Source organism: Phoenix dactylifera, unplaced genomic scaffold (genome assembly GCF_009389715.1).
Source record: "Phoenix dactylifera cultivar Barhee BC4 unplaced genomic scaffold, palm_55x_up_171113_PBpolish2nd_filt_p 001036F, whole genome shotgun sequence".
NCBI lineage: Eukaryota > Viridiplantae > Streptophyta > Magnoliopsida > Arecales > Arecaceae > Phoenix > Phoenix dactylifera.
The window spans coordinates 70,372-142,460 of NW_024068389.1; the positions used below are offsets into that span (position 1 = coordinate 70,372).

The following is a 72,089-nucleotide window of genomic DNA, read 5'->3' on the forward strand; positions in this document are numbered from 1 at the left end:
GTCATGTTCTTAGCTCATAAAGATGAAGCATTTCAGTATTTAAGAAATTTCATAAGAAGTTACTAATTCAAGAATATGCTTCAGTTATAGCTATTAGGAGTGATCATGGAACGGAATTGAAAATCATCTATTTGACAAATTTTGTAGTAAAAAGGGGATAACTCATAATTTCTCTGCACCTAGGACACCACAACAAAATGGAGTTGTAGAAAGAAAGAATAGAACTTCTAGAGAAAATGGCTAGAACCATGTTGTGTGAAAGTAACCTCCCTAAGTACTTTTGGGGAGAAGCCATTAATACATCTTGTCATATTATTAAATAGAGTTTTATTGAGACCCATTATAAAGAAAACACCTTATGAACTTTGGAGAAATAGAAAGCCTAAAGTAACTATTTTCATGTTTTTGGATGTAGGTGTTTCATTCATAATAATGGCAAAGATAACTTAGATAAATTTGATTCTAAATTGATGAAGGTATCTTTTTGGAATATTCTACATCAAGTAAAGCTTATAGAGTCTTTAACAAAAGAACCTTGTTATTGAAAAGTCTATTACATGTTGTTTTTGATGAACTAATGATATCTCTTCTAGCAAGAAAGTAGCTTTTGATGATGATGCAGAAATTCTTGAAGAAAAAATTGATGAGATGACATTACAAGAAGATGAACCAAAGCAAATTGGAGAAGCATCAACAAGCCAAGAGGTATTGTTGATCATGGGCTGACTAAGGCTTGGAGGTATACTCATGGTCATCCTAAGGAATTAATTTTAGATGATCCCTCTCAACCTGTTAGAACTAGAGCATCTCTTAGGAACTTAAATAATTATCTAGCATTTGTCTCACACTTTGAACCTAAAAACATAGAAGAAGCTGAAATGATGTAATTGGATAAATGCAATGCAAGAAGAGCTAAACCAATTTACTAGAAACAAGGTATGGAAACCTAGTTGAACGACCACTGAATACTCAATAATAGGAAACTAAATGGATATATAAAATAAACTTGATGAAAATGGAATCGTGATTAGGAACAAGGCTAGACTAGTAGCAAAGGGCAATAATCAAGAAGAAGGTATAGACTTTGATGAAACTTTTGCTCCTGTAGCTAGACTTGAAGCAATTAGATTGTTACTAGCATTTTGCATGCTCTAAAGATTTCAAATTATTTCAAATGGATGTAAAGAGTGCCTTTTTGAATGGGTATATTAATGAGGAGGTGTATGTAGAATAACCTCCTGGTTTTGAAAATCATCAATACCCCAATCATGTTTATAAACTAAACAAAGCACTTTATGGTTTGAAACAAGCTCCTAGAGCATGGTATGAAAGACTTAGCAAATTTCTATTAGACCCATGAATTCTCTAGAGGAAATGTTGATACAACACTGTTTTTAAAGAAGAAAAATAAAAGAATGTTAGTAGTGCAAATTTATGTACATGATATTATTTTCGGTGCTACTAACAATCATCTCTGCGAAGAATTTGCTGACTTAATGCAGAGTGAATTTGAAATGAGCATGATAGGAGAGCTGAACTATTTTCTCGGGCTCCAAATCAAATAATCTAAAGAGGGGATCTTCATCAATCAAGCTAAATACATCAAGGAGATGCTTAAGAAGTTTGATATGGAAGGAAACAAGTCAATCAGCACACCCATGAGTTCATCATGCAAACTGGACAAAGATGAATCAGGTAATCAGTAGATCAAAAGATATATAGAGGTATGATAGGATCTTATTATATCTTACTGCAAGTAGACCTGATATCATATTTAGTGTATGCATGTGTGCTAGATATCAAATCTAATCCTAAGGAATCACACTTAATTGCTGTTAAGAGAATCTTTAAATACCTATAGGAACAAAAACCATAGGTTTATGGTACTCTAAAGATTCAAGCATAAACTTAATAGGGTACACAGATTCAGACTTTGCTGGTTGTAAACTTGATAGAAAAAAGCATCAGCTGGTCATGTCAATTCTTAGGAAAAAATTTAATCTCTTGGTTTAGCAAGAAACAAAACTCGGTTGCACTATCTACGGCGGAAGCCCGAATATGTTGCTGCCGGAAGTTTGTTGTGCTCAAATTCTGTGGATTAAACAACAACTTGAAGATTATGGCATTAAACAAGATAAAATTTTCATTAACTGTGATAATACAAGTGCCATTAATCTAACTAAAAATCCAATTCAGCATTCAGGAACTAAACACATTGAGATAAGACATCACTTCATAAGAGATCATGTACTGAATGGTGATGTGACACTTCAATTTGTTTGCACTAATGATCAACTTGCTGATATCTTCACAAAATCTTTTGAGTGAAGATCGATTTTGCATACTTAGAAGAGGGTTAGGAGTGATTGATCCATTCTAGTGATACTCTCCTCTAGTTCATTGATGTTAAGGACTAGTTCATGTTGGACATAGGATTTCTTGTCTATGATCATCAAATCAGTTCTTAAATTCCAGATAAGTCTATAACTCTCTCTTTTGGCACGAAAATAACAAGATTTTTGGTTGTGTGCTAGAGTTCGAGTCGACTCGCGCATATTTTGGTGTCGACTCGCGACTTACCGGAGTCGACTCGAGGTCGGAAATCTGATTTTTAACCCTAATCGAAACGTTTATTCCTCACTTCTATTCACAGCCGACACTGTTCCAAAATCCTAGAGCCGTCTCCGAACTCGTCTCCGACCCATTCTAGATCTTCTCTGTCGAGTTTTCCTCCTATTTTCCGTGTCCTTCCCGTTGTTAGGTCAAAAAAATGCCTTGAAAGGTATTGTCCCGAGCCGAAGAGACCCTCCTCCGCGAGTGGGGCCGAGCGACGGTCCAAGGCTCGGAACGAACTGGCGAGGCCGCCACCTCCGGTTCCTTCCCCGCCTAGGCCGGTTCACTCGCGCTCATTGCACGGGCAAGGGTGTCTCTACCGGGAGGCAAGTCAACTTTGACTTCCTCTCCCGGGAAGGGTTCAACCTAGGGCATCACCTTAGGGCCCAGGGTTTAGAGTTTTTCTGCACACTTGACCTCCCTACCTATCCAGGGTTAGTAAGGAAATTCTATGGTATGTAGCACGGGTGAGCAGGGGTATCCAGAGAACTGTTATGGGTGTCCATATTTTCATCCTGGAGGACTTCATTGCTCGAGTCCTCCATCTCTCGAGTGAGGAGATGTTCCCACACACCCCTCCGATAGGACAGAGGCCCTTACGGCCATCTTAGGGAGTCCACCCTTGTCCCCCATAGAGGAGGGTGTTCGCAAATCAGCTTTCGGCTGAAATGCGGCTTCTCCTAAGTGTCATCTCTAGGACTCTCTTCCCCAAAATGGGTAGGTTCGATTTTATTTCAGAGAGAGACCTAGCACTGATGTACCATCTCCTCCAAGACACTCCCATCAACTTCCCCCAAACTCATCTACAAGTACATGTGTGAACCCCTAGATAAACCTAGGCTCAGCCTTCCCTTATGGCATGCTATTCACCCGTATATTTAGGAAGTTAGAGGTCCCTATTCCTGAGGGGGAACCCTCTCGCTCACTGCGCTTTACAGATCGCATGGATGAGGGGACCTTCCATCGAATGGGTTTCCATAAAGTTGGAGGAGTCTGGGTACGGAAACCATCCACATCTACATCCACACCTTTTGACCCTACCACTCATCACTCACCTAGTCCCGATCATGATCAGGACCATGACATAGCTCCTCCCACCTTTTCTTCCACCTCAGCTCCTACCTATACTGAGCCCTCCACCTCCACTGCCCCACCTACTCAGCAGCAGCCACTGGAGGTTAGGATATCTTCTGAGCAGCTCCGAGAGTTGCGGCAGGAGATAGTGAGGGAACTGAGAGATGATCTACTGAGGAAGCTCTGAGGTCCCTCAGAGTGCTCCCTCCACCGAGCTAGTTCCCTCCCTGGCAGCCGTAGCTGAGATGATTGCCGCACCTGAGGGAGGAGATATCCAATGTGCGCAGCCTGGTCCAAGCTCAATACTGGAACATGAGTGACGTCAAGGACGATACGAAGAAGATGCGAGACGGCATCCGACAGGAGCTAGGCAGCCAGAGCTAGGGGCGCAGAGAGATTAGCCCATGCTTTGATCTCCCAGGTTGGACACACTTCAGGAGAGGGTGAACAACATTTCCTCGACTCAGTCTAGAACCACCTCGGAGATTCTCGAACAACTAGGGAACATCAATGAGGGGTTAAGCATGGTCATCAAACACACTAGACTAAGCAAGGGAGCCACATCCTCCACTATAAAGAAGAATTAGTGTATTTTTTTTCTGTTTTTGTGATGTACAGTCCTCTGAGGACTTCTGTTGAAATGTGATCACACTTGTACTCAAATTTGAATTTAATACAATGAGTAGAAATTTTCTTTCAAAAATTGTGTATTCTTGAGTGCGTGTACTTTTCTGTGCCTCCTGCCTTTTTGCTATGATGACAAAAAGGGAAAAAAAATATATTGAATTGAAATGTAAAGGAAATCACTAAAAAGAAAATTCTGAAAGCAAAAAGTAATTTGTTCTAAGTGGATTCGATACTCGAGGCTCATTATCTCTCTGTTGGGGCTCCTAAAGGAGTAATCTCCAGAATCTATTCAAGGAATATTCGGAGATTAGTTGAATCATACTCAAGAACAAATTGTCAGATTTTTTCTCTAAAACCAAAATTTAAACTCAAAAGCTTCAAGACATTAAAAGAAAATTCAGAGAATCTAAATAAAATTGAATGCATATGTTGAGGGGGAGAATCTGAAATCTTAAGAAAGCAAATTCATTAAACACATATAAGCCAAACAATTGATTGCATGACATGAAGGCTTATATAATTCCAAATGAAAGGGGGAGCTTTAACTTCAGGATTTATTGTTTCACATCTTTTAATTTTGCATCTTTTAATTTTGGATAAATTAAATGACTAGACACTTGAATTCATTTCAAAACTTTCTTATAAATCTCCTTTTGGTTGAGCAATTCACTTTACAAATACTTAATGTTTTGTCATCATCAAAAAGGGGGAGATTGTGGAGTGATTGATTATAACCCTATTTGATTTTGATGAGCTCAAAGCATTTGAGTATATCTTATTTTCAGACCCTGTCAGCGAGTCGACTCCAGAAGGGTTCGAGTCAACTCCGATGCATATGTTGAGGGGGAGAATCTGAAATCTTAAGAAAGCAAATTCATTAAACACATATAAGCCAAACAATTGATTGCATGACATGAAGGCTTATATAATTCCAAATGAAAGCGGGGAGCTTTAACTTCAGGATTTATTGTTTCACATCTTTTAATTTTGGATAAATTAAATGACTAGACACTTGAATTCATTTCAAAACTTTCTTATAAATCTCCTTTTGGTTGAGCAATTCACTTTACAAATACTTAATGTTTTGTCATCATCAAAAAGGGGGAGATTGTGGAGTGATTGATTATAACCCTATTTGATTTTGATGAGCTCAAAGCATTTGAGTATATCTTATTTTCAGACCCTGTCAGCGAGTCGACTCCAGAAGGGTTCGAGTCAACTCGATGCTTGCCGAGTCGACTCCGACGTTTCCGAGTCGACTCCAAAGGGTAACAGAAGAAAGACAGAACAATGTATTTCAGACTCTGCAGCCGAGTCGACTCTAGAAGGTTATGAGTCGAGTCCGAAGTTTGGCGAGTCGACTCCTAGTTAAGTACGAGTCGACTCTCAGAGGAAAGCAAGACTACGAGGCAGTTCAACTCAAAACACAGAGAAACAGTTTTTGGATTCTGAGAGCCGAGTCGACTCCAACAAAGTGCGAGTCGACTTCGAGGCAATTCAACTCTAAACACAGAGGATCAGTTTTTGGGCTCTGAGAGCCGAGTCGACTCCAAGATGATCCGAGTCGACTCGAGAAAAAAATACAGAAAAACAGATCTCTGGAACCCTGAGAACGAGTCGTCTCCGGAGGGCCGAGTCATCTCCGGACATTGGCGAGTCGACTCCAAGTTTGGCCGAGTCAACTCCAGAACGGGACAGGACTTTATTTCAAATTTTGAACAGTGGGCGAGTCGTCTCCCGTAAAGTATGAGTCGACTCCAGCAACAGCTGAGTCGACTCCAGATCGAGCGAGTCGACTCCGATCCCAACGGACCACTATGTCAGGAGTTGCAGACTGTATAGAACGGCTCTAAAAGTGAGTCTAATGGCTAGTTTTCGATGGGGATTGCTTAAATAGCCAGAGTAAACAGTAATAGATATCAAGTGAGAGACTGCATTCAAAGCAAAAGGAATTTCCACCAACCAAAGTCTCTAAAGAGTAAATATAGAGAAAGAAGGAAGAAGTGCATTGAAGTCCATCCTCCAAACGTCTTCCTCGCATTCAAGGCTCTCCTCTGACATCAGATCATCAGTGCATTCAAAGAGGAGACTCAGAGTTTGAGAAGCCCCTTCTTCCTCTTCCAAAATCTGTTTGAGGGCTTCTAACTCTACATTATTTATATTGTTCATATTTGCTTTTGAAGAAGCTTTTTCTGTACTCTTTACAAACTGTTTTCTTGTTACTTGATTCAATCAGGGGATTGAATCAAGGGTGTTGAGGTTGGTTGGTGAGCTGAGAGTAAAACCAACGTGTAAGGGTTCGATTGTGATCCCGGAAAAAACAATCGCGGTGGTTCTAGTCGGTGAGCCTGTGAAAACCGACCGAAGTTCGTTGTGATCTCGTAAAACAACAAGTTGGGTTGTGAACTTGTTAAACAACCGGCTGTAATCCGAGGGATTATAGTGAACTCTCAAGTGAAGCTTGGGAGTGGACGTAGGAGCAAGGGTTAGCTCCGAACCACTATAAAATTTCTTGTGTTTGTGATTGTTTCATTGTCTCTTCCATTCCCTTCATTCACTGCATATAGTAAACTAATTAATCCACTTGCAATAAGGGTTTAATTAGTTACTCACTAAGTTTTTTAATTGCAATAATTACTTAAAACCCAATTCACCCCCCCTCTTGGGTTGTCTTTTTGGGCAACATGCCATATGGCTAATGACGATGAGATAGATTCTGAACTTGAATGTGATTTTACTGTTGATGAATTACATGATGCATTTTTAGAACTCATGGAAGAACACAAAAAAACTAATCAACAAAAATAAAGTTCTAAAAGATGAAAATCAATCTCTTATCAAAGATAAACTGAAACTATCTAATAACTATGAAACATTAAGTAGGAGATTCTCAAATGAAACCAAGAATCTAATTGCTGAAAATGTCAAGTTAAAAGAAGACGCTGAAAAATACAAATTCTTAGTAGACAAGTTTACACTTAGCTCAACCAAAATTAAATATGATTCTTGATAGTCAAAAAGCTGTATATGATAAAGCTGGATTAGGATATAAAATAAATAGGAAACAAAAATACTTAAAGAATATATTTGTGAAAGCCAAAAAATGAAAATACAACTTGTTATTGCTGCAATAAATTAGGACATAAAGTATATGAATGTAACTATAAAGTATCTAGATAGCGGCTGTTCAAGACACATGATAGGTGACGTAGAACAATTTGTCACCTTGGAATCTAAAAAGAGTGGAGTAGTAACCTATGGAGACAATGGAAAAGGATATATCATTGGAAAGGGTAAAATCTTCATTACTCCATCTATCTTTATAGAAATGTCTTATTAGTTAATGGTTTGAAACATAACTTACTTAGCATAAGTCAATTTTGTGATAAAGGGTTTAAAGTCACATTTGAAGCCTCAGTATGCATAATCACAAATCCTAAAGATAATAGCATTGTACTTATAGGTCAAAGGCAAAGAAATATTTACTTGGTAGACCTTCATGAATTAGGCAAGAAAAATGGATTATGTTTAATTACGAATGAAGAAAAAAAAAATGAAACAAGTTGGCTTTGGCATCGTAGAACTAGGACATGCGAGTATGGACTTAATATCAAAACTAGTCAAGAAAGGAATTAATAAAAGATGTGCCAAAATTGAGTTTTGAAAAGGACAAAATCTGTGGACCATGTTCATTAGGAAAGCAAACAAAATCATCCTTCAAATCAAAGAATATAGTATCGACCACTAGGCCTTTTGAACTCATACATATGGATTTATTTGGACCTACTAGAACCGCGAGTCTAGGAGGAAAGAAGTATGGACTAGTTATAGTAGATGATTTTTCAAGGTATACATGGGTTTCATTTCTTGCACATAAGAATGAAGCATTTTCAGCATTCTTAAATATTATAAAAATATCATAAATGAAAAGAAGCTCACCTTAATAGCAATTCGAAGTGATCATGGAACTGAATTTGAAAATCAACACTTTGAAGAATTTTGTAATGAAAATGGTATCTCACATCAATTTTCAGCACCTAGAACGCCCTCAACAAAATGGGGATTGTTGAAAGGAAAAATAGGACCTTGGTAGAAATGGCACGCACAATGTTGTGCGAGTCGAATCTTCCAAAATACTTTTGGGCTGAAACTATAAGTACCGCTTGCCATATTTTAAATCGGGTTTTAATACGACCAATAACCAAGAAAACTCCTTATGAACTTTGGAAGAATAAGAAACCAACTGCTAAGTATCTTAGAGTATTTGGATGTAGATGTTTCATTTTAAATAATGGCAAGGAGGATCTAAGTAAATTTGATGCCAAGTCAGATGAAGGTATCTTCTTAGGATACTCTACATCTAGCAGGGCATACAGAGTATTCAATAAAAGAACTCTTGTAGTTGAAGAGTCAGTTAATATCATTTTTGATGAGTCTGATAGTGAGTCTCCTAGGAGAGAAAGTATTCTTGATGATGATGCCAGGAATTATTGACTTTGAAAAATTGAATCTTAATGACGTGCCAAATCAAGAGATGGAAAGTGATTGCGTGCCACCACAATCTCAAGACTTAGCAAAGGAATGGAGGTATGCATATGGACACCCTAAAGACTTAATCATTGGTGATCCATCTAAAGGGGTAAGAACTCGATCCTCTCTTAAAAATTTAAATGATTATCTTGCTTTTGTTTCACAGTTAGAACCTAAGACTTATGAAGAAGCTGAAAAAGACACCAATTGGATAAATGCTATGCAAGAAGAATTAAATCAATTCAAAAGAAGTAATGTATGGACATTAACTGAGAGACCAAAGCATAACTCTGTAATTGGAACAAAATGGGTCTTTAGAAATAAATTAGATAAAAATGGAATAGTTATAAGAAATAAAGCTAGACTTGTAGCTAAGGGATACAATCAAGAAGAAGGGATATAGAGGAAGAAGTATATGTAGAGCAACCTCCTGGTTTTGAAAATCATGAATTGCCAAATTATGTGTTTAGACTACATAAGGCATTATATGGATTAAAACAAGCACCTAGGGCTTGGTATGATCGACTAAGCAAATTTCTACTGAATAATGATTTCAGTAGAGGAAATGTAGATAAAACACTTTTTCTTAAAAGAAAAGACAAAAATCTGCTAGTGGTACAAATATATGTAGATGACATAATTTTTGGTGCCACAGATGATAATCTTTGCAAAGAGTTTGCTAATTTAATGCAAGGAGAATTCGAGATGAGTTTGATGGAAGAACTAAATTTCTTTCTTGGATTACAAATCAAACAAACTAAAGAAGGTATCTTCATTCATCAAACTAAGTATACAAAGGAAATATTAAAGAAGTTTGGGAATGAAAATCACAAGGGAGTAGGCACCCCAATGAATCCCACTAGTAAGCTAGACAAAGATGAGAAAGAAAAAAGTATAGATATGAAGCTTTATAGAGGATTAATTGGATCCTTGCTCTATCTTACTGCTAGTAGACCAGACATAGTGTTCAGTGTGGGAATATGTGCTAGATACCAATCAGATCCTAAGAAGTCACATTTAAGTGCTGTTAAAAGAATTTTTAGATATTTGAGAGGAACTACAAACATAGGATTATGGTACTCAAGAGACTCCTGTCTAGATTTGCTTGCCTACTCTGATGCAAATTTTGCTGGATGCAAATTAGATAGGAAGAGCACTAGTGGAACATGTCATTTTTTAAGAAATAATTTAGTATCATGGTTTAGCAAAAAGCAGAATTCAGTAGCACTGTCAACGGCTGAAGCCGAATATATAGCCGCCGGCAGTTGCTGTGCTCAAGTATTATGGCTTAAGCAATAACTTGAGGACTATGGAATTAAACTAGATAACATTTCTATAAAGTGTGATAATACTAGTGCCATCAACCTTACTAAAAATTTGGTTCAACACTCTAAAGCCAAACACATTGAAATAAGATATCATTTTATTATAGATCATGTGCAAAATGGGAACATATGTATTGAGCATGTATGTACTGACAAACAATTAACTGACATATTCACAAAACTTTTGAGTGAAGATAGATTTTGCATGCTTAGGAGGGAATTAGGCATATGTGATCCTTTTTGATTAAGGAGATATACAAAAGAGCAAGCTGTCTCATGATACTCTCCTCCCATTTCTAAAAACCTATGAAACATTAGTCAAATTAGTCGTCTATAGATTCCTTACTAATGTATCATTGTCCCAGTAAGAATTTGTAAGGATTGGAAGAAAGAAGGATTTTTTTTTGGGAAAAGGAAGACAAGGAAAAATTTCTGAACTTGGGTCGACCCAACCCAGAATGGGGTCGACCCAACATTGAGTCGACCCAAGAAAAATCGAGGGTCGACCCAACGACGGGACCCCACTGTTAAAAGGGGAACCCGTGAACAATCTAGGGCACTGTTTTCACTTTGTCCTCTTCCAAAAACCCTATTCCCCACTCTCAAATCTCCTCCAATCATCTCCAAATAGTAGAAGGAAGCTTCCCAAAGCCGTTAGATCAAAATCTTGAAGTAATGGGACCCAAGAGAGCCGTAGCCAAGCGATCCGGGAGGGTTTCACGGACCACTCATGTTGATAGAAATGCTACAGAGCCTTCTACAGTGCCTCTACAAGGTGAGACACGTGTAGAGCCTCCTCCTCGTCCTCCCTCTCCTTCAGTCCAACTTGCAAAATTTGCGGGGAGACCGGTTACCACGGAAAGAAGGATCCACTCCGAGTTTTTGGATCAAGAAGGGTTCCGGTTGGGTGATTGGATCCGAAAGCAAGGATGGGAGTATCTTTGCTCCCTAGATGTGGTGATCTACCCAGGGTTGGTTCGTGAGTTCTATGCCTTTCTGAAAACTGAAATGGGAGGGCTCATATCTGAAGTCCGAGGAGTAAGGGTTAGGGTTTCCGAAAGAAGTTTGAGTGAGTTGCTTCATCTCCCCTGCGAAGGAGCAACTCCAGAAAAGCCTGAAAATAAGTTGAGAGCTCTGCAGTTGATTCTTGAGAATGATGATTTCGACTACTCCGAGAATGTAATAGCAAGCTCTCTTTCAGCTGAGATGAGGTTGTTGCACAACTTCATAGATCGGATTTTGTTTTCGAAAAGTGGAAGATTTGATCTCATTTCTGAGCGAGACCTGGTAGTCATGGAGTACATTATTCAAGGCATTCTCCTGAACCTCCCAGCTATGATACTTAGGCAGATGAGAAAGGTCATATGCAATTCGAGAGTCTCCCTGCCTTATGGTATGATACTCACCTTGATATTCCGACAGCATGATATATCAGTAGAGGGAGAGATCTCCAGGCATCTACTATTTACTGACACATACACTGCACGATCCCTTATTCGCATGGGGTATGAGAAGGTGAACGGGCAGTGGGTGCGTGCAGGAGCTGGGATTCATGCTGTATCAGAGGGTGATGCACCTGAGGGTGATGCACCAGAGATTGGAGATCCCATCCCTGAGGATGAGGAGCCTGAGGATCATCCTACAGCACCTTCAGAGGCTGGACCTTCGTCATCTGTTCCCGCGGGATACACAGATGAGTTTTGAAGTAGGATGACTGAGCTTATGTCAGCTCAGGCGAGGACTATCACTGATGGATTGACGAGCAGATTGGATATTATGACTGCTGAGATTAGCGATCTGAGAGAGCAGGTAGGAGCTCTACGAAGAGAGAGAGAGGTTCATGGACCATCTGTGCCCTAGGCAGCTGAGTCAGAGATTTCGGCACAGAGTCGTCCAGCTCACCGAGCTCCACGCCAGACTCAGTCCTATCAGGCCCGACCTCCCCTCGCCACATATGCTCGGAGGATGAGGAGTAGATCACAGCCATTAGATACCCCCTAGGCTGATATTAGCACTTTTGGTATTAGTGCTTAGGATTTATCTAGTTCTCATATATATTTTGTGTTTGATCATGTACTTTGTACTTTGATTGAGGAACATCGTATTTGTTTTATTTTGGCATTAATATACTACAATGTTCCATTTTGATCAATGAAACTGAACTGTTTATTAATTATTGTGTCTATTCATCTATTACCATGCACCTATTTGATGATAACAAAAAGGGGGAGAAGCAAGGAAAGAGAAATAAGTTGACAAACAAGGTTGAAAATTATAATAGGAAAGACTATACATTTAAGGGGGAGCAATTTGTACAATGAAAATGTTAAATCGTATTTCAGATTTTGGCACATACCTTTTATACCTCGATACATAATCTGAAACTCTTTCATTATCTCAAATTCTTGAAGTGTCATCATTAACCAAGTATAAAAGAAAGGGGGAGAAGATCAAAAAGTTCAAATTGGCAATATTTGGATGAAATAGGGGGAGACTTCACTCTCATATTTGAAAAGCTGAAATTCAGCAACTTGAGCCCTTCTAAAATTAATCTTAAGATAAGAATCAATTTGATCATACTCAATATTTTGTAATCATCAAAAAGGAAAAGATTGAGGATGATAGTGGTATTTTGATGATTAATACAATGATCAATAATGAGATAAAATTTGCGATAGGAAAGGGATAGTGAATTCTAAATTCCAATTCGGCAAAGTTTCAAGTGAAACGTACTCTTAAGTGGACAATAGTAATTTTCATTGTTTAGAGTATGTAGCACCACCATGACATATATTCAAAATTGTTTAAAGTTTATTTCATTGATTATATGGATAAATCTAACCTTAAGTTGCAGCAAAGTATGGATTGAGTCGACCCCGGCACATCAAGAAAACATCTGGCACACTTCTGCAAAAATGGCACGGATGAACAGTACATGGGTCGACCCAAGTGTAAGTTGAGTCGACCCCATCTTCAAGCTTCAAGAAAACAAGTCTCTAGAATCCCTGAGAGGGTCGACCCAAATGGAGCTTGAGTCGACCCAACTTTGAGTCGACCCCAACAGGACATGAGTCGACCCAAAGGTTTTCTCACTCACAAATCAGTTCTCTGGAATCTCTGAGAGGGTCGACCCAAGTAAAGTTTGAGTCGACCCAACCCAACTTTGAGTCGACCCCAACAGAACATGAGTCGACCCAAAGGTTTTATCATTCACAAATCAGTTCTCTGGAATCTCTGAGAGGGTCGACCCAAGTGAAATTTGAGTCGACCCAACCCAACCTTGAGTCGACCCAAAAAGTGTTGAGTCGACCCAAGTGAAGGAAGGCTGAAACACAAGGTTCTGTGGTTCCTGAGAGGGTCGACCCTAATATTACATGAGTCGACCCAAGTGAAAGTTTGGTCAACCTCAGTAAAAGTTGAGTCGACCCAAGCACGGGCAGAAGCATAACGGCTAGTTCTGCAGAAGTACTTTTTGACCTCCAAACAGTAAGTAACGGCTAGTTTTTGAAATCTGACCAATGAGGGATGTCCAATGGGTGAGGAAAACTATTTAAAGGGATACTATTCATTAGAGAAAATCATCCTTTTGCAAAAAGATCAAAGCTTACACAAGAAAGACAAGTGCCCTAATCTTCTTCATCCAAGTGCTTCATTCAAGAGTTGAAAGGAAGTGGTTGAGCAGATTCCAAGAGACATCAAGAGCTCCATCCACCCTTGAAGAGTGAAGCATTCTTAACAAAGAAGAGAGAAGTCTCATCAAGCGATAACTATTCTCTAAACTCTTCTTTGTAGCTTATAATTGTTATATTTGCTCATCTAGGAGCTTCAACTTTCTTCTTTCTTTTGTTAATCACCTTGTAAAGGTTTGTTAGTGAGCCCGCAAAACCAACGGTGTAGGTTTATTGGTGAACCCGTAAAACCAATTGTTAAGGTTCGTTGGTGAGCCCGTAAAACCAATTGTTAAGGTTCGTTGGTGATCCCGAAAAACCAAAGTGTAAAGGTTTTTGGATTGTGAGCCCGGAAAACAATCCAACTGTAATCCGAGGGATTATAGTGAATTCCCAAGGGGTCGCTTGGAGAGTGGACGTAGGTGCTTAGGAGAGCACCGAACCACTATACTTCTTGTGTGTTTGTATTGTGCATTATTCTAATTTCACTCACTCATCAATTGACTAAAGTAAGATAGCAAAAATTTAGAAAAACCAATTCACCTCCCCCCCCCTCTTGGCTTGTCACCTTGGGCAACAAATATGGATACATAAACACATAAGAACGAAACAACATTTCTATATCGCTCCCGGGGGGGAGGTTTCCTTCCTTGTTGGAGCTGATTTTTGGAGCTCTATTAATGCAGTAGTCGGTGGGTCGAATATATTGGTTGACCGAGTGGGCGAATCCTCGATTTGAATAGTAATTCCCGTATTAACCTCACCTATTTGGGCAACTTTCATTTTTTTTACCCCTTTTATAAGTCTTTGGAAGCTGTGATATGGCCTTCACTTTTTTCGATGGCTTCCACTCGCGTGCTCCCAGCTTCACACGCTTGCATAAGGAGGAAACATATTTGCTCGGAGCTCCAGCTTTCTTCTTAGCTTCAGCATCGGTGGACCAAATAACCTGATAGGAAAATGCATTTGAAGACGATTTATACTACCATTCTAAAAGCATATACACTACGAACCAAATAATTACATACCTCCACCGAATCAGCACTATGATGCATATGATCTTTCTGAAGAGCAGCGTCGTGAATAGGTTCAACAGCTGCAGTATGCTCCTTCACGTAACCAATGAACATCATATTTAATTCATACATCGATTCATACTTGAACTGATAGTTCATTTAAAAATTTGTAGGAAATTGCTTACCTCAGCGGAAACTGTAGCATGCTCCCCAGGTTTGTCATCCACCAGAATGCCCTTATCTCGTAGGACCTTCTCTATTCTCAACACCCTCTTATCGATCAGTTCTATGCGGGTAGCATCCTCCCCTTCGACATCCCCAATAGGATGAGGCTCTGGTAAACTAAAGCCATGTTGTAGCAAACACGTCTCAAGCACTGTGATACATGTCTGAATGCCCCGCAGTGGATATCGATCACTATGACTGGATAACGGAACCTAAAACAACACAATAATAAATGTGGTGTATGCATTTAACTAACTGTAGGCATACTTAACTGTGTGTAGACTTGAACTAAATGTGAGTTACTAGCAAGAATTCCATTAATGCGGATACATGATATGTGTGTGCCAAGTGGATGTGCCATATGGAGTTAACTATGTGCTGGCAAGTGAAAAGTGCGTGCCAAATCAAAAGTGCTTGTAAGTTTCGGAAATGCTATGTTACAGTAAGCTGATAATACCTGAGTTCTGACATGCACAGATTGTTGCAGTTCTTCATCCGTTCGCATCTCTATCAGCCAAACTAATTGTGGCCCTCCTTGCGAGAGAAGATGCAACTCCTCCTCTCTAGGTTGTAGCTTCTCAATAACCTAAAGCGAGCGAACACTTAATTTTAGGAACAAGTTAAAATATTTGCAATGTAAGAAATCAACATTCAAACCTCAAATCGTTTTAAATTCTTTATAACATCGGCAATCATGTCCACCCTGCGAGGGAATGGGGTGTTGTTCCAGCGTACGAGACGTGGATACATGAACGGTGGCCAGTGGCTTCCAACAATGCTGTTCGTATGCTCAGTAGCCCATACCTGGCAAAAACCATTGTAAACATCAAATTACAAGTAAATATATATATCGTAACAATGAAATTTAAAAAAAACATCTTTTGATGCTCACAACTAGAGCGACCATGCAGCCGTCCATGTATCTAGCAGATCTTTCGCCTGTGATATTTCTAATCTTCACACTATCGGCTAGACTAGGTATCTGCTGCCGAAGAAAAGAGAAAACGGCAAGACCCCAACACTATGAACCTAAGCAGTCTAAATCATCATCATATGAACATAATATCTTAGGAACATAGTAGTGTACGGTTGGGAAGAGGATAGTCCCAAAGAGATATAGAACCCATAATTTTGTAGAATCCTCCACATCTTGTCGCCTGCTCTTATCGACAAGGTATTGTAATCTATTTTTAATTGCATTTCTATTGGCTTTTTGGTGGTCACCCTCAAAAAATCGGATGTTGAGGTCAGACATAACCCTCCCCTTTCTATGCAGTTCCACCTCATTACCCGTGGCACTCAAACCAAAGATTAGTGCCAAATCAATCCCTACAAAAGGCGCTAGAATCCTACCAAACTAAAAACTTTCCTCAACATTATCCCAAAAGGAGAGCAATGTATCCAACACAGGCCTACTCTATTTTATATATGGTAGACCTAGCATGTACCCAAAAGGAGTGCCACTCACCCTATCCTTCTGTTCACAAGACATACACGGGATTAGGGTGACCATAAAACTTACAAAGTGGGCGAAGTAACACCTACAATTCACCATATTATTCGGGCCAACGAAGGATTTTTTGCCTGTACTCTGCTTTGGGGCCATCTAAGATATCTGCATCACAAATATAGTTAAAAATTATATTTTGAATAATATCAACTCAAAATAAATCTTCCTAAAAACTATAACAAAAAACACAATTAGCACAGAATAGACATATTTTTCCATAACAAATATCTCAAATGTGCTACCACAACCTCTCTGTCCATTAATTCGGCAAATCCTAACTATTCCCACAAATATCTCAAATGCCCTACAATACCGCATATCATGTTCGTGTTCAAAAAAATTATTGGAAAAAGTATGCAGTGACAAACCTGTTAAAGGAATGCAGAGATGCTTTAGGAAAGGTTGGAGAGACCAATGTCCACCTAAGCTTCCGCTACAAACGAACAGGGCGGAGTCGGTTCGAAGGTCGACTCCGAGGCTGGACGGAAAATATCTCCTTGCTCCTCAAAATCGGGTCGGAAGGGTTCTCCTTTTCGAAAAGGCACACGGCTTAACAGGAAAAAAGAGGAAGATCGAATACCGTTGGGTAGTGGTTTGCAGTTCTAGGGTTTGAAACCAGGGCGTAAAAATCAAGCGGAATCGGACGAGATTTTTATGAATTTTTTTCCGTTCGAAGAGAGGATTAGGATACGAACTTTGGGGACGAAATGAGGGCTGGAATCGGTAAAGTTTGAATACGGCTCGTTCAAATGAACAGAGAGCATACGAGGAACGACGGAAGAGGATAAGGGTCAGGGGTATTTTGGTCTCCTTATGGCATTTCAAATGTCAATGAACCGCTTATTAAAAACACAGTCAATAGGGACTATTCGTTATAGGCGGGTATAACTTTAGACCGCTAAGCAACTTTTCCTAAAATTTATCTCCATCTCAGCCTGTGGATGGGAAAAATAAGATGCAACAAATCATAATCGGACGATACTCTAGCAAGGCTTGTGACCTTGTCCAGACGTAAGTCCTCTGGATGCGATTATCCAAGAAAACCTTGCACTGCATGAGCGCTCTCCCGGCCCGTGCGGAAATGCCGTACAGCGCCCGTCAGACACAATATGTGGGTTCCGGCTGACGTAGCACACGGCCGCGGCGTGGGGACTGAGTCCTGGCACATGGGCTGACTCCCGGCACGTATCGACAATGGAAAGACCCCGCCGGCCGTCACGGAGAATCCACGCTCTACCCACCCCTGACGCGGTAAGTTGTTCATTTAATTGCTGGCACTGTGGTTGTCTCGGCTCTGCTGGTCCCCGGAGCAATGGGGCCTTTCCTCCTCGTTCTCTTCGCTGTAACCACCAGCTAATTTCCCCTTCTTTGTGATTCTATCTATATCTTTGTCACTTTATTTTTAGATCTCTAACCCAGATGAGGATTTGTTTCAGCATGCAATTGGAGTAAGCCATGCCCATGCTGCTTCACCTGCGGAGGTCTACTGGCACGCAGTCCTGCCAAAAACACCCATGCCCGGTGCTATCCGTGGTCTCTCTCTCTCTCTCTCTTTCGCTCTCTCTCTCACACACACACATACTTCTAGCAGTAGTGTTGTCAATAGAGTAAACCATCTGTCACTGCTTTTGCATGGTTCAGATAAGTGAAGGTTAAGCCTCGAATCTGATCTCAACATAGTTACAAGATGTGCCGAGATATGGATCGGCCGGTTGACTTACATCCTGCTTTAATTTATAGAGCTTACATAATCGATTAATAAATCAATACAAATACTATTTCGAGTTATTTGTTTATTATGTATAACGATGTTATCATTATATGGTTAGAAACCTGTAATTCTATCTATCAATTTGATGCTAGTGTAACAATTATTCAATATTAATTGAAACTACTGCCTACTGGCATGTAAGATTGTTAGGGGCCTCATGCTCTCAGCAATTCCTCCAACGAGCCATTTCATAAGCAGCTTGAGCTCATCTTAAAATCGACAAGCAGAGCTCAACCTTGCTTGAAAAGTAATTTGCCAAGGTAGAGCATGATTACATGCCTTATCAATAGCTTGTACTAACTGCGCGCAGATTTATTGGCTGATAAGGAGGCACGCACAGCCGTGAATGTTAGCGAGGGAGGGCTCAGCTTTAATATCAGCAAGGGCAAGAACTTCGCGAGACTTGGTAATTCCTACATCTACAACTACAGGTCCCGAGCAACCAAAATAGAAGATCGCTTTGCAACTATCTTCTTCTTACAGAAGGACGTCGTGCATCCCGGGGCCAACAAGACCATCCATTTTATCCGGACCAGCTCTGGCGCCACCCTTCTTCCTCGTCGCATGGCTGACTCCATTCCCTTCTCATCCATCAAGCTCCCAGAAATGCTTGCCCGCCTCTCCATTAACCCCAACTCCACCGAAGCAGAATCCATGAAGAAGCCGCTTCAGGACTGCGAGGCGCCTCCAGTTGATGGAGAGACCAAGTACTGCGCAACCTCCCTCGACTCCATGGTGGATTTTAGCACGTCGACCCTTGGGACACGTAACATCCGGGCCTTGTCAACAACGTTGGATAACCATGCTACCCCGAAGCAAGTGTACACCATGTCCAAGGTGCAAAAGCTGGCTGGCTCTAAGTTCGTGTCTTGCCATGTTATGAATTATATATACGCTGTGTTTTACTGCCACTCACAAAGCACGGTAGCATACACATTGTCGATGGTGGGGAAGGATGGGACAAAGGTGGAGGCCGTGGCTGCATGCCACACTAATACGGCCGAATTCAACCCCCAGTACGTGGCTTTCCAGGTGCTTCATGTGAAGCCTGGGACTGTGCCAATCTGCCACTTCCTGCTCGAGAACGGCATTCTATGGAGTCCAAACAAATAGAGCGTGTTGTACTTAGAGGTGAAGCTTTGTTTGCCTCTTTTTATATATATATATATATATACTGTGCGTGTGTTAATTCCTATGGTAAACAAGAATAAATTTTTATTTTGATCCGGTAGAGTTTCCATGCTCTCAGCAACATGTTAATTTTCCTAGATCCCTTTGAATTATATATTGTTTTATTGAACTACGGCATAACCTGAAATTAAATAGAAGAAAATCACTGTTGAAAGCCAATTTTCCCTGACCGTACGTCGACCGTAAAATGAGGCAATAGGATGATCTCCAACCTCCAGTCTCCCTTGTTGTAAATGGCTCCTCTAAACCTCTTGCTCATGTAACTTAATCTCTGTTAATATTTTTTATTTTTAATAAAGTTTGGGGGAAGAGCCTCTAAAAAAACAAAAAGAAAGAAAGAAAGAAAGAAAGCTAATTTTCTCTGGAGACATCAATTGGCCACAAACTAATGAGAAGAATCTAAGTCTTAAAGAGATACGTGGAAGCTCCTCAGCCTTACAACATAATCACCCAACCTACTTCTCTGGGAGATATATGCTTGCTTTTTACAACTACGGTTCAAGGCACCTTAAAAAAACATACAGGAATCAAAGATAATAACAGTTTGACTTGGTATTTGGGTCCCATTTAAAATTAACAGTTTGACTGATGTTCTGTTAACTTATGGATTAAAGTATTGGATAAAAATAAATCTCAGAAAGATAAGCATAGGTTTTTCATACTATTAGGTGTGAGTATAATTTACCCATAATCTCAAGAAGATTTTTGTAATTTATTCTAAAGAAAATTAACTCCCTGCTTTTCTTTCATATCCATTGATTTTACAAGTTTGTCACATCTCCAACAGCAAACATCATTTATTTCATCCATTTTTCTCCTACGGGTGTTGACAAAAAAGGGAAAAAACAAAGAAAAAGAAAAAAGGAAAAGATTAATGCTTAAGCACACCTCCAAATATAACTTTTTTAGATATATGTTTGCTTTTAACAACTGTGGATGAATGTCTTTTGTAGCTGGATTTTGAGTCTCAAAGTCACTTGGAAAACATGCAACACTCAAAGATAATAAAGAAAACTATGGTTGAATGCCTCTCGATCAGTATACTAGGGCTTCGAACTTGAAGCATTGTAAAGGAGACAATCCAATCGATCCAGATTAGATTTGTATCCAGCCAGACCCATGTATCCATATTCAATCTGCCCAAATGAAGTTACTACAGATTTGGGTTCAAATTCGGGTCCAATTGGATTCGCAGTTCCAAACCTAACCCATTTGGGCTAAGATAGCTCAACACAACATCGAACACGTCAGCCAAAGCCGCTGAGTGGCGGGATCCGACGAGCACACTGGCAAGCTCTAGGAACTTACGGGGAAGGGAGGGATGGAGAGGGGAGAAAAGAGAGGGGCCCAATAGGCTCTCCTCGAAATTGGGGATGCCATCAAAATTGACTCTAATAGTGCCATTTCACATGGGCAACCATCTAAAAGGTTGGAGAGGATTGACTTAAGAGTGTTGGATCCAACTACCCAATTGGCAAATTAGATCCATCCGTTGCAGGACCCTTTCCCAATAAAGATCAGTAGTACAATGTTCTCATGAGGAATACAAGTAGAAAATTCAAAGATAGGCATGGAGTCCAACACGACCTTGTGGTGGAATTTGCCCTCCACATACTTTTCATTCGGAAAAATGATAGAGATCTCTTGTTTCCATGACTGCCGAGAGCATGAGTGGACTCTTGGTTACCTGAAAATCGATGATAGGCTAAAATGACAGTCGGAAATCAAACAATCATACAAGGGCCCTTGAGAATAAGTGCAGTAGAAAAATACATGAAGAGAATCTTGGAGTGCAACACGCACTTATGCCGGACTTTGCCCTCGGCACACTTTTGACTCGAAAAAATGTTCCACATCACTTGCTTCCATCAGTGCTTTGAGCATCAGTGGACTCTTGGTTAGCTGAAGACTGGCGATTGGCTCAATTGTCGTCGGACAGCTAACTAATTTATACTTAGAAGTTTTCCTTCAACTTCACCCTGTTAGGTGAAGTGAAAACATTGCTGTCAGCTGTTTCTTCTTTTGATGGAAGAGGCATCATGTTTCTTCTCCGTTCTGTCCCCGTTCCTCGTTGTTTCAGAGCCTCTTCCTCCTTTCTACTCAGTGTGTGCTGCCAATCTTCTAGGTGGCCACTTCTTGCTTTTATTCTTCTGATGTAAACAAATAAAAGCCGGGTGGAATCACTTGACTGGAGGCATTCCATTGTGTATTGGGAGCCTGGTATCTCTTTTACCTGGACCTGTCAAATAATTCACTCACTGGCGAGATTCCTATAAGCTTAACGAAACTAAAAACCCTCAATTCTGATTCTCTTTCAAACAATGGGTCTTCTTCACATGGCATGCCCTTGGTCTATTGGAAAAATGCACAACGTAACCTGCTGTATAAACATTACATAAACTTCCCTCCAGCAGTGGATTTGAGCAATAATATGATGGATGGAACAGTCTGGAAGGAGATTGGCAACTTGAGACTTCTTCAGGTGCTTGACCTGAGCAACAACAACTTCACAGGTTCTATTCCTTATGAATTGTCAGGCCTTCGCAATTTAGAGACATTGGACCTGTCTTTCAATGATCTATCAGGGACAATACCTGCCTCCCTTGTCGACCTTACGTTTCTTTCTTCGTTCAATGTTGCTCATAACCACTTGCAGGGCCAAATTCCCATGGGAGGTCAGTTTTCAACCTTCTCGAGTTCGAGCTTTGAAGGGAATGCTGGTCTCTGTGGTGAATTTTACTTATTTTGTAACTCCACTTCAAAGCCTCCAGAGGAGGAGGAAAATGACGGAGAAGAAAGATATTTTGTTCTCCAAGGACTGCCTCTTGCAATGGGATTCATATCTGGCCTTCTCCTGATAGTAATCCTCGTTATTCTGCCGTTACTGAAACAGGGTTGATGGAAAATGATGATGACTCCCGAAGAAAGACTGCAGTCTATCTTGCCATTCTATGTAGTGAATGCCTAAATGGATTATATATACTTGTATTATTCTGTTTTGACACCTGATGAATGTGCTTAGTCATACTAGAACAGAGCCATGATTCCAATTGGAATGATTTTGATCCGCTACTATAATTTTGTGATTCTATCCGCATCTTTGTCTCTTTAGGTTACGTATAAATCTCTGGATTTGTTTCTGTTGGGGGGAATAAAGTTTCCCCCCAAATGATATAAATGCCCCCAAGAAGCCGTACAACCTCCGACCCCGGACAGCCGAAGTCAGCGTCCGACCTCGGAACGCTCGGCCACAAGACGACCGACCCCGAAACCTCCGACCTAAGAGAAACCCCGATGTCCGAGAACCGTACTCTAACACCCCTCCGGCATTTATTGCGCGTGGCCGCTGTAATCTTCCGGCACACTCAACAATAAATGCGGATCTCCGGCTTACTCCACCATTAATGCGGATCTCCGGCTTACTCCACCATTAATGCGGATCTCCGACTTACTCCACAATAAATGCGCATGGCTCCTGACATCTACGGATCCCCAGCTCTCCACGGCAAATCGACCCAGCAGGGTCTAGTCGACTATGATAAGTCTCTGATCTCGGCCATACCGCCGACATCAGTGCAATGATTCGCCTGACCGAGCGCCGACCTGAACAACATGCCAAGCCGTACTACGGCCTCGCCCTGTTACATCACAGGTAAACCGACCCCCGCATATAAAAGGGAGCCTTGGCCTCTCAAGAGGGGATTGGAACATTCATACACCCAAAAATCACTGTTTATCTCCTTCTCCCCACTATTTGCCCCCTCCCTGACTTGAGCGTCGGAGGGCCGGCGCCGGAGAACCCGGCCACCGGTTCGTGTGCAGGCACCCGGACGGAGGACGCCGCCAGCCAACGGATCGCCGCCCCGCTGCGAGGACCTGCTGTTCCTTCTCTCCGACCGCCCCGGACGGAGGACGCCGCCCGCCGACAGACCGCCGCCCCGCCGTGAGGACTAACAGTCGCTCCCTCTCCTCGACCGAAGATTGCCCCCGGGTCCAATTTCCAGCAACAGTTGGCGCTAGAGGAAGGGTCCGAGTAGCAGTCATGAAGTTGAGAAGTAAGGGAGCCTCTAACGTCTCCCGGCGTCCCCCGCAAAGTCCTGGACACTCCGTCCAGAATTCTCCAACTCCGGCTGACCCAGCTCCTCAGGTCCAGCCGGAACAGTTCAATGCCCTGGTACAGCAAGTCCAGGCCCTGGCCGCCGCCGTTCAGGGCCTGCGGCGCGTGGAGGCTTTACCGGCACTTCCCCCGCAGGCCCAGGCCCCGCCGGAGTGTCTCCCCAACGGCCCGGTTCTCCCCAGCCAAAATTTGCATGGCTCCTCCAGAGCCAACAATGGAGAACGAGCTTCTCCCCGGAGAGAGTTACCGGGAGAAGGTTTCGACCGGAGACCCCAACTTTCTGAGGCGGAGTCAGCCCCGGATCACCGTGAGCCGGCGCAAACCACAGCGACAATCCCACGGGTGGGGGAGCTCGACCGAAAAGTCGAGCATCTGGAGCGCCAGATTGCGGCACTCCACAGCAAGAAGGCAAGACAGGAAGGGGACTTTGAGTTCACTACCAAGTCCCCCTTCTCCCGCCAGATCGAGGACGAGCCAGTTCCCGCGAGGTTCAAAATGCCTCAGGTGGAGCCCTACAGCGGAATCACCGACCCCCTCGACCACTTGGAGAGTTATCGGGCCCTCATGGCCCTACAAGGGTCCTCGGAGGCCATACTCTGCAAGGCCTTCCCAGCAACCCTCCGAGGGACCGCTCGGCTTTGGTTCTCTGGTCTGAAGCCGAACACGGTGTCCTCTTTTGAGCAGCTCGGCAGGCAGTTCGCCACCAACTTTGCTGCCAGCCGGCGCCAGCGACGGACATCAGACTCCCTCCTAGACATCAAGCAGAAGGAGGGGGAGTCCCTCAAAGAGTACCTGGACCGCTTTACCGCTGCCACATGGGAGGTTCGCGAGCTAGACCAGTCGATAGCCATGTCGGCTCTGAAGACTGGGGTCCGCTCCTACCGATTCCTCTTCTCCATCGAGAAGAGCTTCCCGGCCGACTTCACCGAAATGCTGGCCCGAGCCCGGAAGTACGCCAAGGCCGAGGAGGCAGTCGCCTCCAGGCGGGGGGCAATCGAGCCCACCTCGAAGAAGCGGAAGAAGCGCCGCGAGGAGCGCGGTCGACAAAGGAGCCGGTCTCCCCGCCGAGAGAAGAATCTCCCCAGACTGAGGAGCCCGCCCCGTCAGCAGGGGCGACCTCAGCAGAGGACACCTCCTCATCCGAGGTCTCCACCACGGCCCCGAACGTACCAGGCGAGGTACGAGAACTATACACCCGTCAATGCTCCTCGGGCCGAGATCCTGATGGAAATTGAGGGTCGGGACTTCTTCCGACCCCCGCCTCCTATGCGAGACACGGGATTTCTCCGAAATTCCAGGAAGTACTGCCGCTTCCACCGAGATCGCGGGCATGACACGGAGGACTGCTTCCAACTCCGGGACGAGATAGAAGCGCTCATCAGACGGGGAGTACTCAACCGGTTCGTGAGGAACCGACATGAGGAAAGGAGGCCGGCGGAGAATGTCGCACCAACCAAAAATCCTGGCGGCAACAGGCCTATCGCCGGCACCATCAACATGATTGGGCAGACCTCGGCAGGAACAGCCGCCCAGGGAGCACCCCCGAAGCACCCACGCACTGATGAAGTCATCTCGTTCTCGGACGAGGACTTAGAAGGGGTCGAGACCCCTCACGATGACGCTGTGGTCATCTCAATGATTGTAAATAGGTTTGATGTAAAGCGTGTCCTAGTTGACAATGGAAGCTCAGCCAACATTTTGTACTACCATGCCTACCAAAAAATGGGGTTGACAGAAGGACACCTCCGGAGAATCAATGCCCCGCTGGTCGGGTTTACCGGAGATGCGGTCCCGGTTGAAGGTGATGCTAGCTTCCTTGTCACAGTTGGCCTCGCCCCCGGGAGAGCACTGTGAGGATGGACTTCCTGGTGGTCCGTCTGCCCTCGGTCTACAACGCCATCCTTGGGCGCCCAGGGTTAAACACCCTTCGAGCCGTGGTTTCAACTCGCCATTTGCTCATGCGGTTCCCCACCGGCCAAGGAGTGGGCGAGGTCCGCGGAGACCAGCTGGTCGCCAAGCAATGCTACATGGCGGCCCACACAGTAAAGCAACCAGCCGAGGCACCAGACCGCCCGATGGGCCCTTCACTGCCCATAGAAACCCTCGATGCGAGGGACACTCTCTGGAAGAAGCAAGTAGAGCCCGATGAGCTCCTTATTCAAATCCCACTACAAGAAAATTTTCCCGAGCTAACCGTGCAGGTTGGCTCCGGCCTCGGCGCCCATGAGAGGAATCGCCTCGTCAGCTTCCTGCGGGACAACGCTGACGTCTTCGCCTGGTCGCCCGCGGACGTGCCAGGAATTGACCCCGAGGTCATGGTCCACCGACTCCAGGTGAGGCCAACCAGCAGGCCTGTAAAGCAGAAGAAAAGAGGCTCCGCCCCTGAGCGACAACGAGCTGCGGCCGAGGAGGTGGACAAACTCCTCGGAGCCGGCTTCATCCAGGAGGTCTCCTACCCGGATTGGCTCGCCAACGTAGTCCTCGTAAAGAAGGCCAACGGAAAATGGCGTATGTGCGTGGACTACACCGACCTGAACAAGGCCTGCCCAAAAGACAGCTTCCCTCTCCCGAGCATCGACCAGCTCGTCGACTCCACTTCAGGACACCAACTGCTAACTTTTATGGACGCCTTTTCAGGATACAGCCAAATCCGAATGGCGCCAGAAAACGAGGAGAAGACGGCCTTCATCACCGACAAGGGCACCTACTGCTACAAGGTGATGCCCTTTGGCCTGAAAAACGCTGGGGTCACCTATCAAAGACTGATCAGCCAAATCTTTAAAGACCAGATCGGCCGGAACATGGAAGTCTATGTGGACGACATGCTGGTAAAGAGCCAAGCGGTGGAACACCACATAGCCGATCTCAACGAGACATTCGCCAAGCTCAGAAAATACCAAATGAAACTCAATCCGGCGAAGTGCGTGTTCGGGGTCACCTCGGGCAAGTTCCTGGGTTTCATAGTGACCCAACGCGGAATTGAAGCCAACCCGGAGAAAATCCGGGCACTGCAAGAGATGTCGCCTCCAAAGACAGTTAAGGAGGTGCAGCGGCTCGCGGGGCGGGTAGCCGCCCTGGGAAGGTTTGTTTCTCGATCAGCCGAGCGTTGCCTCCCCTTCTTCAAGAGCCTCAAATGGCCGAAAGACTTCCGGTGGACAGAAGAATGCCAGCAAGCCTTTGAAGAGCTTCGGAGCCTTCTGGCCTCTCCCCCGCTGCTCACCAAGCCCCAGAAGGGCGAAATTCTTTACTTATATCTGGCCGTCTCTCCAGCTGCAGTAAGCTCGGTCCTCGTCCGGGAAGAAGACAAGCTCCAAAAGCCGGTCTATTACACCAGCCGGGTTCTCAGGGATGCTGAGACCCGATATTCTAAACTTGAGAAGACCATCTTCGCTCTCATCATCTCGGCTCGGAGACTCAGGCCTTACTTCCAAGCCCACACGATAGCTATATTAACCGACTAGCCTATGAAGCAGATATTGCAGAGGTCGGATCGTGCGGGGAGGATCGCCAAATGGGCGGTCGAGCTCGGGGAATTCGACCTAGAATATCGGCCCAGGCCGGCTATCAAAGCTCAGATACTCGCCGACTTCATCGTGGAGTGCACCCTTCCGGACGACCTCGAGCCGCCATCTGAGTCCGTGGAGGAGACCCCGAAGCAGCCATGGGTCCTGCACTCGGATGGGTCTTCGACCCCGGGGGGCAGCGGGGCCGGACTTATCCTCACCAGTCCAGATGGAGTGGTGGCCGAGCAAGCTCTGCGCCTCGAGTTCCCGGCCTCGAACAATGAGGCCGAGTATGAGGCTCTCATCGCCGGGCTCAAGCTGGCGAAAGAACTAAAAGTGGGAGACCTGACGGCCTTCAGCGACTCCCAGCTGGTGGTGAACCAGGTCCAAGGAGATTTTGAAGCTAAAGAGCCATCCATGCAAAAGTATCTCCAAAAGGTGCGGGAACTCACATCTGCCCTGAATTCTTTCAATATTCAGTATATTCCCAGAGCGGAAAACCTCAGGGCAGACCAGCTATCCAAACTGGCCACCTCCCGCATGAGCGAGCTTCCCAAGGGAAAAGCGCTCGAGTATCTTCGGGTCCCCAGCACGGAGGAACCCGAGCCCACTATGTGCGTCGACTCCGAGCCAAGCTGGATCGACGGGCTCGTCTGCTATCTTCAGGACGGAACTCTACCTCATGACGAGACGGAGGCTCGCCGAATCAAGCGCCAGGCTCCCCGGTATGTCTTGTACGAGAATAAACTCTATCGACGATCATTTACTTCTCCCCTTCTCAGATGCCTCCGCCCCTCCGAGGCGGACTACGCCCTCCGAGAGGTCCATGAAGGGATCTGCGGAAATCACCTGGGGGGTCGAGCCTTGGCCCATAAGATCCTGCGGCAGGGATACTACTGGCCCACACTCCAGAAGGACGCAACAGATTTCGTCCGCAAGTGCGATCGGTGCCAACGAAACGCCAATATCCAGCGCCGACCTTCAGCTCTGCTGACCTCCATCATCGCCCTCTGGCCGTTTGCCCAATGGGGGATCGACATCCTGGGGCCCTTTTCCCTGGCCACCGGACAGAGAAAGTTCCTGGTCGTCTCCATCGACTACTTCACCAAATGGGTCGAGGCCGAACCTGTTGCCCGGATGACCGAGCAAAAGATGCGGGACTTCGTGTGGAAGTCTATAATCTGCCGATTCGGACTACCCCGTATCCTTATATCTGACAATGGTTGACAATTTGACAATGTTCATTTCAGGGAGTTTTGCTCTGAGCTCGGCATTGATCATCGCTTCACCTCGGTTGCCCATCCCCAGACAAACGGGGAAACTGAGGTAACTAACCGAACTATTTTGCAGGGACTCAAAGCTAGGCTTGATCGGTCTAAAGGACAGTGGGTCGAGGACTTGTACAATGTCCTTTGGGCGTACCGAACCACGTTCCGACTGCCCACGGGAGAGAACCCCTTCAACCTAGCATACGGCACTGAGGCCGTCATCCCATTGGAGATCGGCTTGCCTTCTCCGAGGGTGGAGCATTACGACCCCGATACCAATTCCTCCCAGCTCAGGAGCAATTTGGACCTCGTCGAAGAGACAAGAGAGGTCGCCCGGGTGCGCATGGCGAGATATCAACAGCGAACGGCCCAATACTACAACTCCAGAGTTAAGCCCAAGCTCTTCAAAGTAGGGAACCTCGTCCTCAGGAAAGCCGAGGCTTCTCAACCAACCGAGCAAGGAAAGCTCGCCCCAAACTGGGAAGGACCGTATCAAATCGTCCGGGTACAACGGCCAGGGGCGTACAAATTGAAGTCCCTGGAAGGGACTCTGATCCCACGAAGCTGGAACTCCGAGAATTTACGAATGTACTACCAGTGAAACCCCAAGGGGTTCAAGATAATCAGGATAATGGACTCAGCTCCTTTTTCTGCAAATATTTCTCTCATTTTGATGACTGTAATCCTCTTCTAATATTGGGTCGTCTGTGATCCTCAGATTCCCCGGCCAAAATCGGGATGCCTCGAGGCTCGACCGTAGAGTCCCAAACTCCCTCGACCTCGGGAAGAATCGCAGGACGGTGAAACGTCGACTGGTGCAAGATTCCTCGACTAAGGTCGAGATGCCCCGAGTGTCGACAGTGCGTGCCCAGACCCCTCGACACTTCGGGAAGACGGGGTAGTACCTTCGCAGTCCCCCGTGGCGCTCAACACCAACAACGGGGTAGTACCTTCGCGGCCCCCCGTAGCGCCTCCTCGACTAAGGTCGGGATGCTCCGAGGGTCGACCGTAGAGAACCAGACTCCCTCGACCTCGGGAAGGCGCCGTGAGGGGTGGAAAGGGTGGCTCCACCCGGGGCGCCACAAAGTGGACCCCCGGGAGCGGTCAACGATCCCCGATCCTCGAAGCGAGCGATCCCTCGACTAAGGTCGGGATGCCCCGAGGGTCGACCGTAGAGAACCAGACTCCCTCGACCTCGAGAAGCGTCGCCGGTCGGTAGAGCATGCCCAGACCAGCCGACTTGACGAACGATCCCTCGACTAAGGTCGGGATGCCCCGAGGGTCGACCGTAGAGAACCAGACTTCCTCGACCTCGGGAAGGCGCCGTGAGGGGTGGAAAGGGTGGCTCCACCCGGGGCGCCACAAAGTGGACCCCCGGGAGCGGTCGACGATCCCCGATCCCCGAAGCGAGCGATCCCTCGACTAAGGTCGGGATGCCCCGAGGGTCGACCGTAGAGAACCAGACTCCCTCGACCTCGGGAAGCGTCGCCGGTCGGTAGAGCGTGCCCAGACCAGCCGACCTGACGAACGATCCCTCGACTAAGGTCGGGATGTCCCGAGGGTCGACCGTAGAGAACCAGACTCCCTCGACCTCGGGAGGTATCACAGGTCAGCAAAGCGTCCACGAACCCGCCGACCTGACGTGAGATCCCTCGACCAAGGTTGAGGCGCTCCGAGGTCCGACCATAGGGTCTTAAGCCCCCTCGATCTCAAAAAGGGCTACAAATCAACAGAGCCTCCCCAGATCCTCTCAACTCCGGCAGGAGTCGCCGGGTCCATGGGAAGCCCGAGCCCCTTTTACAAGTCAAAAATGACTCCGGAGGTCGACGAGGAAGGGAAGCGACCTACTCCACCATGCGAAGCATGACCCCGAGAATGCAAGAGGTACACCCAACTAGACGCCCTCCTTGTCAAATTTTATCTACATATTGCCGAGCGGGATCTCGTCCAATGTTGGAGTCTTATTTTGCCCCAAAGCCGGGCTTCTTCGCTGGGTCGGCTTAAGACCGACCTCCCAACTTCATTATGTCTGCTCTGTTCGTCAAGTCTCCGCAATCCGTACTAAGGCTTCATAAAGTAGGGCCCAACTCGGCTCTTCTAAGTAAACTCCGACGTCCAGCTGAGAAAGTGGTCCCGGCCACGAATGTACCAGCCAAGCACAGGTACCAAGGCAATCTTTGGGAATCCCAGCCTTGTTCACCGAAATCTCGGCAGGGTCCGAGAACGATAACTATGAAAACCTTCGGCAATAACTTGTTTATTAGCCCGCGTTCCCTATGAGAAGCTCGGAGTTGAGTTCGGAAACCCGACTAAACTCCCCGAATAGCGGCACGAATAGACCTATTCCGGTCCCACTTGAAGGGCTAAGGCCCGACCTCGGTGCCTTAAGATTTTCCTAAAGGCCAAACGTGGCAACTCCCACGACTCTAAGATCCGAGTTATAGGACTTAGAGAAATTTTCTAGAAACCTAAGCTCGGAGCTCCCTTTGGTCGAGACGACTGGAATCCGAGAAGGCTAAGATATAGCCAGGGAAAAGGGCAGCTTCGTTAAGCAGCCCAAAGATTAAAATGCGAAGTTAGAGGTCGTCGAGGCGGTTAGCTAAGGTTCTAGCCTCATCCACGACAACAGAGGGAAAGATGAACACAGAATGACAAAAACATTTCTTCATTAACAAAGGGCCGGAAGGCCAATTACAAAATTGGAAGTCGGCCACTCAAGGGCCGACCCCGGATACAATGAAAAAGAAAAGAAAAATATGCTAAGTCCTAAGCGGCGGGAGCCACATCCGGGGGGTCATCCGGCACATTGATGACCTCATGATCTTCCTCCGGAACAGGCTCGGGGCCGGGAGCAGGAGCTTCGGGCGCCGCCTCCGGGACAGCGTCGATCTCGGCCGCCGGAGCCGCCTCCATGACACCGTCCGCCTCGGCTACCCCCGTCGAAGGCTCGGCAGGGTCCTGCTCGTATATTCCCACCTCGGACGTCAGGATGGCAGGAAGGGCTTGCACGTCGGACCCCCAGCCCCGGTCCTCCCTCGGACGGACCGTCGAGAAGTCGTACTGAGGGCAGTACCGGCGCACCTGCTCCCGGAAGTTCTCGAAGCCTCGAAGGAAACCGTCGACCGTCTCCTCCTCCAACATGTCGCGGAACTCTTGCGACTCTTTGAAGAGTTCCACAGCATGCTCGGCTCGTTCGAGGGCCCTCCTCTCCCGGGCCTCAAGTTGCCCGAGTCGGAGGCGGAAGACCCCCTCCTCATACTCGAGGGCCGCAACCCTGGCCTGGACCTCCCCTAAGCGCGCCTCCGTGCCGCGCATGGTTGCCCTGGTCAGGGTATGAGCCGCCTTCTCCTCCTCGAGCGCCCCCACCATGGCAAGGCGCTCAGCCTCGGTGGCTGTCCACCGAGCCTCGGCCGCGGCCAACGCCGCCTCCAGCTCGGCGACTCTTTTCTTGGCCGGCTCCAGTTGCTGGCCGAGCTGTTGAACTTCTTCCCGATACCCATGGGCGATGAACGCCATGGTGTCGAGCTCGAGAATATGCTGAAAAGAAAGAAACGAGGGTATTGTGAGTTGAAAAGCACATATGTACGCTAAAAACTCGGGGAAATTAAGAAGGAAGCTTACCCGGGCGGTGTTGCAGTAAGCACTGCCGACGACCTCCTCCAGCGAAATACTCCGGAACACGGCCCGGTCCGCTGGAAGCACCGCACGCCGCAACATGGAGCGTGCGACCTCGGCATCTTGAAAGGCCGAGCGCCCCTCGGGAATAGAAGAGTCCGGCTCGACCGACTCTTCTCGGAAAGCCCGAGAAGAGCTCGGCACGATCGAACCCGAGGTCTCGGAGCCGCTCGCCTCGGTGCCTCGGGTAAGCCTGGGTCCTGGCTGCTGCGGCTGGACCACGGACGGCTCCCCCCGCTGGGCAAGGGGGGTAGGGCAAGGAGGGGCCGACGGGCCCGCATCACCAACAACCCGCTCCCGCCTCGGGTCGGCTGCAGGGGCCCCCGCCTCGGGGCCACTCGTCCCGGCCGACGAAGAAGCGCCGTCCGTCCTCGCCCTCTTCCGAGGCTGGGGCGCAGCACCCCCGGCCTCGGCCTCTCGCCTCCTCAGGCGAGAGAAAAGTGATGTGTTGCTGGTCGGGATGCGTGGAATATCTGAAATCAAGAATTTTGTTAAGAGTCAGACCAGTGACCGTAAAGACGGAGAACAAGAAATAAATAAATAGAATAATGCAACCGCCCTTACCCTCGGGGCGCGCCGAGCTCAGACCCACGCTCGCCAGGGCGTCCTCCCGCAGGAGCTCGGTCAGGTCGTTGCCCCTCCCGAGGGCTCGTAAAGAGTCCAGGGTCCTCAGCTCCCTCCCCGTGGGCTCGGAGAGTTTGTTGAGGGCCTTCAGCCGAGGGTGTCCCCACCTTGGCTCGAACCCCCAAGGCGCCGCAGACGCCAGAAAGAAAAACTTCCTCTTCCACTCGTGAATCGAGGAAGGGGCGCCCCGGAAGAGTGACATACCGCCCCGAAAGGCGAAATATAACCACCCTACGTCCGCCGGGTTTTTCTTTAACAGAAAACATCGGCGAAAAAGGCCTACCGAAATCGGGATCCCGTGCCCGAGGCACAGGGATAAAAACCCGATTATGGTCCTCCATGAGTTCGGAGCCAACTGCGCCGGGACGAGCTGGTACTCGGCCAGCAAGTTGCTCACGAACTCATGGGCGGGAAAATGCAGGCCCGCCCAAAGTGTCTCGCGGTAAACCGCGATCCGACCTGGGGGCGGCTGCGTCACCCTGTCTTCCGGCCCTGCGGTTTCAAGGCGAAACCCGGGCTGGAAGAAGAAACGGGAGCGGATTAACTCCAGCTCCTCTTCCGACAGACTCGACCCAACCTCTTCGGGACCGGAACCCATTCTCACGGAAGAGTGGAGCAAAAGTTAAGAGTAGAAAATGGAAGTTGACGAGGAGGAGAAAAGAGGAAACCCTAGTGAAAACAGGAAGAAAACCTACTGGACATTGCCGAAAATCGCTCCGGGCACCACCAGCAAGATTCAGCTGAGGGAGGAAGCAGGGGGAAAGACGACGAAAATAAGAGGCAGCCAAACAAGACCTTTAGGGCAGACTCGTGGGGTTTATATAGACCCCCCTGACGGCTCAGATCGACGGGGTCGGTTCCCATCCCCCCGACCGGGTTGCGCCACGTGTCGACCTCGGAAGCCGAGGCACTGTATTCACTCCGGTTTGATAAATCGGATACGAAATCGAAGCGTTGTCCCATCGGATCTCGGGGCCTCATCATGGGTCCACAGAATCAAATCGTCTTGAGGAACGAGCGGACGTAACCCCCGCTCCCCTCGTTTAATAAGATCTGGGACACGTGGAGCCCCGATGAGGCCTCCACTTCTTCGGAATTATGATCCAGTAACATGAAATCGAAAGCGTCCGACCTCGGGTCGCGCCGCGTGTCCGTTTCAAACCCCGTAACGGCACACTCATTAATGAGCCAGAAACATCGATTACGGAATCGAGACACCGCCTCGACAAGCTCGAGGTCCCCCATCATTAATCCGCCGTAAAATGATCCTGGCGATTCAAGAAGCATGATAATACGAGCTCCATCATTAGCTCACCGAATAAAGCAGCCTCGAGACGCCAAAGGGCGCATATCTCACCATGAAAGCTCCGGAAAGCACAAGGGGGCGGGCGAGACCTTCCCCCCAACCTTAGTGACAGACTTTACTTCCCACGTCCGAGCCCCACAAGCCGCTCGAACTCGGAAGTCGGGGGGTAGTATTGGGGGGAATAAAGTTTCCCCCCAAATGACATAAATGCCCCCAAGAAGCCGTACAACCTCCGACCCCGGACAGCCGAAGTCAGCGTCCGACCTCGGAACGCTCGGCCACAAGACGACCGACCCCGAAACCTCCGACCTAAGAGAAACCCCGATGTCCGAGGACCGTACTCTAACACCCCTCCGGCATTTATTGCGCGTGGCCGCTGTAATCTTCCGGCACACTCAACAATAAATGCGGATCTCCGGCTTACTCCACCATTAATGCGGATCTCCGGCTTACTCCACCATTAATGCGGATCTCCGACTTACTCCACAATAAATGCGCATGGCTCCTGACATCTACGGATCCCCAGCTCTCCACGGCAAATCGACCCAGCAGGGTCTAGTCGACTATGATAAGTCTCTGATCTCGGCCATACCGCCGACATCAGTGCAATGATTCGCCTGACCGAGCGCCGACCTGAACAACATGCCAAGCCGTACTACGGCCTCGCCCTGTTACATCACAGGTAAACCGACCCCCGCATATAAAAGGGAGCCTTGGCCTCTCAAGAGGGGATTGGAACATTCATACACCCAAAAATCACTGTTTATCTCCTTCTCCCCACTATTTGCCCCCTCTCTGACTTGAGCGTCGGAGGGCCGGCGCCGGAGAACCCGGCCACCGGTTCATGTGCAGGCACCCGGACGGAGGACGCCGCCAGCCAACGGATCGCCGCCCCGCTGCGAGGACCTGCTGTTCCTTCTCTCCGACCGTCCCGGACGGAGGACGCCGCCCGCCGACAGACCGCCGCCCCGCCGTGAGGACTAACAGTCGCTCCCTCTCCTCGACCGAAGATTGCCCCCGGGTCCAATTTCCAGCAACAGTTTCAGCATGCAATTGGAGTATGCCATGCTGCCAAACATGCCTATGCCCAGTCCTGTCCGTGGTCTCTCCCTCCCCCCCCCCCCCCCCCCCCCCCTCTTCTCTCTCTCTCTCTCTCTCACTCTCTCACTCTCTCACATACTTCTCAAGGGGTTTTCAATAAAGTAAACCACCTGTGACTGTTGTGTTTGGTTCAGATAACTGATGGCTAAGCCTCAAATCTAATCTCAAAATAGTTGCAAGATGTGCTGAGAGAGGGATTTGGTTGACTTGCATCTTGCTTCATAAAGCTTGACAAAATTAATTGATAAATCAATACAATTACTACTTCGAGTTATTTGTTTATTATATAATGATTTAAATCATTATGTGGTTAGAAACCAGTAATTGTAGCCATCAAATTGATGTTAATACAACAATTAATCGAGATTAATTAAAACTATGTGCATGTAAGATTGTTAGGGGCCTCATGCTCTCACCAATTCTTCTGACGAGCCATTTCATAAGCAGCTTTGAGTTCATCTTAAAATCAACAAGAACAGCTCTACCTTGCTTGAATCGTAATTTGGGATGTTTGATTGAAGATGGGAGGATTGCCAGTCATGGTAGAGGTGGAAGATGATGATTCGGTGTTAAACATGGCAGAATCTAGATAAGAGTGTAAATAGAGATACTAAAGGAGAAAAGTTTTCTTCCTATATTTTATGTGGTATGAAATGTGAGAATAATGGGCTAAAGTTGGCAGCCCAAGCCGACTTCAACCCAAGGACCTTTTGAAGAGCCAAAACAGAGAATCACGATCATGTTCCTCTCTGACTTCTTCGGGCAAGACAAAATTTGAGGCACCGCGGCCGTTTCGCGGCATCCCCGTAGCCGTTTCTCTGCAACCTTGCAGCCGCTGATCATGCTCAGCTACCGCGGAAATCCTAGCAGTGAGCCATTCGAATTTTTTTTATAAATCTCTCCTTTTCTGCCATTGATCCACTGTTGAACCTTCTCCTTCCTCTCTCCCTCTCCTCCCTCCTCCACCTCTGGTGGCCGGTGTGCCACCTCGGTCGAGCGCCACCTCTTGGAAGCCTTGTTGTTCAGCTTGGTCTCTTCCGCAACTCCTTTCTTTGTCCGAGGCTGCCGTTGCTTCTGCAGCAAGAAGCACCGCCACCGTCGTTTGCCGATGAGTTTCCCCGCCTTCTTCATTGGCCGAGAAAGTTGCCTCTAAGGTAGGGGGGCCTTACTACATCCCCTTTCTTTCTTCTTCTCTACTTCTTCTGTGTTCACGCCCACTCCTCTATTCCGAGCCAAGTAGTTGGCCCTTTCTTGCCGGCCGCATCATCACGCCGCCAGTCATGCCTCTGCGAGCCGCTGGCCGGGCCACCGCCAAGCCATTGGTCACCCCTTCTTCCTTTGTTTCGGCCCCAAACTGAGGATGATCTTGGACCCTATTGGGCTGTGCCTATAGTGGGCTGAGTTTGGGCCCCAGTTATCCTATTGGGTCGGGCCCATTATGGGCCTGACTATGGGACATATTCACCTTGTTGGAGACTGTTCATCCATTGTAGGTCCACATGGTTGCTAAAGCCACTGGCCTTCTTTCCTCGTTCTAACCCTTCTCTCCCCTATTTCAGTAACACCACTGATCTCCTTCTCGGCCTCGCACTATTTTATACTAAGAAGTTTTCCTAAAAACTTCACCCCGTTAGTTGAAGTCAAAACATTGCTGTCAGCTGTTTCTTCTTTTCATGGAAGAAGCATCATATTTCTTCCGAGCTTATGCTTTTTGGTTGTGAAGTCTGAAATCTCCGTTCTGTCCCCGTTCCTCGTTGTTTCAGTGCCTCTTCTTCCTTTCTTCTCTGTGTGCGCTGCCAATCTTCTAGGTGGCCCGGTCTCGCTTGTTTTCATCTGATATAAATAAATTAAAAAAGGGATGGTTAACACCTCCCTTTCAATCAAGAAAAGAAACATCGATGGTAGTCAACTGTTACGGCTTCCCTGTTTGCTTTCGATGGCAAAGTCCGCTAGTCTTCCTTTTATCTTGGTTCCATGTGACCAAGGGAAACACCTACACGAGCTGACAACAAGAGCCATGAAAGGTCTCTGGCAGGTGCTTCCTATGTATCCTCTCTTTTGCGCCATTTTCTTTATATCTCTCTATTCCCAACCTTGTGCTTCCAATTCCAAAAATCTCAGCTGCAATTCTAATGATCTGAGAGAGCTAGAGGCTTTCTCAAATGGTCTTGATTCGAGGATCGATGGGTGGAAATTTCATGATGCTCCTGCTGCAAACTGTTGCAGTTGGCCTGGGGTGCGCTGTGCTTTGTTCTCAGTTTTTTCCTCGTCCTCAATAAATTCTGCCAATCCATGCTTAAGGGTCGTCGGTTTGGATCTCGCAAGCAAGGATCTGAAAGGGCTTCTCCCGAATTCTGTGTCAGGTTTGGATCGGTTGAGCTTCCTCAACCTCTCCCATAACTCCCTACGAGGCACTGTCCCTCCAGAGTTGTTTCATTTACGGCGGATGGAGGTGCTGGACCTGAACAGCAACAACTTCACTGGTGAGCTAGGTAAGGGTATCAGTAACCTTACAAGCTTGTCCTACCTCGACGTCTCCTTCAACCGATTCACCGGATTCATTCCGGATTCATTTCATGGCCTTCAGAGGCTGGAGAGTTTCTCCGCTGAATCCAACCGTTTGGAAGGTCGATTACCCAATTCACTCTCATCTTGCTCGATGCTTAGTTTGCTTAATCTGAGAAATAATTCTCTTGATGGAAATATTGACCTTAATTTCGCTAGTTTGGTTCAACTAGTTGTTCTCAATCTCGGATCTAATCGTTTTTCCGGTCATATCCCGAAGAGCTTGTCTTCTTGCAGAGCTTTGCAGGTTCTAAACCTTGCTAGTAATAATCTCCATGGAAAAATTCCCAATAGTTTTAGGAACCTTCACGCTCTCTCCTATCTGTCAGTGTCAAAAAACAGTCTTTCCAATGTTTCAGTGGCATTGCAAACACTACAGGAGTGTCAGAATCTGACGGTCCTTATCCTTACAATGAATTTTTATGGAGAAGAGTTGCCTAATAACGGAATTCAAGGATTTCACAGTTTGCAAGCTCTGGTTGTAGCAGTTTGTGCTCTCACTGGTTCGATTCCCTCGTGGTTAGCGAATATCAAAGAGTTGAGTTTGCTAGATTTGTCTTGGAATCACTTCACTGGTGGCATTCCATTGTGTATTGGGAGCCTGGATTATCTCTTTTACCTGGACCTGTCAAATAACTCACTCACTGGCGAGATTCCTATGAGCTTAACGAAACTAAAAACCCTCAATTCTGATTCTCTTTCACACAATGGGTCTTCTTCTCATGGCATCCCCTTCTTCTCTTGGAAAAATCCAACACGTCTCCTGTGGTACAAACAATATATGAACTTCCCCCCAACAGTGGATTTGAGCAATAATATGATGGATGGAACAATCTGGAAGGAGACTGGCAACTTGAGGCTTCTTCAGGTGCTTGACCTGAGCAACAACAACTTCACAGGTTCTATTCCTGATGAATTGTCGGGCCTTCGGAATTTAGAGACATTGGACTTGTCTTTCAATGGTTTATCAGGGACAATACCTGCCTCCCTTGTCAACCTTACGTTTCTATCTTCGTTCAATGTTGCTCACAACCACTTGCAGGGCCAAATTCCCAAGGGAGGTCAGTTTTCAACCTTCTCGAGTTCGAGCTTCGAAGGGAATCCTGGTCTCTGTGGTGAATTTTTCTTAGTTTGCAACTCCACTTCAAAGCCTCCCGAGAAGGAGGAAAATGACAGAGAAGAAAGTAATTTTGTTCTCGAAGGACTGCCTCTTGCCATGGGATTCATATCTGGCTTTCTCCTGATAGTAATCCTCTTCAGCAAATTCTGCCGTTACTGAAACAGGGTTGATGGAAAATGATGATGCCCCCCAAAGGGAGACTGTAGTGTATCTCGCCATTATATGTAGTGTTCTTGGATGTCTAAATGGATTATATATTCTTGTATTATTCTGTTTTGACACCTGATGAATGTGCAGAGTCATACTAGGACAGAGCCATGATTTCAATAGAGGGCCAATTTTGTTACTTAAGGAATGATTTTGAACAGCTACTATAATTTTGTTTTATTATAATAATATATTTCTTAAGAAAATAGAGTATAACCCGCTAACCGTGGTCTCCAACCTAATCATTAAATAGGTATCAAAATAGATATTTTAGTACGATCATATCATCAAAATCTAGTGAACTTAAATCTATTCATATTCTAAGATGTGCAGATCATGATTCATTAAGTAATTATTTAATCTGCATGTCTTATCATGTAGTTTACAGGTATAAGTGATATTATTCATTTTAGTGCCAACTTGGTGCATAGGTTGGAGACAACTAAAATAATTAATTTAGTTTTTTAAGACTTTTATATAATTTAGATCTTGAATTTGGATAGCCTTTCATTGTCTTTGAAGGCCGGTGGACCAATTTTCTGGTCTACCCAAGCACATAATAGTGACTTCAGGACTTTTTTGCATTTGTTTAATCTCAGTCTTTGGTTTTAGTGCCAACTACCACTGGCATCCCGTGGGCAAATCCTCCATAAACCCAATGGATGGCTTTAGCATCAGCTTGAACAATCCATGACAAAAAGAAAGTCATTTGATGAGCAACCAAGCAAGGAAAGTTGGCTTGAAATCTGAATACTCTATTGCTGCATTCGTTCCACATGCACCAAGTTAAACTCTACGGATAACAAAGCATAGATAGCTGTCACATGATTTCCATTCTGTAGCAATGACTGCCATGCTCCCCAAAGCTCTTTTGGAATAGGAGGAAGATCAATGTTTTGTAGTAATTGGTTCCAAATTGATCTAGAGAAATAATGCTAAAGTAAGAGGTGATCTCTTGTTTTTTGGCGTAGCAAATAAAGAGGACATGCATCCAAGCCTTGTGTGAGAACCAGCCCAAAATGGGCCCGTCTGGAATTGAAGTTGGCAAGCCTAGCCAGCTTCAGTTCAAATTCACAAAAAAACGAGAGAGAACAGCGGATCGAAAAAGAAGAAAATGCGATCCTTCGCTCGACTATTGTGATTAGGGCTGTGGAGCCATGGTTAGTGACAACTTAGCGTTGCAGGTGCAAATGGTCGTTAGTCATTGGTACTGGTGCCAACTGACGGCCAGCCCTATCTTCCCATTAAGCTGACTTTATCTATCCTAAAACCATTTCAATCTTCTTCATATACTGCGATCGATGACCACCAACCTTTCTTTGCTTTTCTTCCTTTCCTCTAGTGGCCGATGTGTCATCTCGGCCGAGCACCACCACCCAAAACACTGTCTTCCCTCTCTAGAAACTCTCCATTGTCCTATTTTACCTTTTTTGAGCCCAATTATGCTAGGGATATGAGTTTCTAAGGTCGAATGAATAAAACTAGTTGACATAGCTATAAGCATTTTTGGTCGGCTAGACTTTTTTTCCCCTCTATTTGTCGATGTTGGGTTTTGCTTAGGGTTTTTGACATGAAAGGTTGTAATTTTGGTTCACTAATGGGGTCATTGGGTGATTGAGCTGAATATGTGTCCTCCCATTCGGGCCTAGCTTTACTAGGACTTCTCATCGACTCCAAGATCAAGAGAACGGAGGTTCAAATCATTTCTTGGTTGTCCCCATAGCATGCATGGGTTCTTTCATCATGTTCCTTCCTTAGCCTCATAGGCTCATGGAACAAAGGTCCCAACTAATTCTGGGGCGTCTCCATAGGGGGTGTTTGGTAATCCCAACAGGATCACCACGGTGATCTAAGATCCCCAGTGATCCAAATGCTAGGGTGATTTGATCCCCAATGATCTAAGATCAATGTGTTTGGTAGGCCATGATCCAGTGATTAAAAATCTCCGGATATCCATGAGTAACTTGTTTGATATGGTACAGAGATCCAAGATCACTGACCATATAACACCACAAATACCCTTGATATATCTTAGATGGATTTTTTATATGTTTTTAATTCTTATGAATCAAAAATATAAGTCAATATGCTAATTCCTATAATAGCTCCATAATTTTGTCACATATTCTACTTTTAGTAGCCCTTATCATATATTTATTAATCATATAAAATAATTGAATAAAATATTAATATATTTATCAATATACTAATTGTTAATATATTCTATAAAAAATATATTTATTACTCCTATAAATTATTAATCTTATAAAAATATGTTATTTTTCATTATAGAATTAAAATTTTTATTTATACTTATAATAGATTTTTTAATACTACTAATTATTTTGATTAGAAAAATAAATAGGAGTAATATGTTAAATATTTTTATTATATAAATATAAAATATCATAATATATTTCTACTATAATTTAAAATTATCCTTCAATAATAATATGATAATAATATGATTAGTAATATATTATAATATAATATATATCATAAATATAATATATAATATCAACATAATATGTTATATATATAACATTGATATAATATATTGATGGTATATTAATATATCGATTTTTTGGCTAAATTGAGGGATAGTTTTGTCTTTAACTTTCAACCCAGGATCACTACCATGGGGTGATCTTGGATTTTCGATCTCAAGGACGGATATCCCACCACCGGATTGGGCGGTGATTTGAGGAGTAGAAGATCACCGACACGTAGGATCACCGTAGTGCAACCAAATGCGGTGATCTCATCACCTCCACCCACATCACCCTTCATCCTGCGACGATCACCCCATACCAAATGTAGGAGTACTTGAAGTTTGCCTCTCTAGATTTAGTTCCCTTGCCTCATGAGATCATAGGTTAGGGGTCCCATATATTTTTTAGTTGTCCCCTTTTCATAAAGGTTGGTGGTCCTGAGGGGTCGCATCTGACCAAAGATGCTCGACAATTTTCAAATAAAGTTATCAACCTGAAATACTTGAACAATATTACGAGAAAAGATACTTTTTGTTGGTGGTTAAATTTACAAGGCATAACTATACGTTTTATTGGAAGTATGCTCGAAGATTAGCTGAATTTCATATTCGAGGTATAGGTGTCTCGTCAAGATGCTAGGTGATATGTCCCCGAATAGATGACTTTGGTCACCTTGTATTGACCTTCCTAGTTTGAAGTTAACTTGCCTCGTTCTTTAGGCTATGCAACATCAGCCATTTTGAGCACAAGGTCTCAAGGTTAGAAGAACTTTTCTTTAATCCTAGGGTTGGAGTGTCGAGCCACTTTTTTCTAGTAGGTTACCTTATCATCTTATGTAAGTCCAGATTCGCTCGGAGGTTACTAAGTTCCTCTGCTCATCAAAAGTGTCCACTTGATGAGATGGTAGGCTAATCTCTACAAGGATCACCACTTTTGTGCCAAATGCAAGGCTGAAGGGTATTTCTCCTGATGGAGTTCAATACGTGGTACGGTATGCCCAAAGGATACTGTACAACTCCTCTGCCCAAAATATTTTTGCTCGGTCCAGCCTCGTCTTTATGCCTTGCAAGATAATTCTGTTAGTTACCTTGTCTTCCTTATTGGCCTATGGATGGCCAGCCGAGCTAAACAAATGGTTGATGTAAAGCTCGACATAGAACTTTTTGAAGTGGAGGTCGTCAAACTATCAGCTATTGTTGGCGATGATCATGCTAGGAAGCTTGTAGTTACATACGACTGATTTCTAGACAAAATCTCAGGCATTCCTTTCTATTATCCAAGCTAAGGGATCAAACTCAAACCATTTGTTAAAGTAATCGATGGTGATGATCAAGAACTTCCTCTACCCGGTTGCAGGTGGAAAGGGACCGAGAATATCCAACATTCACTAGAAAAATGGCCAAGGTGTGTTAATTGGCATCAGTTGCACAGCTAGTTATCATTAAATGCTCGCGTGTCTTTGGAACTTGTTGCACCTCTTCACAAAGATGGCTTCATCCTTCTACAAGGTCAGCTAGTAGTAGACTTATCATAGCATCTTATAGGCTAGGACTCTGCCCCATAAATGGTTTTACAACAAATATTTTCATGAACTTCTTAGAGAGCATAGTTTGCCTTAAACAACAGGAGATACCTAAGGAGGGGCAGGGTAAGGGACCTTTTGTATAGCTTACCCTCCAAAAGGACATAGAGTGTTGCTTGGTACTTCAGTCTTAAGCTTCTTTTCTATCCTCAGGCAACTTTTCATCTCAGACGTATTTGACAAGCAGATTTATCTAGCTCAGCTCGAAGTTAGTTTATAACACTGAGCTTAGTTCTTCATCAATATTGGACTTCTTGAGCGCATTCGAGAAGGTGATCTTGCTCAAGTCAACGTACTTTGGTGTTCCCAATCTAGATCACAAATTTGTTAAAGGCTGAGGAGACATCCTTCACCTTAACTATGGCAAGACCTCTAGCTTTGTACTCTTCTCAGAATTGACCAACAATGAGCTGGGAATCATTGAAGGCCTTCAAGTGATGGACTCCGAGCTTCCTAGCAAGTTTGAGGCCATTACTCAGAGCCTTGTATTCAACTTTATTATTAGAGACTTTGAAAGTGAGTCTCAGAGCATAATCTACAAAAACTCCTTCTAAGCTGGTAAGGATTAGCCTAGTTCCAAGCTGGAGGATCGATCAATATGAAGGATCCAAAAGTCCTCTAGCTCAACATTCTCTTGCTTGTCCTTGGCATCTACTTCTTTGAGAATAGGTTAAGCAGACCTAAAACTATTTAATAAATAAATACTCTAGATAGGTTGACCTATTTATGATTCAAAACTATTTATGTTAAACCTAAATCTACTTAAAGTTGCTTATTTGTGGGTCGGATTATAAATTGCCATCCCTATTGCTGTTAGTATCTAAGTTCCTCTTCGAGATTCTACCATGCTCCTATACCTCTGCCTTGTTCATTGGGTGCACCATCAAAATAAATTTTCCACCTATAATATATTTCTAAAGAGGATCCAAACTTCTTCCTACAAGGCAAACAATATCTCTTCATCATGAATTTTTGTTTCTAGATATCAATAATCAAGGAGTGATCTGCCATTGCTTGCCCTTTTTGTATTTTGTGCTATATATGTGATGTCATGGTCAGACATATAAGACAAAGATATATAAGACATGCATGAACTACATATGTAATAGCATAGTATCCATATTAACATAGTAATATGAGTCAGACATATAAAACATAGACTACAAGCAATGACCTAAAAAACTTTAAAAATAATTATTTTTTATAAAATTATTATTATAGCTAATAATTAATTGTGTTCAAAAAAATATCTAATATGATCCAAAATTTTGATAGCCCATGATACTATATGAGTAAAAGTTTGACAATATACTACTCAATGTCACACAAAGTTACTGGAATATTAGGGAACTGAATTGCAGTATATAATGTACAGGAGGAGGGAGACTAGCTAGTTTTATCCTACTAATTAAGTGTTGGTCCCTAAAATCGAACTCTAAGAGTAAAGACTTTAGAATGGGCCCATAAAGGAGTCTCACAATAATTATGTTTTATGCTCTGTGTTACTCTTGCCCAATGACCCCCAATCCTTTTCAAAATTTAAAACACGTGCAAAGAAAGTGCACAATACTAGTCTACCATATATAACGAAAATTCTTGAAGTTAGTCACGCAAAGCTAGAATTTCAAGAGTGAAGCCTCTAGAATCCTAGATAACCTAATGGAGGAAGGAAGAAAAAAAAATTGGGGCCCATGTCATTAAGAATCTCACAATAATTATATTTTTCCCCTTCCATCTCTTTCCTAGCAAGCCCTCACAGCATCTTTTCTAAAATAAAATATAATGAAAAGGGCTTTGTGGCAGCCTAAATTTGCACCTCCAAACATGCAATCCTCTTTACTTATTTCTAATGAGCATCCTACTCCAAAACCTATGGAAAAATAAATAAATATCTATTTCTTTGATATTTTTCATGCACAATCTTTTGCTCTGGTTCTAGAATTCTAATGAAATTAAATTTTTTTCAACTTTCTTTTCTAATTAGAATTTTCACATATTCAAAACTCCTTTTTTTTATTAAAGCTAACAGATTAGATAGGTTGTGGGTAAAAATAGAATTATAAATATATTATTTTAAAATAGAAAAGTTTTCATCACATCATCTTAGAAAATCATAGCTTTCCACGTGCAAGAAATGTTGATGTGTATTGCATATACTAGACCCTAGTTATTATTTAATAGATAATAGAAAAGGTTCTGGGGCTGGCCTCACTTATCCAATTTTATGGGGCGTTTGGTATGGGCCAAGGGTCATAATCCCAAGATCAAGGATGATATAGGTGGAGGTAATGATATTGCCGTATTTGGTTGCACCCAAGTAATCATACATTTCAATTATCTGAAATTATATTCATTTCTGAAACCACCATCCAACGTAGTGATCTTAAACTCGTCATTGAGGATAGATTTCAAAGAGCACCTAAAGTAATAATCTTGAGTTGAAAAGCAAGGATAAAAATACTTCTCAGTCTAGCAAGAAATATTGGTATATCATTAATACACCATTAATATATTATAGGAATTTTTGTATGTATAGGATCGTAAATATACAAAATTGTATAAATACCCCCATAAAGTTGCTATTTAGATGTATACCTTTATCAAATACTTATTTCGCATGTATATCTTTTTTCCTTTTTTTTTAATATGTACACAAGCCATCTTATGTTGTTAAAAGTGAGTGGTTTAAAATTATTATGATTAAAATGCCCTTAATGGATAGACATGCAAAAAAAAAAATTATAAGGGTATAATGCAAATAGCACTTTGTGAGGGTATTCTTGCAGTTTTATATATTGAGAAGGTATTCACTCAAAAAAAAAATTAAAAATTGTTCAAAACATGGTTGAGACTTACCAAGTCTTTCATGACTCAGTTGAATTAACATATCAAAAAAAGAAAAAAAGAGCCAAGTCACGTTGTCAATTTTTCTTTATTTAATGTGTTAACTCAATCAAGTTAGAATATTGGATGACTATTTTGGTAATATTGTTCCCCCATTTTATTTTGATGTAATTATTATTATTGAGTCTATGACATGTATATATTCTTCATTATTTTTGGAAAATTAAAGCACACTGAATTTAAACTAATTATAGATATTTAGATTAGTAAAATATTTTTTAGTGATTTATAAATAATAAGTAGTTATTCTTTTGTTGAGACAAGAATTTTACAAAGGTATCATAATATTTATTCTTTAAGAATTGATATCAATATGGAATCATATGGCATGATTATACTTAACCTAGCTTTTTTCGTTTAATTTGTCGATTCAGTTGAGTCATGAATGACATGTCGAGTTTCAGTTGAGTTTTGTTTATTTTTTAATATTTTGTGAGTGTATTCCTTCTAAATATATGAAATTGCATGATTACTAGTCTTGCAAAGTTACTATTTGTATGTACATTCTTATAATTTTTTTTTTTTTTTGCATGTCTACCCATTAAATCAGTCATTTTAATTTTAAACAGCTCATTTTTAATGGTATTATATGGTATGGATACATTTGAAAGAAAAGAGAAAAAAAGTTATAAATATAAAATAAATATTTTATGAGGGTATACATGTAGATAACAACTTTGCAAGGATATTCATATAATTTCATATATTTAGAAGGTATACACACAAAAAATCCTATATTATATCAATACTATAGGTATTTTATTATATTGATATTACATATATATTGTTCATAATATTACAATATATTATTAATCATATATTATAATTATTATTTTACTTTATATTTATATTACGAAATTATTTAATATACTACTTAATTTGCCTTATCTAATCAAAATAAATATTAGTATTAAAATAATAATATAATATAAGTGCAAATGAAAATATTAATTTTATAATAATAATTAATATTGTTTTAAGCTTATCGTCAACATTATAACTAGTCTATCCAAACAATTCTACATATAAATTGCATGGACCTACTACTAACCATTCATGTATGTTTTTCTATGATTTATTGGAGAATTTTGTTTAGTAGTTGCAAATTATATAGAATATATTAGGGGTAATTTTGGTATTATAAAATTAATAATCTTAGATTTTCATGGCATACCAAATAGGTTACTTATAAATAACTGAGAATCTTTAATCACTAAAATATAGCATACCAAACATGGTAATATTAGATCATCGGAGATTAGATTATCCTGAGATGAGAATGATCGGTGATCCAAGATCACAATAGTGATCCCATTTGGGTCACCAAATGCCACCTCAGAGATTGAAGCTTCCCACCTCACCATTTGTGTGGCTAGAAAGAAAATATAATACTTCTCTCTTTCTCTTGTGCACTTGTCCCTACCATTGGAGGAAAAAGATAAATATTTCAGTTCAAAAATTCTATTGAAATAAGCCTCTCTTTAGTTGCTAAAAAAAGGGAAAGAAAAATAGGATTCTTTTTTCAGTTGTTTAGTAGCATAGGGAAAAAAAACTTGAAGGAGATAATGTCAGGGAGAAACTAAAAAGTCAAACTTTTCTCTAGTGAGCCTAAAATTTCTATTTGCTAAATAGTAAAATTTTTGAGGGAAAATAATAACATGGAAATTGGTTTAGAACAACTCAATCATTTCTTAACCATCTTATTAACAACTTTCTCTGCAATTTTTCCATATCAACCAAAGATGAGAAAATGCTTAACTTTCTTTTTTGCTTTCATTTTCTTTTCTTTTCTCTTGTTTCATTAAATTATTTCCTTTTCTTTTTTTTTCTTGGGAACCAAACATAACCTAATTTTTTACAACTTCGTCCATTGATTATCAAAATTCTTATTAGAACTAATCATTTATGTTTGGAGAGAGGCTATGGATAAGAATAATATAATTAAAATGTATTATTTTAAAATATTAAAACATTCCTTTTTCCTTAAAATTTTTCAATGTTCTTAAACAACAACAACAACAAAAAAAACATAGAGCCGCCTTTGAAAAAATATTACACCTCCCACTCAGCTCTTCTTCCCAATTGCCCTAATTTCTTTTTCCCTATTAGAAAATAAGTTTCTTAACACTACGACAAAAATGGTTATCACCGGCATTTTTAATTGCCACCATAATCAAAAAAAAAAAGAATGCTAAAAATATCTATAGTACCATTTTTGTGGCATTTCCATTATATCTATGTTGCCCAAGGTGACAAGCCAAGAGGGAGGGTGAATTGATTTTTCTAACTTTTTGATTTCTTAATCGAGTTAATTGATGAGTAAGTAATTGTAGTAAAGTAAGACAATACACAATGCAAACACACAAGAAATATAGTGGTTCGGTGCTCTCCTAAGTACCTACGTCCACTCCCCAAGCGACCCCTTGGGAATTTACTATAATTCCGCGGATTACAGTTGGATTGTTTTTCGGGCTCACAATCCAAAAACCTTTACACTTTGGTTTTTCGGGATTACCAAAAACCTATGTTGGTTTTACGGGCTCACCAACGAACCTTCACAATTGGTTTTACGGGTTCACCAATAACCTACATTGGTTTTACAGGCTTACCAATAACCTACGTTGGTTTTACGGGCTTACCAACAACCTACGTTGGTTTTACGGGCTTACCAACAACCTACGTTGGTTTTACGGGCTTACCAACAACCTAACAATGTTGGTTTTACGGGCTTACCAACAAACCTTAAAACAAGAATAAAGAATAAGGAACTAAAGCTCCTAAATGAGCAAATAAATCAATTATGAGCTATAAAGAAGAGTTTAGAATATAGTTATCACTTTAATAAGGCTCTTCTCTTTTTTGTCACGATTGCTTCACTCTTCAAGGGTTGGTGGAGCTCTTAATGTCTCTTGGAATCTGCTCAACCATTTCCTTTTGGCTCTTTGAATGAAGCAATTGAATGAAGCTTGCCTTGCTAGGGTTCTTTCTTGAATGCACTTGATGTATTTTCCAAAGCTTGCTTCCTCTGATGAATACTCCCTCTTAAATACTTCTCCAACCTCCAAATAGTCCTTCTTGACCGTTGGATTGAAGAAACTAGCCGTTTATAGCCGTTGGGAGTCCAAAAAGCACTTCTGCACAACTAGCCGTTATGCTTCTACCCGTGCTTGGGTCGACCCAAACTTTTCTTGGGTCGACCCAAACCACTGTTCATCAGACTTGGGTCAGCTCAAGATTTTCTTGGGTCGGCCCTCTCAGAAAATACAGAACCTTGTATTTCAGCCTTCCTTCACTTGGGTCGACTAACTCTTTTTGGATCGACTCAAGGTTGGGTCGACTCAAGGTTGGGTCGACTCAAGGTGGGGTCGACTCAAGTTCCATTGGGGTCGACCCTCTCAGAGATTCCAGAGACTTGTTTTCTTGAAGTTTGAAGATGGGGTCGACTCAACTTTTACTTGGGTCGACCCAAGTGCTGTTCATCCGTGCCATAAGTGCTAGAATGTGCCAAAATATTTCTAAAACGTGCTAGGGTCGACTCCATCTCTTCTAGGGTCGACTCCTACTCTGTGCCAAGTGTTCCAAAGGCGTGCCACTTCGTTCCAAGGCGTGCCAAATGTATCGGGATCGACTCCAAACTAATTGGGGTCGACTCTAACCATGTTTTTCTGCACTTTGAAGGTTAGTTATGCACATTGAAACAACAATATGATATTCCAAGCAAATTACGATGCATGGCACAATAGAGTTTCATACCCTTAACAGTAGAAATTACCAAATTGCCCTTTTAGGTATTTTTAACATAAAACTTTGCCAAAATGGATTCTTGAGTTTTCTACCATTCTCTATTATAAATTTTATCTCGTTTATCAATTCTTGAGAGTGGTTCTGACCATATGGTCCTAATGTATCATGAGTGTATCAAGGGTGTGCCATTTATCAATGATGTATCGAGTTAATTTGCATTTCTAATTTGATATGGCCTCAATAGTTGTGTTAATCATCAAAATAACATTATCATCCTCAATCTCCCCCTTTTTGATGATTACAAAATATTGAGTGTAAGCAAATTGGCATTCATATGAAAAGTTAGATTTAACATTCATAAAGTACTTTTGGTTCAAGAGTTTCAAAGTAGTCTTATTTAGAGTTTGTATAAATGAACCAAAAACTCCCCCTATCCTATCCAAATGGATGCCAAATGAGTTTTAGCTTTGCTCCCCCTTACTCTTGTATTTCATTAAGACAAAATTTTTGAAAGTTTGTGTCAAAGCAAGAGTTTCAAGTCATGTATCGAGGCAAGAAAAATCTCTATGATTATGTGCCAGAATTTAGATTTTCTTTTTGTCACATGTCTCCCCCTTAAGTATATAATATATACCTTTTATATTTTCTTCCCTATACTGTTTTTCTTATAGAATTTGCTTCTAGTTTCTCCCTTATATTTTCTCCCCCTTTTTGTTATCATCAAAAAGAATGAATAATAATGAAATGGATAGCATTGTAATGACAATCACAAAGATCATAACTCAAGAGAAAACATTGTCTATACCAAAAGCGCTATGTTTTAGAGAAGAAATACAAACTACCACAAGAGCAAATATAAGTCAAAACAAATACAAAGTCTGGGAGATACTTTAAGAACATACTTCATGATAATGCTTTAGAGTTAATCAGCTTTAACATAATCAACATATTTCAATCTAAGCTGATTGATATTCAATTCAAAACATAAAGCATTATGAGCATATACTCAGATATTTCTTTTTCTTTTTGACAATATCAAAACGATTGCAAAATAATGAAATATTAAGCACAAGACAATATTTCATTCAGTGCATGCCAAATTATTGCAAGAATATAAATTATGTGACTCAAGGCAATACTGTCAGGGCAAGATAATGAGTATAGATCAGAGCCAATTAAGATAGTTTTAAAATTATGATTGGATCACATCAAAATCAGTGATGAAAAGTTTGGCTTTAAAAATGAGACATTTAAGATGTGAGCCAAAAGAGATCTCTAATTATAGATTCCAAAGATAGTTTTCAAATCAAGTGTAGATGGAATTTTTTTTCAAGTTATTTCAAGGAGTATCAAGAATAATATTCAAAGAAGGCACGAATGAAAATTCAATATTTTTTTAAATATATTAAGTATATAGAAAAATGAGAGCAATCTAATTAATTTTCAGAATATAGTATAAAAGCAGATAAAGATCAAAACTTATATACTCGAAAAACATAAGATTATGTTGAATCCTTAATTCTTAATGACTTCAAAGTTCTTTCATGATATAAAAGTATTGGGGCATAGATACCAAAACATGAATTTATGCAATGTAGGATACATAAAATTCAAGACTTTGAAAGTTCTTTTAGAGCTCTTTTAAAGACTTTATTTTACTCCTTTAAAGATCATATGAGGATGATAGTGTTATTTTGATGATTAACAAGCAATACTCGAGAGTATGTTATAAGTTAATTCGATACTTCATTTATAAGTCTGTTACTCTCAGTATATTTGTATAATAAGTTAAAGATGCATTTCATTGTTTACTTGGATGAATCTAACCTTGAGTTGCAGCAAAGTGTGGATTGAGTCGACCCAAAGGATGATTGAGTCGATCCCGGCACATCAAGAAAGCATTTAGCACACTTCTGCAAAAATGGCACAGATGAACAGTAAGTTGGGTCGATCCAAGGAAAGCATGAGTCGACCCAAACATCAAGCTTCTCAACAACTTAGAAAATGGTTTTCTGAAAATACTGAGAGGGTCGACCCAAGATAAAGTTGAGTCGAGCCAAGCTTGAGTCGACCCAAACCCTGAGTGGGTTGACCCAAAGGCAAGACAGAACAGATGACAGAAAAGGTTCTCTGGAAACCCTGAGAGGGTCGACCCAAGAAGAAGTTGAGTCGACCCAACTGAACCTTGAGTCGACCCAAAGAAATGTTGGGTCGACCCAAGTGAAGGAAGGCTGAATTGCAAGTTTCTGTGGTCCTGAGAAGGACGACCCAAGGAAAGTTTGGGTCGACCCAACTTTCACTTGGGTCGACCCAAGGACAGGTTGAGCTGACCCAAACACGGGCAGAAGCATAATGGCTAGTTCTGCAGAAGTACTTTTTGTCCTTCCAACAGTGAGTAACGGCTAGTTTTTGAATTCTAACCATTGGGGCTTGTCCAATGGATGAAGAAAACTATTTAAAGTGGCACTATTCATCAGAGAGAACATCCTTTTGCAAGAATATCAAAGAGTACACAAGAAAGACAAAGTGCCCTAATCTTCTTCATCCAAGTGCTTCATTCAAGAGTCAAAAGAAAGTGGTTGAGTAGATTCAAAGAGTCATTAAGAGCTCCATCCACCCGTGAAGAGTGAAGCATCCTTGACAAAGAAGAGAGAAGTCATATCAAGCGATAACTATTCTCTAAACTCTTCTTTGTAGATTATAATGTTATATTTGCTCATCTAGGAGTTTAAATCTTCTTTCTTTGTTTATTAAACTACTTGTAAAGTGTTGCCCAGATAGACAACCCAAGAGGGGGGGGGGGGGGTGAATTGGGTTTTTAAAATAATTTGGCTAATTAAAACTTTGTGGATGATTAATTAAAAACTATAGCAAGTTATTTAATTAAAGCCTAGTGCTGTGAGTAATGTGCGGAGAAGAAGATGAGAGACAATGCACTACAAACACAAAGTTTTATAGTGGTTCGGAGCTAACCCTTGCTCCTACGTCCACTCCCCAAGTCTCACTTGGGAATTTCACTATAACCCCCTTGGATTACAGCCGGTTGTTTTGCAAGCTCACAACCAAACTTGTTGTTTTACGAGCTCACAACGAACTCGGTCGGTTTTCCCAGGCTCACCGACTAGAACCAACCCCGATTGTTTTTCCGGGCTCACAATCAAACCCTTACACACGTTGGTTTTAACTTGGCTCACCAACCAACCTTAAACCCCTTGATTCAATCCTCCGATTGAATCAAGTAAATACAAGAGATAGAAGAAAACAGAAAATAGCTTCTCAAAAAGCAGATTTAAAACAATATAATCGTAAAGGAGTTAGAAGCCCTCAAACGCTTTTAAGCTGGTGAAGAGGTATGGCTTCTGGAACTCCGGTCTCCTCTTGAAAGAGTGGTCGACTTGAATGCAGGAGGAGGAAGCTTTGATTATTGGGAAGAAGTTGTTGGAGCAGTAAATGCAGATCTTCCCTTTTTCGTTTAAGAGCACTTGGAGAGCTTGAAAACTTGAATGCTTGGAGTGGAATATCTGTTCTCTGCCTTGCTACAGTCCTCTGTGGCTATTTAAGCCAACCCCCACGGAAACTAGCCGTTACTCTGCTTTTTCTGGCCGTTCTGCATACTCTGCGCAGCCTGACAATATGACCGTTGGTGGGTTGGAGTCGACTCGCGCGATCAGGAGTCGACTCGGCTGTAGCAGGAGTCGACTCACGCTTTTCCGGAGTCGACTCGGCAACTGTTCCAAATTTGAATTAAAGTTGCCGTCTCGACTGGGAGTCGACTCGTCTTGACCTGGAGTCGACTCGCCAACTTCTGGAGCTGACCTGGCAATTTTGGAGTCGGCTCATCCACTGAAGTCCGTGGATCCAATTTTGAATTTTGTCCACTCGAGTCGACTCGACTGTCCTGGGAGTCGACTCGAATCTCAGAGCCCGAACTCCCGATTCTCTGTCTTTTGGCTCATCCAGTCTTGGAGTCGACTCGAACTTCCTTGGAGTCGACTCGGCTCTCAGTTTCCGAAAGTTGGTCTTCTGCCTTTTGACGTGAAGCTTGTCTCGGAGTCGACTCGAGCTGTCTGTGAGTCGACTCGAATCTCAGAGGCAGTAACATGGTCTTCTGTCTGTTGATGGTCGCTCAGTCTCAGAGTCGACTCGCGTACTGCGGGAGTCGACTCGAATCTCAGAGTCCGAAAATCGTTCTCTGACTTTTTCCTTGTGTTCCTCTGAGAGTCGACTCTTACCTTCTTTGGAGTCGACCTGCCAACCATCGGAGTCGACTCGCGTTCCACTGGAGTCGACTCGAATCTCAGACCCGAAAACTGCTCTCTGACTTTTCTTTGTGTTTCTCTTGGAGTCGACTCTTACTACCCTGGAGTCGACTCGTTGAACATTGGAGTCGACTCGCGCACTTCGGGAGTCGACTCGTTGACAGTTTCTGAGTTGAAGCTTTCTGTCCTTCTGTCTGTTCTCAGTCGGAGTCGACTCGTACTGATCTGGAGTCGACTCGAGCTCGTGCCAGTGAACTTGATACGCTTGGAGTCGACTCGTGATACCCGGGAGTCGACTCGAGTCTCAGACTTTGGTTTAGCAGACTTCTTACCTTATCCAAAATACTATGAACCAAATCTAGAGACACTTGGACAGGATTTTCACTGAAACACTCAATTGAATTCATTAGTAATCACAAGATATACTCAAATGCTTTGAGCTCATCAAAATCAAATGGGGTTTTAATCAATCACTCCACAATCTCCCCCTTTTTGATGATGACAAAACTTTGAGTATATGTAAAATGAATTGCTCATAAAACAATGAAGTAAAATCCATAAATGAATTCAAATGTCTGATAATTTAATTTATCCAAGTTTGAAAGGAGTGAAACATTAAATTTCGGAGTTAAAGCTCCCCCTTTCATTTGGAATTATATAAGCCTTCATATTATGCAATCAATTGTTTGGCTTATATGTCATTAATGATTTAGCTTGATTAAGATTCAGATTCTCCCCCTCAACATATGCATTCAACTATGTTTTGATTCTCTGAATTTCCTTTTAATGCTTTGAAGTTTTTGAACTGAATTTTATCTTTTTAGAGGGAAAATCTGTCAATTTGTTCTTGAGTAGGATTCAGCTAATCTCCGAATATCCCTTGAATAGATTCTGGAGATTACTCCATTAGGAGCCCCAAAAGAGAGATAATGAGCCTCGAGGTACCGAATCCACTTAGAACAAATTTGAGTGTGTTTTTAAGAGTTTATCTTTTTATTTATTTCCATTGATTTCTTTTACATATTTTTTCATATTTCTCCCCTTTTACACATTTTATACGTATTTCTCCCCCTTTTTGTCATCATACCAAAAAGGAGGTAATCACACACAATCAATCATAAAGCAAAGCACATAATTGAAGATAAAATGTCTACTCATTGTATTGATATGAATGTGAATACATGTGAGAATACAATAAGTAAAGCAAAGCAAGACAAAACACAACTCAAACACATCTATGTCCTCCTCGAGGATGAAGCTCCCCTCCTCGAGGATGCATCTCCTCCTCTGGAGGATGTGGCACCTCCTCTCGAGGATGGTGCTCCTCCTCTCAATCGGCTCTGCTCCATGAGGAGGGTGACTGCATCTGTCACATGTCCGAGCTGCGTGATAATAGACGTGGTGGCTCTGCTATGTGTAGTGGAGAGCTCTGTCACCGACGCCTGAAGCCCAGTCACCGATGTCTGAAGTGCGTCCAGCTTGTCGATGAGTACATTCGCCAAGCGCTCGGCCCCCTCGGTGGTGGTGTGCATGTCACGACCTATCTCCTCTCGAATCTGTCGAGTGGAGCTCGTGACCTCACTCATGCTGTGGAACTGGGCCTGGACCAAACTTCGGACATTGTAGATCTCTTCCCGTACATGAGCCGTCATGTCAGTCACGGCTGTCAAGGAAGGGACCAACTGAGAAGATACGGGTGCAGGAGTGGGGGCAGGCACCGCACCTCGGAGCTCCCGAAGCAGCTCATCCCTCAGATCTCGGACGATCTCCTGTCGCAGCTCCCGGAGCTGCTCTGTATCAATACGGACCTCCATAGATGGTGGAACTGGGAAGGAAGGTCCGGCAGAGGTGGTAGGAGCAGGAGGAGTGGATGGGAGGTCTGGATGGTCTGGAAGGTCTGGGTAGTCTGAATCTGGCTCAGGACTGGGTGATGGTCTGGTGGTCTGAGCAGTGAGAGTGGACTTCCTAACCCAGATCCCTTCTCTCTTCCGAAACCCCATCCTGTGCATAGTCCCCGTACATAAGCGATCAGTCCATCGCAAGGCACGAGAGGGTTCCCTCTCAGGAATGGGAATCTCGTACTGCCTAAAAAGAAGAGTGAATAACATCCCGTATGGGAGTGAGAGCCTAGGTCTATCTAGGGGCTCACATATATACCTATAAATGAGCTTTGGGAAGTTGATCGGGGTGTCCTGAAGGATATAAGACATAATAGCTAAGTCCCTCTCATTCACAAAATCAAATCTCCCTGTCTTAGGGAAGATGGACCTGGACAGAATGCTCAAAAGGATTCTCACTTCAATAGGAAGTGAGCTAGCAGATACCTCATCTAGGGGGGACTGAGGTGGATGCCCTAAGACGACCGTAAGGGCCGCAACTCTATCCTCAGGGTGTGCGGGAGCCACCCCTACTAATGGAAGGTGAAGGATATGGGCAATGAGGTCCTCTGTGACACGCAACGGGACACCTACTACCGTGCCCTCGATACCTCCATCTCCCCGATGGACGGTACTGTAAAACTCTTGAACTAGGCCAGGATAGGTGGGAAGGTCCAAGGTGAGGAAGTACTCTAGGCCCTGGGCTCTAAGCCTATCGCCTATGGTGAACCCCTCCCGGGAGAGATAGTCGAAATCGACAAACCTCCCGGAGGTGACGGCCTTCCCGGCCAACGGCCTAACGAGAACCACCCTAGGCGGGGAACGATCTGGAGGTGGTTGCCTCGCGGGATCGTGCCGCGCCTTGGAGCGCCGCTCGGGACCGGCCTCGGGACGGGACCTCTTCCTAACGACGGTCTTACGAGGCATCTTGACCTAAACGGGAAGAAAAATACCTAGAGGACGGTGAAGGACCGACAGAGGAAGCTCGGGACGGACCGGAAATGACTTAGGAACGGACGGAAACTCAATGTCCGGCGAAAAATCGACGGAAAAAGGGCTTGGAGACGATCGGGGATGACCTAGGAGTCGGCTCTAGGGCTTTGTGAACAGTGGCGGCTTGAGGAAAAGTGTTTGCGAAACGACAAACCTAGGGTTAAAAAGTCGGATCCCGACTGCGAGTCGACTCTCCTGAGTCGCGAGTCGACTCGACCTCGAGTCGACTCCAGAATATGCGCGAGTCGACTCCCGACAGTGTGCGAGTCGACTCCCCCTCAGCTGCCAACTTTGCGAGTCGACTCCCGCAAATGCGCGAGTCGACTCCCCCTTAGGAGCCGGCTCTGAAACTTACTCGAGTCGTCTCTAACCTTGGCACGCACCTAAAAACCATGCCATAATCGTGCCAAATGAGGAAAAATCACCTAATTAAGGACTGATTTGATGATCACTGCATAGAAACTCTATTTTAACCTCATTCTAATCATCAAAATCAATTAATCTAGTGAAAAACCCCACTAGGATGGATCAATCACTCCTAATCCCCTTCTAAGCACACTAAACCTCTCTTCACTTAGGGATTTTGTAAAAATGTCTGCTAATTGATTATCAGTACACACAAATTAGAGTGACACATCACCATTCAATACATGATCTCTTATGAAGTGATGTCTTATCTCAATGTGTTTAGTTCTTGAGTGTTGAATTGGATTTTTAGTGAGATTTATGGCACTTGTGTTATCACAATTAATGGGGATTTTATCTTGTTTAATGCCATAATCTTCTAATTGTTGTTTAATCCATAAGATTTAAGCACAACAACTCCCGGCTGCAACATATTCAGCTTCTGCAGTGGATAATGCAACCGAGTTTTGTTTCTTGCTAAACCATGAGATTAGGTTTTCTCCTAGAAATTGACAGGACCCGCTGGTACTTTTTCTATCAAGCTTACATCCAGCGAAGTCTGAATCTGTGTACCCTATTAAGTTTAGGCTAGATTCTTTAGAGTACCATAGCCCTATGTTCTTAGTTCCAATTAAGTATTTAAAGATTCTCTTAACTGCAGCTAGGTGTGATTCTTTAGGATTAGCCTGATATCTAGCACACATGCACACACTAAACATAATATCAGGCCTACTTGCAGTAAGATACAGTAAAGAACCTATCATACCTCTATAAAGTTTTTGATTTACAGATTTACCTGATTCATCTTGGTCTAACTTACATGATGAGCTCATGGGGGTGCTGATTGACTTGTTTCCCTCCATATCAAACTTCTTGAGCATCTCCTTGATATATATTGCTTGATTGATGAAGATACCTCCTTCAGATTGTTTGATTTGAAGCCCGAGGAAGTAGTTCAGCTCTCCCATCATGCTCATCTCAAACCACTCTGCATCAAATCAGCAAATTCCTCGCAGAGGCGATTGTTAGTAGCACCGAAAATGATATCATCAACATAAATCTGTACTAATAACATATCCTTATTTTTCTTTTTCAGAAATAATGTTGTATCTACATTTTTCCTAGAGAATTCATGTTCTAATAGGAATTTACTAAGTCTCTCATACCATGCTCTAGGTGCTTGTTTTAGTCCATAAAGTGCTTTGTTCAGTTTATACACATGATTAGGGTATTGATGATTTTCAAAACCAGGAGGTTGTTCTACATACACCTCCTCATTAATAAACCCATTTAGAAAAGCACTCTTTACATCCATTTGATATAGTTTGAAGTCCTTAGAGCATGCATATGCTAATAGAAGTCTAATTGCCTCAAGTCTAGCTACGGGAGCAAAGGTTTCATCAAAATCTATGCCTTCTTCTTGATTATAACCCTTTGCTACTAGTCTAGCCTTATTCCTTATAACAATTTCATTTTCATCTAGCTTATTTTTATATATCCATTTAGTACCTATAATTGGATATTCAGAAGGTCTCTCCACTAGATCCTAAACCTTGTTTCTAGTAAATTGATTTAGTTCTTCTTGCATTGCATTTATCCAATTTACATCATTTTCGGCTTCTTCTATATGTTTGGGCTCAAAGTGTGAAACAAAAGCTAGATGATTATTCAAATTCCTAAGAGATGCTCTAGTCCTAACCGGTTGTGATGGATCATCTAGAATTAGTTCCTTAGGATGCCCGTGAGCATACCTCCAAGCTTTAGCTAGCCCATGATCCACTATAGGCTCTTGGTTTGACGATTCTCCTTCAATCAACTTTTGATTATCATCTTGTAATCCCATCTCATCTATCTTTTCTTCAAGTATTTCAATATCATCATCAAAATTAACCTTCTTACTAGATGAGATGTCACTAGAGTCATCAAAAACAACATGTATAGATTCTTCTATAACTAGGGTTCTTTTATTAAAGATTCTATAGGCTTTACTAGTTGTAGAATAACCTAGGAATATTCCTTCATCAGATTTAGGATCAAATTTCCCTAGATTATCTTTCCCATTATTATGTACAAAATACCTACATCCAAAAACATGAAAATAGTTAACTTTTGGTTTTCTGTTTTTCCACAGTTCATAAGGTGTTTTCTTTATAATGGGTCTTAATAAAACTCTATTTAATATATGGCAAGAAGTATTAATGGCTTCTCCCCAAAAGTACTTAGGGAGGTTACTTTCACATAACATCGTTCTAGCCATTTTCTCTAGAGTTCTATTCTTCCTTTCCACAACTCCATTTTGTTGTGGTGTCCTAGGTGCAGAAAAATTATGGGTTATCCCCTTTTTACTACAAAATTCATCAAATAATTGATTTTCGAATTCGGTACCATGGTCACTTCTAATGGCTATGACTGAAGACTCTCTAGCATTTGTTACTTCCTTATGGAACTTTTTAAACATTAAAAATGCTTGGTCCTTATGTGCTAGAAACATGACCCATGTGTACCTAGAGTAATCATCTACTATGACTAGACCATATTTATTTCCACCTAGGCTTGTTGTTCTAGTTGGACCAAATAGGTCCATGTGTAATAATTCTAGAGGCCTAGAGGTAGAGACACATTTTATGGATTTAAAAGAGTTCCTAGATTGTTTGCCAAATTGACATGCTTCACATATTTTGTTCTTTTCAAATTTTAATTTTGGCAAACCTATCACGGAGTCTCTTTTAACTAATTTAGTTATTGTGTCCATGCTTGCATGACCTAACTTACGGTGCCATAACCAACTAGCATCATTATCTTTAGTTTCATTTACAACTAGACATTGGTTATGTTTTGCAAGATCTTCTAGGTCTACAACATATACATTTCCACGTCTAATCCCTTTAAAAACTAAGCTATTATCATTAGGATTTGTTATAATACATAGTGATGGTTTAAACATAACATCATATCCTTTATCACATAATTGACTGATGCTTAACAAGTTATGCTTAAGACCATCAACATATCTAACATTATCTATAAAAGTAGAAGGGGTGATTTGAACTTTACCAATACCAATGATGTGACCTTGGTTGTTGTCTCCAAACGTCACAGCACCTCCCTTCTTAGCTTCAAGGGTGAAAAATTGGTCTTTATCACCCGTCATGTGCCTTGAGCAGCCACTATCCAAATACCAGCAATTTTTGTTGACCTTGGCTGCAAGACACTCCTACACAAGCAAATCATGTCATCTTAGGTACCCAAGTTTTCTTGGGTCCTTCATGGTTAATCAAGTTGGTTCCTTTTGGAACCCATACCCTTTTAATTTTTCTTTTAGTTTTACTTTTTCTAAAATTACATACATTTGCTTTATGGCCTACTGTACCACAACAAAAGCAGGTTATTTTCTTAGTTTTTGTTTCTCCAGCTTTAACAAAGAAGTTACTAAGAAGTTTTTGCTTATTCCTTGGTTTATATCCTAAACCGGCTTTATTAAACACTGCACGTTGACTATTTAGTATCATGTTTAATTTTTCAGAACTATAGGTAAATCTTTCAACTAAGGGTTTGTATTTGTTAAGTTCTTTAGTTAGTGTCTGATTTTCAGCTTTTAGATCATTAAGTTCTTTAGTAAGATCCTTATCTAAGGTTTGTTTATATTTTTTAAGTTCTGAAAATTCCTTAGTTAGTTTTTCATTTTCTTTAGTTAAGGTGTTGGTCTTTTGAGTTAAAAGTTGGTTGCTTGTTTTAAGTTCTATATTTTCTTTGGTGATTAAATCCTTATCCTTAACTAATTTATCGTATTTATGTAGGTATGATTGATTAGTTATTTTCAGTTCTTTATTCTTAAGATTTATAGCCTTATATTCTACCATTAATTCATTAAATGCATCATAAAGTTCATCAAAAGAAAAATCAGGATGCGTGTCGGAAGTTACCTCGTTTTCGTTGGCCATGAAACAGAAATTGGCCTTCTCTTCTTATTCATCATCTGATGAGGAGGATGATGAGTCGGAGTCTGATAGGGTAGTGACAAGTGCCTTTTTCTTCTTGTACTTACTCCCCTTCTTCAGTAAGGGGCACTCCGCTCTTATGTGACCCGGCTTCTTGCACTCGTAACAACCAATCCCCTCATTTTTCCTTTCCTTACCTTTGTCTTTGCGGTAGGAATTTGAGGGGCCTCTCCTTTGATGATAGGACTTCTTGTGGTTGATGAATTTCTTGAACTTGCGCACAAGAAGAGCCTCACCACCATCTTCCTCATCTTCTTCTTCTTCACTGCTGCTGCTGCAAGACAAATCCTTGTTAGAAGATGTAGATTTAAGGGCTATTACCTTTTTCTTATGGGAGGACTCTTCCTCGTTGTGTTGTTTCATGGTGAGCTCATGCGTCATGAGGGATCCAAGAAGCTCCTCAAGTGGTAGCTTGTTCAAGTCCTTGGCTTCTTGGATTGCTGTCACTTTAGTTTTCCACGACCTCGGTAGACACCGAAGGATTTTCCTGACAAGCTCACTGTTAGTATAGTTCTTGCCAAGGCTTTTTAGACCATTGACAATATCAGTAAACCTAGTGAACATGGATGTGATTGTTTCATTTGAATCCATTTTAAATAGTTCATATTTATGAACCAAGATGTTTATTTTGGATTCCTTGACTTGATTCGTGCCCTCATGGGTCACTTCAAGTCTGTCCCAAATTTCTTTTGCTGAATTACAAGTTGAAATCCTATTGAATTCATTACAGTCTAAGGCACAATAGAAGACATTCATTGCTTTAGAGTTTAATTGTGCCTTCCTCATGTCATGTTCATCCCAGTCCATTTCTAGTTTAGGTACCTTAACACCATCTACGTAAATGGATGGGATGTATGGCCCATTTACTACAATGGACCACATCTCATAGTCTTGGGCTTGGATGAATATTCTCATCCTAGCCTTCCAGTATGAGTAGTCAGATCCATTGAAGAAAGGGGGTCTTTGGGTGGACTGACCCTCAATGTGAGAAGATCCAAATGGGGTTGTCATTTTGATCTTTTAACTCTTGAGTGGAAGAGTTTTTGGCTCTGATACCACTTGTTGCCCAGATAGACAACCCAAAAGGGGGGGGGGGGGTGAATTGGGTTTTTAAAATAATTTGGCTAATTAAAACTTTGTGGATGATTAATTAAAAACTATAGCAAGTTATTTAATTAAAGCCTAGTGCTGTGAGTAATGTGCGGGGAAGAAGACGAGAGACAATGCACTACAAACACAAAGTTTTATAGTGGTTCGGAGCTAACCCTTGCTCCTACGTCCACTCCCCAAGTCTCACTTGGGAATTTCACTATAACCCCCTTGGATTACAGCCGGTTGTTTTGCAAGCTCACAACCAAACTTGTTGTTTTACGAGCTCACAACGAACTCGGTCAGTTTTCCCAGGCTCACCGACTAGAACCAACCCCGATTGTTTTTCCGGGCTCACAATCAAACCCTTACACACGTTGGTTTTAACTTGGCTCACCAACCAACCTTAAACCCCTTGATTCAATCCCCCGATTGAATCAAGTAAATACAAGAGATAGAAGAAAACAGAAAATAGCTTCTCAAAAAGCAGATTTAAAACAATATAATCGTAAAGGAGTTAGAAGCCCTCAAACGCTTTTAAGCTGGTGAAGAGGTATGGCTTCTGGAACTCCGGTCTCCTCTTGAAAGAGTGGTCGACTTGAATGCAGGAGGAGGAAGCTTTGATTGTTGGGAAGAAGTTGTTGGAGCAGTAAATGCAGATCTTCCCTTTTTCGTTTAAGAGCACTTGGAGAGCTTGAAAACTTGAATGCTTGGAGTGGAATATCTGTTCTCTGCCTTGCTACAGTCCTCTGTGGCTATTTAAGCCAACCCCCACGGAAACTAGCCGTTACTCTACTTTTTCTGGCCGTTCTGCACACTCTGCGCAGCCTGACAATATGACCGTTGGTGGGTTGGAGTCGACTCGCGCGATCAGGAGTCAACTCGGCTGTAGCAGGAGTCGACTCACGCTTTTCCGGAGTCGACTCGGCAACTGTTCCAAATTTGAATTAAAGTTGCCGTCTCGACTGGGAGTCGACTCGTCTTGACCTGGAGTCGACTCGCCAACTTCTGGAGCTGACCTGGCAATTTTGGAGTCGGCTCATCCACTGAAGTCCGTGGATCCAATTTTGAATTTTGTCCACTCGAGTCGACTCGACTGTCCTGGGAGTCGACTCGAATCTCAGAGCCCGAACTCCCGATTCTCTGTCTTTTGGCTCATCCAGTCTTGGAGTCGACTCGAACTTCCTTGGAGTCGACTCGGCTCTCAGTTTCCGAAAGTTGGTCTTCTGCCTTTTGACGTGAAGCTTGTCTCGGAGTCGACTCGAGCTGTCTGTGAGTCGACTCGAATCTCAGAGGCAGTAACATGGTCTTCTGTCTGTTGATGGTAGCTCAGTCTCGGAGTCGACTCGCGTACTGCGGGAGTCGACTCGAATCTCAGAGTCCGAAAATCGTTCTCTGACTTTTTCCTTGTGTTCCTCTGAGAGTCGACTCTTACCTTCTTTGGAGTCGACCTGCCAACCATCGGAGTCGACTCGCGTTCCACTGGAGTCGACTCGAATCTCAGACCCGAAAACTGCTCTCTGACTTTTCTTTGTGTTTCTCTTGGAGTCGACTCTTACTACCCTGGAGTCGACTCGTTGAACATTGGAGTCGACTCGCGCACTTCGGGAGTCGACTCGTTGACAGTTTCTGAGTTGAAGCTTTCTGTCCTTCTGTCTGTTCTCAGTCGGAGTCGACTCGTACTGATCTGGAGTCGACTCGAGCTCGTGCCAGTGAACTTGATACGCTTGGAGTCGACTCGTGATACCCGGGAGTCGACTCGAGTCTCAGACTATGGTTCAGCAGACTTCTTACCTTATCCAAAATACTATGAACCAAATCTAGAGACACTTGGACAGGATTTTCACTGAAACACTCAATTGAATTCATTAGTAATCACAAGATATACTCAAATGCTTTGAGCTCATCAAAATCAAATGGGGTTTTAATCAATCACTCCACATAAAGGTTGGTTGGTTAGCCCGCAAAACCAACGGAATAGGTTGATTGGTGAACCCGGAAAACCAATTGTAAAGGTTCGTTGGTGAGCCCGTAAAACCAACATAGGTTCGTTGGTGAATCCGGAAAACCAAAGTGTAAAGGTTTTTGGATTGTGAGCCCGAAAAACAATCCAACTGTAATTCGCAGGATTATAGTGAATTCCCAAGGGGTCGCTTGGGGAGTGGACGTAGGTGCTAAGGAGAGCACCGAACCACTATACTTCTTGTTGTTTGCATTGTGATTTGTTTAAGTTCACTAACTCATCATTTAACACAAGTAAGATAGTTAAAATTAAAAGAAACCAATTCACCCCCCCCTTTGGCTTGTCACCTTGGGCAACAAGTGGTATCAGAGCAAGGTGCTCCAATAGTACTCATTGATCTCACAATCAAGAGTTAAAGATCATGACAACCCAAGTGGGATGTTCTATGAGTGAGGGGCAATCCACAAATAGACCACCTCTATTTAATGGCACAAACTACACATATTGGAAAGCTAGGATGAGGATATTCATTCAAGCTTTAGACTATGAATTATGGTATATCATTACTAGAGGGCCTCACACACCCACACTTAATATAGAGGGCACTATCATACCCAAACCAGAAATGGATTAGAATGAAAGTGATGGAAGATTGGCACAGTTAAATGCAAAAGCTATAAATGTACTTTATTGCTCATTAGATGTAAGAATTTAATAGAATATCTACTTGCATCTCTGCTAAAGAAATTTGGGACAAACTTGAGGTCACTCATGAAGGGACCAATCAAGTTAAGGAGTCAAAAATAAACATATTAGTTCACAAGTATGAATTGTTTAAAATGGAATCTACTGAGTCCATAACTGATATGTTTACTCGTTTTACTAAAATTATAAATGGGCTTAAGAGTTTAGGAAAGTCTTACACTAACTCTGAATTGGTGCGAAAAATTCTCAGGTCTCTACCAAGAATTTGGGAGGCCAAGGTAACCGCAATTCAGGAAGCTAAGGACCTCAACACACTGCAATTAGAGGAACTTCTAGGATCACTCATGACCCATGAGTTGACAATGAGGCAAAATTCGGAAGATGAGGTCAAGAGAAGAAAGCCCATTGCCTTAAAGACTACCACCTCTAAACAATAAACTGAATCGGAAGATTCAGATGATGATGATGAATTTGATGAAGAAGGGATGGCTATGCTTGGAGGAAAATTCAGAAAATTTATGAGAGGTAAGAACAGATTTTATAAAAAGAAACCCTTCCTCAAAGGTAGCCCAAGCAAAGAAAAGGGTAAGGACAAAGAAAAGGAAAAAGAAACTCCTATTTGCTATGAGTGTAACAAACCCGGGCATTATAAGATAGATTGCCCAAATTTGAAATGGATGGCAAGAAAACTAAAAAAGAAGAACTTCATGGCTGAATGGAGTGAAAGTGAGGAGTCAAGTTCGGAAGAGGAAGATTATTAAGAGACGGCCCAAATGTGTCATATGGCCAATGACGATGAGGTAGATTCTGAACTTTAATGTGATTTTACTGTTGATGAATTACATGATGCATTCTTAGAACTCATGGAAGAACATAAGAAACTAATCAATAAAAATAAAGTTCTAAAAGAAGAAAATCAATCTCTTATCAAAGATAAATTAAAACTATCTCATAACTATGAAACATTAAGTAGGAAACTTACAAATGAAACCAAGAATCTAATTGCTGAAAATATCAAGTTAAAAGAAGATGCTGAAAAATATAAATTCTTAGTAGATAAGTTTACACTTAGTTCTACCAAATTAAATATGATTCTTGATAGTCAAAATGCTGTATATGATAAGGCTGGATTAGGACATAAAACAAATAGGAAACAAAAATTCTTAAAGAATATTTTTGTAAAAGCTAAAAATGAAAATATTACTTGTCATTGCTGCAATAACTTAGGACATAAAGCATATAAATATAACTATAGAAAGTCCAGTCAAAACAAATTAAGTAATAATCATAAGATTAAATTCAAGAAAGTTTGGGTTCCAAAAGGAACATCAAGTACTAACCCTAAAGGACCCAACATAGTTTGGGTACCTAAAGCTCTTTCTTGATCTTGATTGCAGGGGTGTCTTGCAGCTGATAAAGTGGAAAAACGATGGTATCTAGATAGCGGCTGTTCAAGACACATGACCGGTGACGTAGACCAATTTGTCACATTGGAATCAAAGAAGGGTGGAGTAGTAACCTATGGAGACAATGGTAAAGGGCATATCATTGGAAAGGGCAAAATTTTTAGTACTCCATCCATTTTTATAGAAAATGTCTTATTAGTTAAGGGTTTGAAACATAACCTGCTGAGCATAAGTCAATTTTGTGATAAAGGGTTTAAAGTCACATTTGAAGCATCAGTATGCATAATCACAAATCCTAAAGACAATAGCATTGTACTTGTAGGACAAAGGCAAAGAAATATTTACTTGGTAGATCTTTATGATTTAGGCAAGAAAAATGGATTATGCTTAATTACTAATGAAGAAAAGAAAAATGAAACAAGTTGGCTTTGGCATCGTAGACTAGGACATGCTAATATGGAATTAATATCAAAACTAGTCAAGAAGGAATTAATAAAAGATGTGCCAAAACTGATTTTTGAAAAAGACAAAATCTGTGGACCATGCTCATTAGGAAAACAAACTAAATCATCTTTCAAATCAAAGAATATAGTATCAACAACTAGGCCTTTTGAACTCATACACATGGATTTATTTGGACCCACTAGAACTGCAAGTCTAGGAGGGAAGAAATATGGACTAGTAATTGTAGATGATTTCTCAAGATATACATGGGTTTCATTTTTGGCACATAAGAATGAAGTATATTCAGAATTCTTGAAACTATATAGTAATATCATAAATGAAAAGAAACTCACCTTAGTAGCAATTCGAAGTGATCATGGTACTGAATTTGAAAATCAACGCTTTGAAGAATTTTGTAATAAAAATGGTATTTCACATCAATTCTCAGCACCTAGAACGCCTCAACAAAATGGGTTGTTGAAAGGAAAAACATGACATTGGCAGAAATGGCACGCACGATGTTGTGTGAGTCAAATCTTCCAAAGTACTTTTGGGCTGAAGCTATAAACATTGCTTGCCATATTCTAAATCGGGTTTTAATACGACCAATAACCAAGAAAACTCCTTATGAACTTTGGAAGAATAAGAAACCAACTGCTAAATATCTTAGAGTATTTGGATGTAGATGTTTCATCCTAAACAATGGCAAGGAGGATCTAAGTAAATTTAATGCCAAGTCAGATGAAGGTATCTTCTTAGGATACTCCACATCTAGCAGGGCATACAAAGTATTTAATAAAAGAACTCTTATAGTGGAAGAGTCAGTTAATATCATATTTGATGAGTCTGATAGTGAGTCTGCTAGGAAAGAAAATATTCTTGATGATGATACAGGAATTATCGACTTTGAAAAGTTGAATATTAATGACGTGCCAATTCAAGTTAAGGGAGATGATTGCGTGCCACCACAATCTCAAAACTTGCCAAAGGAATGGAGGTATGCATATGGACACCCTAAAGACTTAGTCATTGGTGATCCATCTCAAGGGGTAAGAACTCGATCATCTCTTAGAAATTTAAATGATTATCTTGCTTTTGTTTCACAATTAGAACCTAAGACTTATGAAGAAGCTGAAAAAGATACTAATTGGATAAATGCCATGCAAGAAGAATTAAATCAATTCAAAAGAAGTAATGTATGGACATTAACTGAAAAACCAAAGCATAATTTAGTAATTGGAACAAAATGGATCTTTAGAAATAAATTAGATGAAAATGGGTTAGTTATAAGAAATAAAGCTAGACTTGTAGCTAAGGGATACAATCAAGAAGAAGGAATAGATTTTGATGAAACATTTGCTCCTGTAGCTAGATTAGAGGCCATTAGACTACTTCTAGCATTTGCATGTTTCATGGATTTCAAATTATATCAAATGGATGTAAAGAGTGCATTCTTAAATGGTTTTATTGAGGAAGAAGTATATGTAGAGCAACCTCCTAGTTTTGAGAATCATGAATTGCCAAATCATGTGTTTAAACTACATAAGGCATTATATGGATTAAAGCAAGCACCTAGGGCTTGGTATGATCGATTAAGCAAATTTCTGCTTAATAATGACTTTAGTAGAGGAAATGTAGATAAAACGCTATTTCTCAAAAGAAAGGACAAAAATTTATTAGTGGTACAAATATATGTAGATGACATAATCTTTGGTGCCACAAATGATACTCTTTGCAAAGAATTTGCTGATTTAATGCATGGAGAATTCGAAATGAGTTTGATGGAAGAACTAAGTTTTTTTCTAGGATTATAAATCAAACAAACTAAAGAAGGCATTTTCATTCATCAAACTAAGTATACAAAGGAGATACTAAAGAAGTTTGGGAATGAAAATCATAAGGGAGTAGGTACTCCAATGAATCCTACTAGTAAGCTAGACAAAGATGAAAAAGGGAAGAGTATTGATATTAAGCTTTATAGAGGACTAATTGGATCCTTGCTCTACCTTACTGCTAGTAGACCAGACATCGTATTTAGTGTAGGAATATGTGCTAGATACCAATCAGATCCTAAGGAGTCACATTTAAGTGCTGTTAAAAGAATTCTTAGATATTTAAGAGGAACTACGAATATAGGATTATGGTACTCAAGAGACTCCTGTCTAGATTTGCTTGCATACTCAGATGCTGATTTTGCTGGATGCAAATTAGATAGGAAGAGCACTAGTGGTACATGTCAATTCTTAGGAAACAACTTAGTATCATGGTTTAGCAAAAAGCAGAATTCAGTGGCACTGTCAACAGCTAAAGCTGAATATATAGCTGCAGCTGAATATATAGCTGCTGGTAGTTGTTGTGCTCAAGTACTATGGCTTAAGCAACAACTAGAGGACTATGGAGTTAAGCTAGATAATATTCCTATTAAGTGTGATAATACTAGTGCCATCAATCTTACTAAAAATCCGGTTCAGCATTCTAAAGCCAAACACATAGAAATACGATATCATTTTATTAGGGATCATGTGCAAAATGGAAACATATGTATTGAGCATATATGCATTAATAAACAATTAGCCGACATATTCACAAAACCCTTGAGTGAAGATAGATTCTGCACGCTAAGGAGGGAATTAGGCATATGTGATCCTTTTTATTGAAGAGATATAAAAGGGAGCAAGCTGTCTCATGATACATTCCTCCCATTTCTAAAAACCCATGAAACATGAGTGAAACTTGTCATCTATAGATTTCCTACTCATGTATCATTGTCCTAGAAAGAATTTATAAGGATTGGAAGCAAGAAAAATTTTTAGAAGCAAAAAGGAAGAGAAAAAAAAAAAAATTCTGAACTTGGGTCGACCCAACTCAGAATAGGGTCGATCCAACGTTGAGTCGACCCAAGAAAATTCTTGAGTCGACTCAACGTCGGGACCCCACTGTTAAAAGGGGGACCCGAGAGCTCTTTTAGGGCACTGTTTGCCCTTGTCCTCTTCTGAAAATCCTATTCCCCACTCTCCAAACTCCTCCAATCATCTCCAAACAGTAGATTACTTTAAGATCTTGGAGAAATGGGACCCAAAAGAGCCGTAGCCAAGAGATCCGGAAGAGTCTCACGGATCCAATGTGAGGAAAAACATGCTACGGAGCCATCTACAGTGTCTCCACAACGTGAGGCACGTGCAGAGCCACCTCCTCCTCCTTCCCCCTCAGTAATACTTGCAAGATTTGCGGGGAGACCAGTTACAACGGGGAGAAGGATCCATTCCGAGTTCTTTAATCAAGAAGGGTTCCGTTTGAGGGAATGGATCCAAAGGCAAGGTTGGGAGTATCTTTGCTCCCTAGATGTGATGATCTACCCCGGATTAGTTCAGAAGTTCTATGCCTTCCTCAAAACTGGAATGGGAGGGCTTTTTTCGGAAGTTCGAGGAGCTAGGGTTCGAGTTTCCGAGGAGAGTTTGAGTGAGCTACTTCATCTTCCATGTGAAGGAGCCACTCCAGAAAAGCCTAAAAATAAGATGAGAGCCCTACAGTTGATAATGGAAAATGAAAACTTCGACTTTTTCGAGAAGGTAATAGCTAGCTCTCTTTCTGCTGAAATGAGGTTATTGCTCAGTATCATAAATAGGATTTTATTTCCGAAGAGCGGGAGATTCAATCTCATCACAGAGCGAGATTTAGTAGTGATGGAGCATATTATTCAGGGTATTCCCCTGAATCTCCCGGCCATGATCCTGAGGCAGATGAGGAAGGTGATCTGCAACCCCAGAGTATCTCTGCCTTATGGTATGATACTCACCTTGATCTTCCGATAGCACGACATATCTGTCGAGGGGAAGATCTCCAGGCAGCTACTTCATACTGATACATACACTGCACGATCACTTATACGCATGGGCTATGAGAAGTGAACGGGCAGTGGGTTCATACTGGAGCAGGGATTCAGGGTGATGCACTAGAGGGTGATGCACCAGATATTGGAGACCCTATCCCTGAGGATGAGGAGCATATGGGATAAATGCACCTTCAGAGGCTGGACCATCGTCATCTGTTCCTGCGGGAGACACAGATGAGTATTGGAGTAGGATGACTGAGCTTATATCAGCTCAGACGAGGATTTTCTCTGATAGGCTGACGAGCAGACTCGATGTCATGACTGCTGAGATCAGTGATCTAAGAGAGCAGATAGGAGCTCTACGGAGAGAGAGAGAGGTTCATCGACCATCTGTGCCACAGGCAGCTGAGTCAGAGATTTTGGCACAGAGTCATCCAGCTCATCGTGCTCCACGCCAGACTCAGTCTCATCAGGCTCGACCTCCCCTCGCCACGTACACTAGGAGGATGAGGACTAGATCCCAGCCATTAGATACTCCCTAGGCTGATATTAGTATTTATGTTTAGAGCCTAGGATAGGTATCTAGTTCTCATATGTATTTTGTGTTTATCATGTACTTTAAACTTTGATTGAGGAACATTGTATTTGCTTTTGTTTTTGGTATTAATGTACTAAAATGTTCCTATTTTGATCAATGAAGTTTGAATGTATGTTATTTATTTTGTCTATTTTCATGCACCTATTTGATGATAACAAAAAGGGGGAGAAGTAAAGAAAGAGAAGTAAAGAAAGAGAAATAACTTGTAAAATAAATTGAAAATTATAAAGGAAAGCATATACATTTAAGGGGGAGCAATTTGTAACAATGAAAATGATCAAATCAAAAATTTCTATCAAATTTCAGAATTTGGCACATAGAATTTCAGAATTTGGCATGCACCTTTCACACCTCGATACATAACCTGAAACTCATGCTTTATCTCAAATTTTTGGAGTTTCGTCTTTAATGAAATATAAATGAAAGGGGGAGCAATTCAAAAAGTCAAATTGGAAACATTTGAATGATATAGGGGGAGATTTCACTCTCATATTTGAAAAGCTGAAATTCAGCAACTTGAGCCCTTTTAAAACTGATTTTAAGACAAGTATCAATAGGCTCATACTCTATATTTTGTGAACATCAAAAAGGGGGAGATTGAGGATGATAGTGTTATTTTGATGATTAACAAGCAATAATCGAGAGTATGTTATAAGTTAATTCGATACTTCATTTATAAGTCTGTTACTCTCAGTATATTTGTATAATAAGTTAAAGATGCATTTCATTGTTTACTTGGATGAATCTAACCTTGAGTTACAG

At 42.4% G+C, this 72,089-nt stretch overlaps 2 protein-coding genes across 2 annotated transcripts; both read left to right on the forward strand.

The window, feature by feature from the left end:
* The first annotated feature begins 17,898 nt into the window (after positions 1–17,898).
* Positions 17,899–19,526, forward strand: LOC103699936 (BURP domain-containing protein 6-like). Its single transcript, XM_039121318.1, has 3 exons — positions 17,899–17,930; positions 18,025–18,121; positions 18,670–19,526. Exons 1-3 carry the CDS (start codon positions 17,901–17,903, stop codon positions 19,470–19,472), a joined length of 930 nt encoding a protein of 309 aa, XP_038977246.1. The 5' UTR covers positions 17,899–17,900; the 3' UTR covers positions 19,473–19,526.
* A 17,482-nt stretch (positions 19,527–37,008) lies between these two features.
* Positions 37,009–39,156, forward strand: LOC103695649 (phytosulfokine receptor 1-like). Its single transcript, XM_008777024.4, has one exon. It carries the CDS (start codon positions 37,081–37,083, stop codon positions 38,986–38,988), a length of 1,908 nt encoding a protein of 635 aa, XP_008775246.2. The 5' UTR covers positions 37,009–37,080; the 3' UTR covers positions 38,989–39,156.
* The last annotated feature ends 32,933 nt before the right edge of the window (positions 39,157–72,089 follow it).

Excerpts from the sequence above, each read along its gene's own strand:
- LOC103699936 (XM_039121318.1), top strand. The coding sequence starts at position 17,901 with ATGGGGCCTTTCCTCCTCGTTCTCTTCGCT. Across the intron at positions 17,931-18,024 it reads TCCTCCTCGTTCTCTTCGCT|CATGCAATTGGAGTAAGCCA; the intron begins GTAACCACCAGC and ends GATTTGTTTCAG. Across the intron at positions 18,122-18,669 it reads CATGCCCGGTGCTATCCGTG|ATTTATTGGCTGATAAGGAG; the intron begins GTCTCTCTCTCT and ends AACTGCGCGCAG.
- LOC103695649 (XM_008777024.4), top strand. The coding sequence starts at position 37,081 with ATGGCAAAGTCCGCTAGTCTTCCTTTTATCTTGGTTCCATGTGACCAA.